At 39.4% G+C, this 72,089-nt stretch overlaps 1 pseudogene; it reads right to left on the bottom strand.

Moving 5' to 3' along the window:
• Nucleotides 1–58,336: 58,336 nt before the first annotated feature.
• Nucleotides 58,337–67,633, bottom strand: LOC133306218 (inactive beta-amylase 9-like; annotated as a pseudogene).
• Between the last annotated feature and the right edge of the window lie 4,456 nt (nt 67,634–72,089).

Here is a 72,089-nt window from a genome sequence, read left to right as displayed (position 1 = left end):
TATTAATTTTAAGATACCGTAAATTATAGAGGGCAACAAAATAAGGGTTTTAATAAGTGATCTTTGCTGGCAAGTATAATAATTCAATCTTAGTGTTTTCAATCATTTGTCTTTTTGCGATCAATGATTGATCACTCTTTGCTCATGCGCAGGGTAGTGTTAAAATCCAAAACTATGAAGAATGACTGAAGGAATATGACCAATCAATGGTAAAGTGCAGCCCCACAAAGATGTATTGGGTTTATCAAACTATTAACACAAATTTGTATGTTAAAGTTGTATGGCATTTTAGCATGCCCTTTTTCATAAGTCAATACAAATTGGAGGAAAAATAATTTAATCTGAGAGGCTCCAAAAATATGCATGCATACTTAAATAATTCCATCCTTTCACAATTAATAATAACATTGTTTGCAAAATTCCAATTATTAAGTATATGAAAATTCATAATCAGGGGTAGATGCTTATTTACCGTTTCCTTAATTAATACCGTAGACGAAAAATGAAAATGCTGTATATATGCTATATATAAATCACATCTTATAAATATAAAATTCCAACTAATTTGTTAAGGATGAACAATGAAAATGTTGCATATATATATAAAAATCACTCCCCATCAAATTTCACTTTTACATTACAAAGAAGCATATATATCACCGGCTCGCACTCTTGACAACGCTGCATATATACTATAAATATTCACAGCTTATTACTACACAATTCCAAACAACATAGAGTAGTCCAAAATGTATATGACATTTCAAGGCTAAAACAAGCATGAAGAAAAATGGGGAGCTATTGAAACAAACTGAAAGAGTTCTTAAAGCACATCTCTCGCAATGAGAATTGTAAGCAGAAAGGCAAAGAGTCCACCCATCACTGCATGATTACTGAGTCCATCTGCATGATTGGCGAAAGGAAAATCGATTATGTTGAGCAGCAACACCCACAACTAAAACAATTAAAAAAGCTGCGAACAATGTGAATTTGATTCGTGAAGCCATACTTGAAAGTTGAAACGACCTGAATATAATTGGTTTGAATGTATATATTTCTTCAACTGCTTCTGGCTTGAATATAGTTGGTTTAGGTGGGTTATATAGTAGCATAGCCCGTGAACTTTTTTTTTACAATAATAAGCATATCCATGGCTCAATATGTTGTAATTATTGAATGAAACTTTCGAACCTTATTATTTTAACAGAAAATATTATTGACCAACCAAGAAGAAGAAAAAACTACAATGCATCATTAGCGTGCGTGTTTGGAGAAATTTATATACAAAAAATTGATTGAAAGTTATATACCAAAACAAACTAATCCAGCTAACGATTCGGTAATCAATGTTAAATATTTAAACAAACATCCTAGCAGGTGAAAAACTGAAAACTGCATGCAACACCTTTTTGCTAGCAACTTATCATGCCTGAAGCTTTGAAACTTGTACGTAGAATGGTAATGATATAATACATAAACTTTTGTGGGTCAACTATATCATCAAAAAGATCAATATAATTTGCAACGGCTGTGGCCACTATATTGCACTAAACGGGACACATACATATAATACGACACTTCGTCACGTTAATTTGAAAAAATGTTAGATTTTGACATGTTGAGACACACTTTATTCAATAATTTAACAAAAAAAAGAAATTAAACTTATAATACTTATCAATTTTGCAAAGAAACATAAGATATCACAAATATTTATATTAAACTCAATAAAATCGTAATCGTAATATGATGAATCTAATAGTTGGAACTAAAAACACAACACAATCTTTGAACCTTTTTTGAGTCTCTATAATGCGTATTAGAGTGTTGGAGTGTCGAAGAGTACGGATAAGACTCGTCAGGTTTATTGAAGTGTTAGTATATAATAGGTGGCCAGTTTCAAGATCCAAATATGCAAAATTTAGCACTCAAATAAATTACTGTAAACGACCTCTTACCAGTACTTGAAACGATACCATGTTTATCGACTTTGACATCTTGAGCAGCAACACCCGCAACTAAAACAATTAAAAAGGCTGTGAACAATGTGAATTTGATTGGTGAAGCCATACTTGAAACGACCTGAATATAATTGGTTTTAATGTATAGATTTCTTCAACTGCTTCTGGCTTGAATATAGTTGGCTTAGGTGGGTTATATAGTAGCATACCGTGGACATTTTTTTACAATAATAAGCATATCCATGGCTCGATATGTTGTAATTATTGCATTAAACTTTTATTTTTTAACAGATAAAATATTATTGACCAACCAAGAAGAAAACTACAATGCATCATTTGCTTGCGTGTTTGGACAAATTTATGTGTAAAAAAATTGATTGAAAGTTATATACCAAAATAAACTAATCCAGCTAACGATTCGGTAATCAATGTTTAATATTTAATTAAACAGCCTAACCGGTGAAAAAATGAAAAATGCATGCAACACCTTTTTGCTAGCAACTTATCATGCCTGAACCTTTGAAAGTTGTACATAGAATGGTAATGATAATACATAAACTTTTGTGGGTCAAATATATCATATAAAATGTTAGATTTTAACACTTTGAGACACATTTTAATATTAAATAAATTTTTTAATTTATGTAGTGTATATTATATTTAATATCCAATAATTTAACAAAAAAATGAAACTAAACTTATAATACTCATCAATTTTGCAAAGAAACATAAGATATTACAAATATTTATATTAAATTTAATAAAATGATAATCGTAGTCTAACGGATCTAATAGTTAGAATTAAAAACGCAACGCAATCTTTGAATAAGTTTTTAAGTCTCTGTAATGCGTGTTAGAGTGTCGGACACGTCACATTTTTTTAAATGTCAGTGCATTATAGGTGGTCTGTTTCAAGATCTAAATATGCAAAATTTAGAACTCTAATAAATTACTGTAAATGACCTCTTACCAGTACTTGCTGGCTGTAAATATGCAAAATAACCCTCCCTTCAAAATGAATGAATAAATAAAATAAAATAAAATCCTGCTCTAGTACATAACAGTTATTGAGAAGTATAATATCCTCTAGAGAAAAATGTTAATTTTCTTTTCGGTCATCTCCAAGACATGGCCTCTAGGCTCTAAGTGTAATTAAGTCCGTAAAAATAAAAATAAAAATAAAAATAAGGCTCTAAGTGTAATTAAGTCCATAAAAATAAAAATAAAAATAAAAGACTAGTAAAATGTAAAACTGGGCAAAAGCAAACACTTTTACCGAACATATATTATCTGCCGATATTTTGTAAGGAAATTACCGGCGATGTTTAGGGATGTGATATCTATATCATCATTAGACTTGAGTTCTTGAGCAATAGAAAAAGCTCCATAATCCTGTGAATCTAATAAAGAAGAGATTAGAGATGATATTATTTCCTTGTGAACCAAAAATACAAAACAACATATTTGTACCCTTATTTCATTAAATCCTAAATCTACAGGAAGATGTATACATCGATCAACCAATGGGGTTCATAGAAAAAGCAAAAGAGTACATAATGTTCAGACTTAAAAATTCAATATATGAAATTAAACAAGCTTTAAGTCAATGGCACTTGAAGTTCAATGATATCGTTGTTTCTTTTGGATTTAAAGTAAATATTTTTGATCAGTGTATATATCTAAAGTTCAGTGGGAGCAAGTTTATTTTACTAATTTTGTATGTTGATGACATCTTTCTTGTAACTAATGATCTTGTTCTTTAAATGTGACTAAGAAGTTTCTCCCTATTAACTTTGAAATGAAAGAATGGGTGGGGCAGCCTCTGTAAGGACCCGCACCGTTAATTTAGGAAAATAATTAATTAAATGTGTGAAATTAGGAAATAATTTCATAATTGACCTTAATAATTATGAGAAGGCTTAAATAAATATAGAAAGTGATTAAGAATGCTGAAAGTCGCTTTTCGGACGAAAAGTGCAGATACCGGTTCTGCTACTCGGCATAAATGCGTACCGATGAAGTATTCCGAAAAATTATAATAAGTGTATGAATATTCCTAGTCTCTTTTTGATAGGGTGATAATTTTGCATTTTAGTGTAAATATATGCTTGATTTGGTTTTTGAATGTACAAAGGCCAAGAGTGGATTATATATCCTCTTGGGGTATTGTCTCTGTCATCGATTAGGATCTCCTCCATTGGGGCAAAATTTTGCGTTTTACATGCTACAATCAATCATTCTTAACAATAATATTCAACAACTAATTCTCATTGTCATTAGTAGTGTCTTAGATGTCTGGGACTTTATCTCTTAAATTTGAAGCTGCTCCGTCCTCCAATACATAATTGGCTTAAGCTAACAAAGTTATAAAGGAATTTTCAAAAGGCTATAAATTAAGTTAAGAAATAATATAAAATAATGAAGTACCTTCCACCAATGGTTTAATTAACTTTTTTAGGTGAATTAGGTTTTTACAAGTTATGTTATGAGGATGAATTTGAACGGTGATTTTACGAGATCAATTCTCACTATGCATGTGACAAAGCTGTATGGCATTTTAGCATGCCCCTTTTGCATAAGTCTACTATGAATACAAATTGGAGGAAAAATAATTTAATATGAGAGGCTCCATTCGAGATGGAATTTCATTTCGCAAATATGCATGCATAAATAATATATTCCATCCTTTCACAATTAATAATAATGTTGTTCGCAAAATTCAAATTATTAGGTATATGAAAATTTGTAATCAGCGGTCGATGCTTATTTACCGTTTTTTTAATACGGCAGACGAAAAATGAAAATACTGCATATAGCTATATATAAATCACATTTTATTAATATAAAATTCCAACTAATATATGTTTAGGATGAACAATGAAAATGTTGCATATATATATAAAAACCACTCCCCATCAAATTTCACTTTTACATTACAAAAAAACATATATATCACCGGCTCGAACTCTTGATAACGCTGCATATTTACTATAGATAATCACAGCTTATTACTACAACACAATTCCAAACAACATAGAGAAGTCCAAAATGTATATGACATTTCAAGACTAAAAACAAGCAGGAAGAAAAAAGGGGAGCTGTTGAAACAAAGTGAAAGAGTTCTTAAAGCAAATCTCTCGCAATGAGAATTGTAAGCAGAAAGGCAGAGAGTCCACCCATCACTGCATGATTAGTGAGTCCATCTGCATGATTATCATGATCATCGATTAAGGTATCTTGAGCGGCAACACCCGCAACTAAAACAATTAAAAAAGCTGTGAACAATGTGAATTTGATTGGTGAAGCCATAATTGAAACGACCTGAAGATAATTGGTTTGAATGTATAGATTTCTTCAACTGCTTGTGCCTTTGTTTATAGTTGGTTTAGGTGGGTTATATAGTAGCATAGCCCGCGGACTTTTTTACAATAATAAGCATATCCATGACTATATGCTGTAATTATTGAATGAAACTTTCGAACCTTATTTTAACAGATAAAAGATTATTGACCAATCAAGAAGAAAAAAAATTACAATGCATCATTTGCATGCGTGTTTGGACAAATTTATATATAAAAAGATTGATTGAAAGTTATATACCAAAATAAACTAATCCAGCTAACGTTTCGGTAATCAATGTTTAATATTTAAATAAACATCCTAGCCGGTGAAAAAATGAAAACTGCATGCAACACCTTTTTGCTAGCAACTTACCATGCATGAAGCTTTGAAAGTTGTACGTAGAATGGTAATGATAATATATAAACTTTTGTGGGTCAACTATATCATCAAAAATATCAATATAATATGCAACGGTTGTGGCCTGTTATTTGGCATCGATACCGACTCGGAACATGATAACGCATATTTCGTTACACTTATTTATTACTTTTGATTAGTATTTTTAAGATTTATTTGAGTTAAATAAAGGTCTTTTAGGTCAAATTAAAATTCTAGATTTTAATTGGGCTTAATTGATTTTCGTTAGAATTTTCCAGATTTACATTACTTTCGTATTTTGTCCATTTCTCACTCCACAAATGTCCGATTGACTCCGTTCTTATTGTGTTTTGCAGCTAACAGAAAGGGCTATAACCTCTATTTCAGCCACTGAAGCCCAATTCGAACGGGAAGATTGTCGAATCCTGAGCCCAAGATGTTTTGCTTGAAATTTATTTTCACGTTTGAACTTGTAAATTAAATTAGAACCCAATGTATTTAAGGCCCAAAGCCATTGTTTTAGTTCTGATTTTGTTTATTTTATTATTGTGCGCCGAAATTGGTTGAACCCTAACCCGGTTGTGATGTGGGTTAAAAGGGTTTGTTTAGGAAACTTGTCGGCATTCTTCGTTTTAGAGTTTGTACGTTTGACGGCTTTTTCTCTGAGGATCAATCGATTTCTTCTTCTTCTTCTTAATTTTTAATTATGTTTACCTTAGCCATGCTAGGCTATGTTTTCCTTAATTAACCCAAGGATTAAGGATTCTATGTTTTAATCCAAAGATTTGTGCTTTTTATGAATCAAATTTGTTTCTTTTCCCAACTCAGGTTGACATCGCGCGATTGTGGATGTTCAATCTGAGATACATGATCGCGTTTTTGGGAAGAGATTAATCACTAGATTTAGTGATTAGGTTGATTAACCCAATGACCTCAGGTCAATCGGGTTGATATTTTGCGATTGCATAAATTGACGCGCCACATTTGACCAAACGCTAGGTGATTGCCTAAAGAGGGGTTTCCTAAACAATTGCAGGAATTCTGAATTATTTAGGGTCAACCACGAAATTGATTATCAATTATCCAATGATGGATGTCCGTAGAATCCTAATCCTGGGTTGGTTTGTTTTTAATTAATGAAATTTTATTTTTACATCTCGTTTTATTTTTAATTTAAAGCAAACAAAAATCCCCCATTTTATTTTCTATTTTTATTCAGCGATTTTAATCCTTGCGATTTCCTTGAGAGACGACTCAAGTTTTCACTATACTACAAATTTTTACAAACACGATTTTATTAATTTGCGCGAGTTCGACACCTCGTGCCAAATTTGGCGCCGTTGCCGGGGAAATCGCATCGGTTTTTATCATTTTTTTTATTTTTTATTTTTTTCTAAATATTAATCCATTTTATTCTGACCATATTTTTCTGTAATTCTTAGTTTTTCATTTTTTTCTATTTTAGTAAAATAGGTTATTAAACGTTTTATTTTAATTAATTTTTTTTTTGCGATATGGGGTGTTTTTGGTGATTGGGAAGATGACTGTCTTATCCAGATCGTTCTCAAAGTTTCAATTCTGAAAGGAATTGGACCTTCTAAGCAAAAGTCTCTCCGTCAAAGGGAGGGAAGTCACCCTTTATTTCGCGAAATTCAGTCATTTACTAACCCTTTTTTGCTGTTTCTTTGTAGTTTCCGGACGTATCAGGCCCTGGTTTTGCCAAATTCCTTCGTTTACTATTTTATTTTTAAAATTTGTTTTTTGATTTCTGAGTTCCTAGGATCAATTAGAATTTTTGTGTGGTGGTCTCATAATTTTTAAAAATCGTTTGCTATTTTTTTCTATATTTATTTTCATTGTTTTTCATAAGTTTCGTGTGTTTTCGTATGTTCGGTAGCAATTCTTGCTTTCTGCATGCGCCTATGATGCATGACCAGGAGTAATATCAATGTTAATGATTTGTTTGCATTTTTTTTAGTACATCAGAGGGGCAAAGCGCCCAAAAGAAAACTACAGAGAGGAAAGGTCTGAATCCAAAATAGGATTCAAAACAAAGGGAGCAGACAGAAGCATTACAAAGGGCTCCCTAGCAAAAAAGGCTTTCTTTGCAAGAAGATCAGCACCTTCATTGCAGGTTCTAGTCATATACACAAACTTTATGGTCCAAGCTCTATTCACCCAGTTTCTGATGCTGTTGATGAGCTGATGGTGAATATTAACATTTTCATCAGTATTGATAGATTGGATGGCAAGGAGGCAGTCACTCTCCACAATAATCCTTTGGGCATTAAACTCCCACGCCACTTGCACTCCAATTAGAATAGCCCAAAGCTCTGCAATTAAAGGGGAGCAATTGCCAATTTTGTACGTGAATCCTGATACCCAACGGCTATGCTCATCTCTAATAAGGCCCCCGCACGCAGCCAGATTAGTTCTCTGATTCACTGCTGCATCCACATTAATCTTCCACCACCCTTGAGGGGGAGCTCTCCATCTAGCGCACGACCTGACTGAGGGCTGACTTTGCACCCGAAGACGATCTGGCAGGCTGATTCTGATGTATCTAATGTATACTAAGATGACAATGAGAAGGTTTCCTGGTCTAGAAAACTCAGGATCATGGATCTCATTGTTACGCCATCTCCAAAGGAACCATATAGTGGTGAAGAAAATATCTTTCCAGTTCAATAACTGGCAAGAAACCCACCCATTTACCAGATTTTTCTTAATCCAATCATTAATTGGTAAGGAGAAGAAATCATTTGGGGGCCTACCTGCGAACCACTCGGTCTAGATGGAGACAGCCTTGCTGCAATCACGAAGAACATGGGATATGCTTTCTACTTTGGTGACACAACCATGACAGTATGGAGATCCACTCCATTTGGCCGTGTGTTCCTTCGTCAGCAGCCGCCCATGGTATACCATCCAGACAAAGCAACAGATTCTTTGGGGGCCTCTCCACTTCCAGATTAAGTTCCATGTTGGATCGGTCTCCAGAGTATCAAAACTCATCAAATGGTTATAAGCAAGTTTAACCACATTCTTCTGAGCCCCCAGGTTCCCCCCAATCAGATAGTCATGACCCCTTTCCTCCGAAGGAGGGAGAATAGCATTAATTGAATTCACAGCCTCTTCATGCACCATAGATTGCAGAAGATCGATATTCCATTCTCCAGTCTTATGGTCTCTTAAATTAGCCACCTTGGTATCAGTATTAATTAACATTGATTCATCCAAGGAGTACTCAATGAGGGGTCTCTTGAGATAGGTCGAGTTATCTTGCCAGAAACGGATGTCCTTCCCATTACCCACATCCCACTGCATACTACCAAGGAACTCATCCCCCACTCCACCTATTCCTTTCCATAAAGAAGAGTCATAAGCTTTAACTATGGTTTGCCTTCTTAGGTCCATACTCCTCTCGTATTTACCTCTCAGAACCTGAACCCACAGGGCGTTACTGTTATAAAGCATCCTCCAAGCAGCTTTGTGCATGAAAGCAGCATTATGAATCTTCAAGTTATGAATTCCTAGCCCTCCTGAGTTCCTTGGCTTGCACATCGTTTCCCAGGCTATCATGTGAACTTTTTTCTTTTCCATAGAGTCACCCCAGATAAACGCATGCTGGATTTGCTCAATCTCATTGCAAATAGAGGTTGGAAGGGTCCCATGTTGCATGTGGTAAACCGGGATAGAGCTCAGGACAGAGTTAGCAAGGGTCACTCTCCCTGCAAAGGATAGAAGCTGACTCTTCCACTTAGACAACCTCACTTTGACCCTGTCCAGGACACCAGCATAATCCTTCTTCCTCCCCCGACCATGATATAGCATGGATCCAAGGTATTTGTCTAAGGAATCAGTAGCCGTGAATCCACTGGCACTAGTAATCTCTTCTCTAGCCGCAGGGGATGTATTTTTTGAGAAGTAAATCACCGTCTTTTCTATGCTCACTAATTGACCAGACATGTCACAAAACTCCTTTAGGCAGCCTATCATCACTCCTAATTGATCTAAATTTGCTTCGCCAAAGAGAATTAGGTCATCTGCGAACATAAGATGGGAGATATAAGGCCCCTTTTTACTCGCTTTCATAGGTTTCCACCTCTTACTCTGGACCTCTTCAGCAATGAGATGGGATAGTTTATCCATATAGAGTACAAACAAATAGGGAGAAATAGGGTCTCCCTAACGGATGCCTCTAGTAGGTCTAAACTTGTTGGAGGGGCTGCCATTCCAAAGAACCTGAAAATTAGTTGAGTTTATGCAAGCTTCAATAATTTTAACCAAGTGCTGAGTGATGCCAGCCTCTATCAAATAGAGGTTAACAAACTCCCAATTCAAACGGTCGTAGGCCTTAGCTAGATCAATTTTGATGGACATGTAAGCCTTCTTACCTGTAAGTCTATTCATGAAGTGGGTCATCTCCTGCGCTATGATCATATTATCATGAATAACTCTCCCTAGCACAAAGCTGGTCTGGAAAGGAGAAATGAGCCTATCCATCACCGGTTTAAGTCGATTGACAATCAACTTGGATATGGCCTTATACAAGACATTACAAAGAGCTATCAGCCGGAACTGATCAACTCTCTCTGGCTTATCAATTTTGGGGATCAAGACCAGCAAGGTTTCATTGATGTTAAAAATCTCTTCAGGTTTATCAATGTACCCTCTGATGTCGTTACACACCTTGCTAGCCAAGAAGTTCCAATTTCTTTGATAAAAGGCTGCTGGAAACCCATCAGGTCCAGGGGCCTTATGAGGGCCCATTTGGGAAAAGGCATTCCTTATCTCCCCATATGAGAAAGGTTTACTGAGATTCTACAGTTGAGGAGTCTCTATTTGGGGCCAACAGTTTGCTGTATTCCTCCAACACCTAAAATCCTGGTCTTCAGAAAAAAGATTGACATAAAAGCTGGTCACCAAGTTCTTCAGGGCTTCATCACTTTTAATCCAAATCCCCCCTTCATTCCTCAGTGCCATGATCTTGTTCTTTCGTCTTCTAGTGATAGCCGTGGCGTGATAGAGCTTTGTGTTCCTGTCCCCATCTCTAATCCAAGCCGTTCTAGCTTTATGATACCACATTTGTTCTTCTAATTCCAAAGTGTCATCTAGCTCCTTTCTCAACTGCAACTCCAGTTTGATTAAGAAAGGATTAGACCGCCAATCAAGCCTTTTTTGGATACCATCCAGCCTACAGATCAAGGAGTTCTTTTTCCTGTTTATGATGCCATAGGTGTTAGAATTCCAGTCCCTTAAGACAGGGACCAGGTTGGAGAGATTAACACGGGTGTCATCTTGAAGCTCCCAATTATCCTCTAGAAGCTGATTAAAACTAGGATGATCAAGCCAAGGGGGAAAGAATCTGAATGGTCTGTGGACCCACTCATCCGAGTTGTTTAACATAGAGATTAAAAGAGGACTATGATCAGAGTACAGTCTTGGGAGAACCTTGACCACAGCTTCCTCGAAACACAGTCTCTATTGGGTATTGGCCACGGCTCTGTCTAGCCTCTTGAAAACACGGTCAAGGTGAGAGAACTTTGGCCCCTTCCAAGTAAACCGAGACCCGTAGCTCCCCAGATTCAGTAAATTACAGTCATTTAGCACAGCAGAAAAATCTGAACATCTATTGAGGTTAACCGGAGCTCCACCTCTTTTTTCACTTGCCGAGAGTATCTCATTAAAGTCTCCCGCAAGCAACCAAGGTTCATCAAGCATAGAATGGAGACGATGAAGATCACACCAGAGATCTTGCCGATTATCAATTCTGGGGCTGGTATATATGGCTGTAAACAAGAAAGGGGCTTTATTGGGGATAGATATCCTAACCATAATAAATTGATTACCTTTCTCAATTAACTTGACCAAGCAACTGTCCTGGTTTCAGAGGGTCCAAATTCCTCCGGAGAAGCCCTCTGCCTCTTCGATGATGGAGTTATCATAACCCAGACTACGAATGATTTTTGCAGCACGCCCACCACTCACCCTTGGTTCAAGGATCACAGTCATATCACACTTATATTTATTTTTCATGCTCCCAGAATTCCCTTAAACCTCTTCTTGGCCGCTCCTCGGCAGTTCCAAGTGATGACGTTCATTGGACACCTGTGGGGGTTGTGGTGGGAACCTTGGGCCCACTTCTCCCATTAACCTGACTTTCTGCAAGTGGTTGCATTTCCCTGCCCACCAACAATATCTTCGTGGGGCTATTGCTCCTCGATCTCTGGACTCCATTGTCCCTGTGCCTTTCTGTGGGTAAATTCTCCTTTCGAGACAAGTTTGGGATCACCAAGCTTTTGGGTTGCAAACACGCAATAGCTCTGCTCAATGCTGCTTCTTCTAGCGTTGTGTCCATGTACCTCATATGGACTAGGATCTCTTGTTCTCTTTGCTTTCTCTGCCACTTGAGCTGGGATTCCTCTGCAGATCCTTGATTTAGGGAAGTTTCAGTCTCCACCGATGCTGGGCAGATGATATTCGATGTGGATAAGGGCTTAAGATGGGATTGAGCTTTTCCTTGGGCTGGCATGTTGTTGACGTGGGTGTTTGGGCCCTTATTACCCCCGTGGCCAAACATGGGGTTTCTTTTCATTCCCCTGTCTTTGTGAGATGTGGTCCTACCTTTTCCTGCAGGCCCCTTTACTTGCCTAGCTTGCTCTCTGTCCAATTGAATAACCGTTGGTTCTTTGCCCCTATTCAAGATGGTCAATTCTTTGGTGGGGACTGTTCTCTGATCTTCGGTACTAGCTAAGTCTACTCCTACAATTTCGTCTGCTTTTGCCAATACATCAAATATGGTATTGGAACTACCTCCTCTTAGCCCACCTGCCGCCATCTTCTTTGGGAATTTCCCGGCGATTTGGTTTGCTAAAGGACCACTGTTTCTTCCCTCTAAATGGCCTTGTGGACTAGCCTTTGCTCTTCTTCCTCTATTTTGTTTATGAACCACCATCCAGGAGCCAAAAGCCTCTTCTGATGCAATCCTATTCACAGGATTGTGCTGTGTTTCCTAGAGCTGGACCTGCTTCCCTGACTGGTCAAAAACAGCGGGTTTCTCTGTGTTGCTTCCTCCACTGCAAGAATCTTGCCTATGCCCGTACCGACCACACCTAAAGCAAATCAGATGCAATCCTTCGTAAGCCACATTTAGAATTTTATCTCCTAACTCTCCTAATTGGAATTGCGAGATGAAGTTTTTCCTCATATCAACTTCAATACAAATTATGGCGTATTTTCCTTTCTCTGTGTATTCTCCCTCCCCACCATCTGATTTCCTCAAAGAGTTCTTGTCAACCTTGAGGGTCTTCCCTAGGAGGTTACCTATTTTCCAGAGGTGATGGGTTGTGTAGAATTCCAAAGGTAGCCCCGGGATACGGACCCAAACAACCATTCTTTTGACTTCTTCCTCATATGGATCAAACAAAGGCCTCCACCATTGCACCACCACATAGTGGTCCACCACTATCCAAGGGCCTCCATGCAGGACATTATGATAATCCTTCTCCTCCTTGAGATTAATCAGGATGTACCCGTTATCTAGGTCGATGACCTCCATTCCTCCTAGGAGTTTCCATTGATTTTTCAGTCTGGTTATCAGAAATCTGTTACTAATTTTTCTGTCCAGAAGCTTGATAATAAGAGATTTTCTCCACTTCCTATAGTCTTCTTTGTGTTACGTTTTTGAGAAAAAGTACACTGGACAAAGCGGGTTCGCTTGTTTCACCGGACGTTCCTCTTCTAGGACATCGTCCTCCTCCTCTTCCCTCCTCTGGATAGTCATCCAGTCCTCGTCGTCACTGCAAAAGTCCTCCTCGTTCCCATTAAGCTGTAGAACAATATCTTTATAGGAGACTGCGCGATTTCCTACAGGGCATGACTTTATTCTAACTGGCTCTGTTTCGACAACAGGCCGAGGGTTCCTTTCCACCATATCCTCACAGTTTGCTTTCTCCAACATATCTTCATCCACGGACTCTTCTGGGGGTTTCCTCTCCTTTTCCTTCGACGACTCCATAGCTTTCTTGTAGGGGAACATCCCCAGATCTTTCCCTAGAGGACCCAGGGACAGAGATCGAAGAGGCACAGGGGAGTTGGCGAAGAAAGAGAACAAAGCGTTTTTACGTGGGGAAGAAGCACATGGGAGTTAGCTTCTTCTTCTTAATTTTTAATTATGTTTACCTTAGCCATGCTAGGCTAAGCTTTCCTTAATCAACCCAAGGATTAAGGATTCTATGTTTTAATCCAAAGGATCTGTGCTTTTCATGAATCAAATTCGTTTCTTTTCCCAACTCAGGTTGACATCGCGCAATTGTGGATGTTCAATCTAAGATACGTGATTGCATTCTTAGGAAGAGATTAATCACTAGATTTAGTGATTAGGTTGATTAACCCAATGACCTCAGGTCAATCGGGCTGATATTTTGCGATTGCATAAATTGATGGGCCACATTCGACCAAACGCTAGGCGATTGCCTAGAGAGGAGTTTCCTAAACAATTGCAGGGATTCCGAATTATTTAGGGTCAACCACGAAATTGATTATCAATTATCGAATGACGAATGTCCTTCGAATCCTAATCCTGGGTTGGTTAGTTTTTAATTAAAGAAATTTTATTTTTACATCTCGTTTTATTTTTAATTTAAATCAAACAAAAATCCCCCATTTTATTTTCTGTTTTTATTCAGCGATTTTAATCCTTGTGATTTCCTTGAGAGACGACTCAAGTTTTCACTATACTACATATTTTTATAAACCTGATTTTATTAATTTGCGCGAGTTCGACAGCTCGTGCCAGGACACGAGATACGACACGACACAATACTCCAACACATTATTTCTAAAAAAAGTTAGATTTTAACACGTTAGGATACATTTTGATATTAAATAATATTTTTAATTTATGTAGTGTATATTATATTTAATATTCAAAAATTTAACAAAAAAATGAAGCTAAACTAATAATACCCATCAATTTTGTAAAGAAACTTAAGATATCACAAATATTTATACTAAACTCAGTAAAATAGTAATCGTAATCCAACAAATCTAATACTTTAAACTAAAAACGAAAGACAACCTTTGAACACTTTTTTAAGTGTCTATAATGCGTGTTGGAGTGTTGAGAAGTGTCGGGAAGTATCTAACTCTACACGTCAGGTTTTTTAAAGTGTCGGTGCATCATAAGTTGCCCGTTTCAAGATCTAAATATGCAGAATTTAGAACTCAAAAAAATTACTGTAAACGACCTCTTACCTGTACTTGCTAGCAACAAATATGCAAAATAACCCTCCCTTCAAAATAAATAAATAAAATAAAATCCTGCTCTAGTTTATAACAGTTATTGAGAAGTATAATATCTTCTAGAGAAAAATATTGATTTTCTTTTCGGTCATCTCCAAGACATGGCCTCTAATTAAGTACAATTAAATCCATTAAAAAAAGCTAGTAAAAAGTAATTTGGGCTAAAGCAAACACTTTTCTCAAAAATATATTATATGTCGATATTTTGTAAGGAAATTACCGGCGATGTTTAGGGATGTGACAGTTATATCATCATTAGACTTGAGTTCTTGAGCAATAGCGAAATCTCCATCATCTTGTGAATATGATAAAAAGAGATTAGAGATGACACAATTTCCTTATGAATCAAAAATACAAAACAACACATTTGTACCCTTATTTCATTAATTCCTAAATCTAGAGGAAGATGTGTACATGGACCAACCAATAGGGTTCATAGAAAAAGAAAAAGAGTACATGATGTTCAAACTTAAAAATTCAATATATGAACTTAAACAAGATTTAAGTCGATGGCACTTGAAGTTCAATGACATCGTTGTTTCATTTGGATTTAAAGGAAATATTGTTGATAAGTATATATATATATATATATAACACCTCGTATTTCTAAAATGTATAATTATATATATGAAAATTTGGATTAAAGGGTAGGATTAGTGAAAATCCTGAAATTAGGGTCAAAATACATAAAAAGGGTAAAGTGGTAAATTGCAAACACGTAACCCTAGGAAAGAAAATTTGTGTAGAAGGTCTCAAATGGGAAAACTAACCCTGAAAATGGATTCAGAACGAAAAATTGAGTGGTTAGTCAAGTTTCTGGAAATTTGATGAATAGTGGTTTTACTGGTGTAAAATACTGCGATATAATTGTACCGATAAGTGCAAAAATATGATCGATATTTCTTGGAAGTAAAGATATGATGTGAATGAGAAAAATATGTAGATTATGAATTTGTGGGTTAAATTGGATGTTTTAGTGAGTTAAGTGACAAGTGGGACCCACTTTCACTTAAGTGAGTGAGTTATAACACATGTGAGAAAGGATTTTTCACAAAATCAGCACTCTCTCTCTCTCCTCTCTCTCATTCTCCCTCATGCGGCCTCCACCATTCTTAGGGTAGTTTGAGCTTCTCAAATTCTACATTGAGTTAGAGCCATATTTAGGAGAAACTTCCAACTACAAAGTTGTTCCCCTTGATCTTGTGAGTGACTTTCATGTAGAGTGCATCTTGTGGGGAGCATTGTGTGAGGATATAATCCCTATTTTCAGCCACAAAAATTTGGGTATTTTGGGGGATTTTTGGTGTTCTTTTGGGTTGATTAATTGGTTGGAAACCTATCCTAGGATCATTTGAAGACCATTGGTGGTAAGTTTCTATACTCTCTTTGAGTTTTTATAGAAATCATAAAATGGATGAATGTTTGGTTATGAGTTATGATAGTTAGGAGCATTAAATGATATGTCTACTTTGTAATTAAATGCTTAGAATGATGTATGATTATGATTGAACCAGTAAAAATTATAGTGTTATGTAAATTTTAACTTAGTGAAATTTAGATTGGAAAGTGTTGAAATTTATGGTGGAAGTCATTAAAATGGTAGATGGACCTTGTATGTAGTTGTTGGGAAATTTAATATGGAGGTTAGAGGAACATTAAACATATTTGAATCATTGGAATTGTCTTGGACTTTGCATGTTGTCATTAATGGCTATGTAAACACATTTGAGAGATATTGTGGTAAGGTGTCCATTGGGTATGTGGAATGGTTTGATAGTGATGGATATGATGGTGAGGTTTATTATGGGTTGTAGAATCATGATGACTTGGGGTAAAGTTGTTGATGATCTTTGTTATTTGATCAATATAGGTTACCTCTCACGGTCTCAATAGAAGTGGATTAAGCTTGGAGCTTATATTGAAGAGCCTTGCTTGTGGAGTTAAGGTAAACTCTTGGTACTGGGGTTCATTCTCTTGTGTGTTCCACCATACCCGGTGGAGGGTAGTGCTTGGATTGTGTGCTCCTTGACATTGTATAAAAATGTATGTCCACGCATTATTGACATGATTGTGTGACATGCTTGGAGCATGTTGTGTGACATATCTGTGATCTTTGGCCAGTAGATGTGTGTGGTTTGGACTTTCTCTGGTGATATTCCTTTGGGAACTCTAGTCAGGTTTTGCCGTGGGATCGTCTCTGGGAGCGGTACCAGGATGATTCAAACGTGGGACTTCTGCTGGATAGGTCTCTTTGGAGTTCCAGTTGGGTTTTGCCATGGAGTCGTCTCAACCATGGGAGAGGCACTAAGAAGCTTCCCGGGAATTATATGATGGGGTCCTTGAACGAAATACTTATGTGGATGTTCTTGGATGTGAGCCCAGTGTTATGTGATATTTGTATATTATGCATTTATATGATGATCATTGTATGCACATTGAGTGAGCCATTGGGTAGAGTGATCCTCCAGTACCCTTGGTTTACTGAGATATATTTGTATATCTCACCCCGCGTTTGGTGGCATTATTTTAGGTTATAGTGAGCATGGAGGATCTTCGGGCAAGAGGCCTGCATAGCGGAGGAGTTGACCATGGTGTGCATATAGAGAGCATGGCATTTTGGATAGTTATATTTGATGCACATAACATTGTATCTAGTATTTTGGACTTAGGTTATGAACATATTGCATGTTGATATTGCCATGCTTTTGGGTGTTTATGACTAGATTCTAAGTCTTTTGAAATTGATGTATATTTCATACCTTTTGTTTATATTGGTATTTTGGTGAGCACGAGACTTTTCCATGGCCACATATTGTGTATTGAGGCATTAGGGACTTATTGATGTAAATTGGCCATATGATGTCTGTAACACTCGGTGTATACCCGGTTTGTTATCATGTCATCGTATTAAGCTGCGCTTAATTTAAAATGCGGAATAACTTTTTTCTTTTCAATTATGATGTTATTAATCTTAACCAAGTTGATTACTTAGTTCATTTTCAAAACATTGTCTATATGTAAATGCAAATAGACAGGTATTTACACTGAATAACCTCATAATATAAATAAGTGAGTATCTAAGACACGGATCTACAACACGAAGCCCGGACAATATCCTGATACATTATATAACTTGAATCTAAAACAACAGAGTCAACACAATGTGGCATGGACAATCCCTATGCTCACCAAATAAAGAAACAAGGCCCAACAGAGTCTCAACTCAAACAACAGTATAAGGACAACAGGCATAATAGCAATCCATAAAATGTAAGCTAGAAACATAATCAGCAGTCAACTAAGCTCCGGCCTCCTGCCGCCCGAGGTCTCAACCCCCGAGTTACCTGAACTTGAAAATGTGCCCCAAATGTGGGGTGAGTCTCTAAACAGAAATCTCGGTAAGACAAAGGGTCCTCAAGGATTTCTCCTCCCCGAGCTCACTTACATGTGCAATATAAGTTCTAAAAACAATATACATTATCAGTTCCAAAATCAGTGCAATACAACAGATAATCATGTCATGTGTGTCAATACTATTCTATTGGCTAGAGAAATGCAGGATTTATATACGTCTATTACCCACATTAGTGCAAGACGCCACTTGCACCCACCCACAGGATCACCGTATTGTATAAAGCCACATAATCAGGCTTACCGTCTAAGTTGAACAACACATACATATTATAAGGCACTTGCACACAAAGCTCAACAGCATTTCAAATATCAAAGCATGAAAACACATCATGCATATAAACCATCCCCCCATGAGGTATGGTGGAATCAACAAGGGCTAAACCGAGGACACGAAAGCTTATCTCTAAGAAATCAATCCAATCCAAGGTCCACACCTGCTCAAAGTCCACACACAGCACAATCACAATCTGTTTGGACCAACAATCATATCAACAATCATATTCTACAAGCATATGACATAAAGACAACGCTTTCCTTTTACGTTTCATGTCTTTAGGCTTCTCACAAAACCATAAGCCCTTAATCACTTAGATTCTGACTTAGATTAATTATTGCAGAAGTCCATATTAACCAATCATGGGTCCCCAAACCCAAAATAACATTCTGTATGAACAGTATAGTTATTGTCCCGAAATTCTCAGAATATCCGGATATATGTCAGGGCCATATCCGGATATCCATATTCGGATATCACAAGACCTATATCCAGATATCAATATCTGGATACCATATCCAGATATTTCGCAACAGAATGCAGTTTTGCATTTCGTGAGATATCATTCCCAAAGGTTTCTCTTTTAACGATTCCAGAAGCTAAAACATGCATTTCTAGGTGTGTTTAACCTTACCCAACCTTAAGTTATGAACTTTGGCTTATTACATGCGTTCAAGGCTTTATTTTTAACTAAGGAAATTCATGATCAAAGATGGTGAAGCTTACCCAAGCTTAAAACAGAGCAAGGAGGTGCTCTTGAAGATCTCACAACAGCTCCTTAAGTCTGACTTCCCTCAACCACGAAAATGACAACAAGGTTGGCTCTTTCTGCACAAAGCTCAACACTTGGAGCTCCCACAACCAAGGAAATTGCTCCCTCTCCTCTTAGCCAAGAAGTTAGCTCTCTTACTCTCCCAAGACAGCAACAACAACCAGAAAAGATGCAATTTTCCCACTCAAAATGATTATTCACACACTCACAAGGTGTTTTGATGAAGAGAATGGAAGGAAAGGTGGTCACTTGGCTTCTTTTAGGATGAGGAAGGAGATGGCAAGGTGGCTGCTCAAAGGCTCCAGCAAATGCTACGTAGAGGTGCAAATATCTGACCTAGGATCATATGTCAATCCTATATATAGCCTCATTAAGTTTTAAACACACTGTATTAGTGCTAATAGCTACGCTTATCATTTTAACCCCAAACTCAGGATTCTGGACCTAGCCATTTTTCTAAGATTTTTCATATTTTTCGCAGTACTTTTCTAGTACGCGCTTTTACATAGCCAGTATCAGTTCTGACACCAATTCTCATTATTTTAACTTCAAACGTAGGATTCCAGTCCTAAATATTATTCTAGGAATATTCTCATACTTATTATAATTTTTCGGGATACTTCATCGGTACGCATTTATATCGTGGAGCAGAATCAGTATCTACACTTTTCGTCAGAAAAGTGACATTCAACATTATTAATTACTTACTATAATTATTTAAGACTTCACATAATTATTAAGGTCAAGTACGGAATTATATCAATTATCTCAACATTATTTAATTAAATTCCTTAATTAACGGTGCGGGTTCTTACAATGTCTATATGGCAATGAAATGGTGAATATTGTAATTGACACATTGTATAAGGTTTATGGATGATGGAAGGCCTATGGCCTACATTAGTAATTGTACAGGTTTTACATTGAGTATTAAAGTGCTAGGAGTGAGATACTTGGTCTCTTTTTAAGCTAAAAAACAAGCCAAAGACAGTAAACATAAACAATATCCAATCATATCAGCATAGCAGATAAACAATAGTCAACTCAGCTCTGGCCTCCTGCCGCCCGAGGTCTTAACCCCCGAGTTACCTGAACCTGAAATATGTGCCCCAAACGTGGGGTGAGATCTCTAAACAGAAATCTCAGTAAGACAAGGGATCCTCAAGGATCTCTCCACCCCAAGCTCACTGACATGTGCAATATCAGTTCTAAAACAGATAAACAATATAAGTTCCAAATTCAGTGCAATGCAACAGATATTGCATGTCATGTGTATCTCCTATTCTACTAGCCAGAGAAATGCAGGGTTTACATACGTCTATTACCTACAATCAGTACAAGGAACACCGCTAGTACCTCACCCACAGCCTCACCATCTCGTAGGTCACCACATACTAAGGCTTACCATATAGGTGGAACAACACATGCATATCATAAAGCACTTGCACATAAAGCTCAACAACATTTCAAATATCAAAGCATGAAAACACATCATGCATATAAACCATCGCCCCATGGGGTATGGTGGAACCAACAATGGCTAAACCGAGGACACAAAAGCTTACCTCTAAGCAATCAATCCAATCCAAGGTCCACACCCGCTCAAAGTCCACAAACAGCACAATCACAATCTGTTTGGACCAACAATCATATCATTAATCATACTCTACAAGCATATGACATAAATACAACACCTTCCTTTTATGTTTCATGTCTTTAGGCTTCTCACAAAGCCATAAGCCCTTAATCACTTAGATTCTGACTTAGATTAATTAATACAGAAGTCCACATTAACCAATCATGGGTCCACAAACCCAAAATGTCATTCTGTATGAACAGTACAACTACTGTCACGAAATTCCTAGAATATTCAGATATATGTCGGGGCCATATCCAGATATCATATCCGGATACGCATATCCGAATATCACAAGACCCCATATACGGATATCAATATCCGGATATCATATCCGGATATCAATATACAGATATGATATCCGGATATTTCGCGACAAAATGCAGTTTCTGCATTTCGCGAGATATCACTCCAAAGGTTCAACTTTTAACCCATAACAACGTCCAAGCATGCATTTTTATTCTCTTTTAGGTTCATCTACAGGTTGTTTACTTGTTTAACTCATTAACATGCCAATACTTAACCTTTAAACAAGAAAAACTCATGATCAAGGTAAAGAACATACCCAAGACTTCAAAACAGAAGCAACAATGGCTCTTGGAGCTCACCAATCAGCCCCCACAGTTCTGACTTCACAAGGAAACAAAAATGACAAGCAAGCAAGGTCCTTTCTTCTCAAAGGTTGCTTCTTGGAGCTCTCACAACCAAGGAAATAGTTCCCACCACTCGTACCAACAAGGTCAGCCCCCAACACCCACTCACACAGACCCACCAACTCAGAAATAGAGTGTTTTCTCACTCACCATGCAAGCTCTCACACACACAAGGTATTTGGTGAAGAAACTAAGAGAAAAGGTGGTTTCTTGGCTCACAAAGTGGGAGGGAAGGGGTGGCAATGGTGGCTGGATGGAGCTTCAGTAAAGACTCACATAGGGACACTAACAAATGCCCTAGGATCATTTGCCAAGCCTTATATAGGTCATTTAAGTGTTAATCGCACTGTATTAGCGCTAAATGCTACGCTTAGCATTTCAATCCCAAACTTGGAATTCTGAACCTTCTCATTTTTCTAAGATTTGTCATATTTTTATTTTATATTTCGCAGCACTTTTCCGGTACGCACTTTTACTTAGCCAATATCAGTTCTGACACAAGTTCTCATTATTTTGACTTCAAACTTGAAATCCTAGTCCTATATATTATTTTACGAATATTCATGCTCTTATTATAATTTTCCGGGATACTTCATCGGTACGCATTTATACCGAGGAGCAAAACCGGTATCTGCATTTTTCGTCCGAAAAGCGACTTTTAACTATTAATTACTTACCATAATTATTTAAGCCTTCTCATAATTATTAGTGACAAATATGGAATTATCTCATTAATCACATAATTATTTAATTAAATTCCTTAATTAATGGTGTGGGTTCCTACATTCACCCCATCTTTTAAGGATTTTGTCCTCAAAATCAGAAACATACTTGTCTCGAAAATCGGGATACTGCCGAAGAAGCTAGTCCTCTCGCTCCCAAGTACACTCCTCAGGAGTTCTTCCTGTCCATTGCACTTTGACCATCGGAATGATCTTGCTCCTAAGTTTCTTCTCGCCACGATCGAGAATCTTGAGTGGTCCGACAGGAGTTTTCAAGTTCTCTCGAACTTCCACATCATCCGGTTGCACTACGTGCTAAGGATCCGCTACATACTTGCGAAGCTGAGACACGTGAAACACGTCGTGGATGTTGGCCAAGTTCGGAGGCAAGGCAAGCCGGTAGGCAACAGGTCCTACTCTACCAAGGATCTGGTATGGCCCAATGAAACACGAGCTTAGCTTCCTCACTCCGAGTGCCCGACCAACACCGTTGACAGGTGAAAGTCTCACAAACACGTGGTCACCCTCACTGAACTCCAGTGGATGACGCTTGACATCGTAGTAACTCTTCTGGCGATTCTGCGCCTGCTTCAGCTTTTCCCTGATCATCTGGATCTGCTGGGTAGTATCTTGGACAAAGTCCAAGCTAAACAACTCCTTATCTCCAACCTCAGACCAGCAGGTAAGACTCCAACACCTCCTACCATACAATGCCTCGTAGGGTGCCATGCCCAGGCTAGCATGAAAGTTGTTGTTGTACGAAAACTCAACCAAGGGCAGGTACCTATCCCATGTCGAACCCTGCTCCAAAGTGTAAGCCCTTAACATGTCCTCCAATGTCTGGATGGTCCGCTTAGTCTGTTCGTCAGTCTGAGGGTGATAGGCTGTACTCAATCTCAACTGAGTACCAAAAGCTTCCTGCAACGCCTCCCAGAACCAAGATGTGAACTTCGGGTCCCTATCACTGATGATACTCTCGGGTAGGGGTGTTCATCAACCGATCCAAACCGATTCAAACAGCGGTAACCGAACCGAAAAACCGATAACCGAATAAACCGAAAACCGAAAAATCAAAAACTGAAAAAAAACCCGCAAATTTTAATTGGATTGGATCGGTTTTTGGATTGTTAGATGAAAACCGATCCAATATATTAATTTTCTTCTACCTACTTGGGTCTTTCCCCAATCATAGCCCAAAAATTTATAAACCCAAGAAAAATACTTAGTCACATCTCATTAATAAAATTTTATCTATGTAGAGCTTCATATCTCATTGTCCAAAAAAAAAAACAATTATATTATCGTAACTGATGCTTTTGTATTTAAAAAAAATTACAAAGCCAATATATACAAAAGATGTTATTTGCATAATAATCATGAAATAAATTTTAAGATTTTCAAAAAACCGAAAACCGATCCAATCCAAACCGAAAAAATTGGATCGGATCGGATTTGAAAAAATTCAAACCGAATGGATGATTACATGATCAAACCGAAGTGATTGGATCAGATATTTTTGCTTCCAAAACCGATCCAATCCAGACTGCGAACACCCCTACTCTCGGTTACCCCGTGAAGCCTCACGATCTCGCGAACATATAGTCTGGCCAACTGCTCAGTAGTGAAGCTCACCTTCACAGGAAGAAAATGGGCAGACTTGGTCAATCTGTCCACAATGACCCATATAGCGTTGCAACCATCCTGAGTCTCCGGCAAACCCACCACGAAGTCTGTAACACCCCGTGTATACCCGGTTTGTTAACATGTCATCGTATTAAGCTACGCTTAATTAAAAATACGGAATATCTTTTTCTTTTCAATTATGATGTCATTAATATTAACCAAGTTGCTTACTTAGTTCTCTTTAAAAACATTGCCTGTATGTAATTGCAAATAAACAACTATTTAACTGAATAACCTCATAATATAAATAAGTGAGTATCTAAGTCACGGATCTACAACACGTAGTCCGGACAATATCCTGATACATTAAACAACTCAAATCTAAAATACCCGAGTCAACACAATGTGGCATGGACAATCCCCATGCTCACCAAATATGACAACAAAGCCCAATAGAGTCTCAACTCAATAATCATAAAAGGACAGTAAAAATAAACAGCATCCAATATCTAGTCATGTCAGCATACAGCATATATAAATCAACTAAGCTCCGGCCTCCTGCCGCCAGAGGCATCAACCCCCAAGTTACCTGAAATAAGCACCCCAAACGTGGGGTGAGATCTCTAAACAGAAATCTCAGTAAGGCAAGCGGTCCTCAAGGATTTCTCCACCCCAAGCTCACTTACATGTGCAATATAAGTTCTAAAAAGCATTATACAATATCAGTTCCAAAATCAGTGCAATGCAGCAGATAATCATGTCATGTGTGTCAATACTATTCTACTGGCCAGAGAAATGCAGGATTTATATATGTCTATTACCCAAATTAATGCAAGACGCCACTTGCATCCACCCACGGAATCACTGTCTTGTATGACACCACATACACAGGCTTACCGTTTAGATGGAACAACACATACATATTATAAGCAATTGCACATAAAGCTCAACAACATTTCAAATATCAAAGCATGTAACACATCATGCATATATACCATCCCCCCATGGGGTATGGTAGAACCACACAATTTCTAAACCGAGGACACGAAAGCTTACCTTGCAAGCTAACTATCCAAGCCAAGAGTCCACACAAGCTCAAGGCCCACAAACAGCACAATCACAATCTGTTTATACAATAATTGATCATCAATAATCATTGCTCAAGATTACATTAAGTGATTAAGGCTTACTAACTCATTTTAAGTCATTTCATGTTGTTTCTACAGGAGGTATTCAAATACTTCTTGATGAGTATTCGAATACTCCAAGTCTCCAGAAAGTATCTGAATATTTTCACTTAAGTATTCAAATACCACAAAGTATCCGAATACTTTTTCCCCCAGTATCTGAATACCACAGTTTTCGAATACCAAAACCCACTGTATTCGAATACTATCCAGTATTCAAATACTTCTTCAAAGGTATCCGAATACTTTTCTTCCCAAAAAGTATCTCGATACTCCTCCAAGGAATATTCGACTACCAAGGTATAAGTATTCGAATACTACACGAAAAGTATTCGAATACTTATCAGACAGAATGCAGAAACTCGAGTTGTTCTCTGCATAAGTCTAATTTAAAGAATTCAGAAGCGATTGAGAGTCCAAAAACTCCCTAAACAGATATTCATTATCATGTTATGAACTCAGAAACACATTCCTTTACTCAAAAGGTCCAAGTTTTACTTTTTAACGGATTAAACAATCTTAAATCATCAAAATGACAAAGAGGTGATCATGGTATACCTCTAAGGCTCACAACTCCGAAAATGAGACAGCAAAGAGGTCTCCAACTACACACCAAGGTTCTGGTTTACCAAGAAACGAAAATACACCAAAGCTTGGTCCTTTCTACTCAAAGAAGGTTCCTTGAAGCCTCCAGAGACAAGAAAATGGCTCACACCAAGGTGGAACACCAACTCAGCCCACACAACCTCACAACTCAGAATCTAGACTCAGAAATGAAGTCCCATACTCACTCCCAATGCAAGCTCTCACACCCACAATGTGTTTTGATGAAGAGGACAAGGAGAAAATGGCACCAAGGCTCACAAGAGGAAGGAAGACAAGCAATGGAACAGTAAATGGAGGAGCTGGTCAGCCACCACTCACGTCGCAAATATAAAAAAATGCCTAGGGTTTTGTGCAAAGTGTGAATATATAGGCACTTAAGTTTTAAACACACAATATAAGCATTAATAGCTACGCTTAACATTTTAATCCCAAATTTTGGAATCAGAACCTACTCATTTTTTCAGGATTTATCATATTTTTATATCATTTTTTGCAGCACCTTTTCGGCACGCGCTTTTACATAGCCAGTATCATTTCTGGCACCAGTTCTCATTATTTTAACTTGAAACTTGAAATCACAGTCCTATATATTATTATAGGAATATTCATGCACTTATTATAATTTTCTGGGATACTTCATCGGTACACACTTATACCATGGAGCTGAACCGGTATCTGCACTTTTCGTCAGAAAAGCAACTTTCAACATAATTACTTACTTTCTATAATTATTCAAGCCTTCTCATAATTATTAGGGTCAATTATGGAATTATCTGATTAATCTCATAATTATCTAATTAAATTCATTAATTAACGGTGCGGGTTCTTACATTCACCCCACCTTTTAAGGATTTTGTCCTCAAAATCCGAAACATACCTGTCTAGAAAATCAGGATATTATCGGAGAAGCTCGTCCTCTCTCTCCTAGGTACACTCCTCAGGAGTTCTCCCTGTCCACTGCACTTTGACCATCAGAATGATCTTGTTCCTCAGCTTCTTCTCGCTTCGATCGAGAATCTTGAGTGGTCCGACGAGAGTTTTCAAGTTCTCCCGAACCTCCACATCATCAGGTTGCACCACGTGCGAAGGGTCCGCTATGTACCTCCGAAGCTGAGACACGTGAAACACGTCGTGGATGTTGGCAAAGTTCGGAGGCAAGGTAAGCCGGTAGGCAACAGGTCCTATTCTACCAAGGATATGTTGTAGCCCAATGAATCACGGGCTCAGCTTCCTCACTCCGAGTGCCCGACCAACACCCGTGATAGGTGAAAGCCTCACAAACACGTGCTCACCTTCACTGAACTCCAGTGGACGATGCTTGACATCATAGTAACTCTTCTGGCGATTCTGCGCCTGCTTCGGCTTTTCCCTGATCATCTGGATCTGCAGGGTGGTATCTTGGACGAAGTCCAAGCCAAACAACTCACGATCTCCAACCTCAGACCAGCAGGTAGGAGTACGACACCTCCTACCCTACAACGCCTCGTAGGGGGCAATGCCCAGGCTAGCATGGAAATTGTTGTTGTTAGAAAACTCCACCAATGGTAGGTACTTATCCCATGCTGAACCCTGCTCCAACGTGCAAGCCCTCAACATGTCCTCCAAGGTTTGGATGGTCCGCTCAGTCTGTCCATCAGTCTGAGGGTGATAGGCTGTACTCAGTCTCAACTGAGTCCCAAAAGCTCCCTGTAGCGCCTCCCAGAACTGAGATGTGAACTTCGGATACCTATCACTGATGATACTTTTGGCACCCCATGAAGCCTCACGATCTCGCGAACATACAGTTTGGCCAACTGTGATAAGACGTAAATTCGTTCCCATCTAAGCCCATTTTGATGGCAAAATACCATATGTTTCCTCATCTGATGAGCAACTTCAGCATGGAAATCACTTGTTTTACACATTCGTGACAAAAACACAATGGGGGAACGGATGGTAACGTATTCCTTTAAAATATATTAAAAGGGGAACGAACTGAGACGCATTTAATGCACCTGCTCCATTCATTTAATGCACCTGCTCCATTCATTTAATGCTTCTGTACACTTTGCAGGTAACGTAGAGTTAAAGACTTCTAAAAAGCAAGGTGGTGCACCAACTGAGCAGCTGGAAACGTGAAGAGCAGAGAATCAAGAGTTCTCATTGGCTGAAAACAAAAGCAAAGTATGGGAAGGTCTGCAAACAACAGCTAATCATCACCAAATCCTGTTCCATCCAGCAATTCACGCAAGCTTCACACTCTGCTGCTACAGTCTCGTCCCCTCATTCAAGCAACTAGCTCCAAAGGAATTACAGTCTTGCCACTCCTCTTCCAGCTATAAATAGAACCACCCTCACACAAAAACATCATCGAATCCTGGAGGGTTTGCAGTCCGAAAGGAAGAGATCACTTAGTAGTAGTTAGTAACTTAGTTTAATTTAAGTTGTAACTGTAGTTAAGTGACAACCCCTCTTCTCTTCTCTGTAAACAACCATCAAGACTCCTCACGAGCAAATACCCATCTTTCTCTATTTTCTGTTTCTTTTTGTAAACTGTCTTTTAAATTAATATAAGTGTTTTTCTCTTCGTTCCAATCGTTATCTCTTGACTGAATCTCGGGTCTATGTGATCTCAGTTGAGAATAATTATGTTTAAACTATCAGCCATGAGCTGAACTATCTGTGGAACGGGTAAACTGTGAAACTCTTAAAGAACTGTTTTCAAAACTCTTGACCGAAGCTTTTTGTATTTCTTTGGATAAGTAAGCTATATTCATTGTGCGCCAATGGAAATTGGGTACATACTGAGAAAGGAACTTCCATAAGGAAGGGATTTCAGACAGCTTAGCCATTGGGGGAAGGTAGATGTCATAGAAAAAATGCTACTGGTCACCTTAGGAATAAAGGGGCCAACTCGTCAATTTTAAGGTTCTGAACTAAGTACCTATTGGAGTCAAGGGAGCCATAGGAATATGGAAACTTGTGAGCCATCTAGACCATGAGCTGAGGAATCAGAGTTGGCAGGCAAAGAAACTGGGACAAAGCCAAAAGGTGCTAAGTCTTGAGCAGAGAAAACAACCCTTTAAGAGTGAAGCAGTGAATCTGTTCCTTCTGTTAAACTGTTTTAACCACCACCCTGTTGTCTCTTGATTATAGTAATTTCTGTTTTAATAGTTTTTATTTTATTTTATTTAGTACTTATAAAAACTCCAATGATTATTATCTCACCTTCTTCTAAACAGGAAGGATCACATACATAACGCAGCGAGCAACTGTTTGCCATCAGGTTGAACCTACTGTTCCTGAGGAACATTGTCAAGACAGTAGGGAACGTTTGACCTGACAGTTCATTTACTAACTTTTCTTCTCATTTTTATTCTTTATAAACAGTGATAAAACAATAATTAGCACTCTATCCTCGTGGGAACGATAATTTGGGCATTAATACTCCCTTTATTACTTGATGCGTGCACTTGCGCACTTGGGTTGGAACTAAGGGACGAATCTGTGTTCTGCAAGACTAGAGGAACGTCCCCTATCAGAACTTATATTTTTCCACCATTAGCAAACCACCCAATAAATTGCTATGAAGAGAAACTCACCTTTACAAGAAGAAAGTGGGCAGACTTTGTCAATCTGTCCACAATGACCCTTATAGAGTCACAGCCAGCCTTAGTCTTCGGCAAACCCACCACGAAGTCCATGGAAATGCTCTCCCATTTTCACTGTGGAATCTCAAGTGGTTGAAGCTTACCAGACGACTTCTGGTGTTCTATCTTCACCTTCTGGCAAATCAAACACTTGGACTCAAAAACAACAATGTCCTTCTTCATTCCTGGCCACTAGAAATTTCTCTTCAAGTCTTGAAACATCTTAGTGGCACCAGGGTGAACAGTAAACTGGCCCTTATGGGCCTTGATGGGACGAAAAATCGTTCCCATCTAAGCCTATTTTGATGGCAAAATACCATTTGTTCTCTCCACTGATGAGCAACTTTATCATTAAAAACATGTGTTTATATCTTTTTGACAAAAACACAGTGGGGAACGGAAGGTGACGTAAGCCCTTGGAAAATATATAAAAAGGGGAACGGATTGAGAACATAAATACACCTGCTTCACTCACTCAATCTCTTTGACCACTTTTCGGGAAACGTTGAAAATAAGTTTCCATAAAGCAGAAGTGGTGCAGTTATTCAGAAAAGGAAAACATGGGCAGCAGAGAATAAAGGGTTCCTATTGGCCAAAGAGGAAAGCAATGCATTGGTATGGTCAGATGGAAAGAAAAATCTCAAACAACTACTGTCCCATCCAGCCACTTTGCACCCTTCGAAGCACTGTAATCTCCGCCTCTTCTAAGCAGACAAGAGAACAAATCAAGGAGAATTACAATTTTACCATCAACTCTTCTCCTATAAATAGGACATCCCAGGACGAAGACATCCATCGAATTCCTTAAGAAGTGATCACCTAGGATCGGATTCCTTAAGAAGAATATCACTTAGTTTATTTTTGTAGTTTTTAGTTTTATAGTTTTAACATTAGTTAAGTGACAACCCTTCTTCTCCCCTCTGTATCACCCACTTGAGACTCCTCACGAGCAACAACCATCTTCTCTACTTTTCATTTTTCGTTGTAATAATTTTGTTTTCATTTCAATATAAGTGTTTTTTTCTCCTTTCCACTCGTTATCTCTGAACTGAATCTTGGGTCTATGGGACTTCAGTTTGGAATAATTATGTTTAAACTATTAGCCATGGGCTAAACTATATGTGGAATGGAAAAACTGCAAAGTTCTTAAAGAATTATTTTCAAAACTCTTATATTACAACTTTTGTGTTTCTCTGGTTAAATGAGCTATCTTCATTGTGTATCTTTGGAAATCGAACACATACTGAGAAAGGATCTTCCATAAGGAAGGGATTTCAGACAGCTTAACCAGAGGGGGAAGGTAGTCTTGTGGAAACAAGGCTGCTGGTTGCCTTAGGAATAAGGAACCACCTCGTTCACTCAAAGGTCCTGTACCTAGTACCTGTTAGAGTCAAGGGAGCCATAGGAATATGGAAACTTGTGAGCCATCTAGTCCATGAGCTGAGGAATCAGAGTTGGCAGAGAAGAGACTGGAACATATGCAGGAGTGTTGAGTCTTAAGTAGAGAAAATAATTGTTTATGAATGGAGCAGTGGATCTGTTCCTTCTGTTATTATTGTTTTAACCATCCACCCTGTTGTCACTTGCTATTGTTATTATTTTGTAGTTTTTTTTCTTTATTTAATAGTGTATTTGCAAAACCCTTATGAATATTTTTGTTCCTTCTCTAAACAAGAAGGAGAAAATATATAACGACGCGATGAACTGTTTGCCATCAGATTGAACCTACTGTTCTTGAGGAACGTTGTCAAGACAGTAGGAAACGTTTGATCAAAATGGTCAACTACTAACTTTTCTTTTCATTTTCATTCTTTGTAAAATAGTATAAGACATTAATTAGAGTTTTATCCTCGTGGGAATGATAATTTAGGCACTAACACTCCCATTTATTACTTGATGCGTGCCCTTGTGCACTTGGGTTGAAGCTAAGATAGCCACTGTGTTTTCTCTTAATAGACGAGGGACGTTTTCAACATAATATATTTTTACCCAACAGCTTTGCAGACACCCAACAAGTTTTTGGCGCCGTTGCCGGGGATAGAAACACTAAATTTTGTTCTTATTACTATTTTAAGTACATACTCTGTTTAGTTATTTTTGTTTTTAATTTTTTTTGTATATATATATTGTTACACATTCTGCTGTTCATAATATATGTGTATATGGTTTATGAGTGAAGAATCTGAAACAGATTCTCAACACTCCACTGAAATACATGGGTTTTTCTTTGATCCTGAGCCAGAACGCACTTTACATAGAAGAAGTAGAAATCTTAGAAAACATGGTTGATCATGACAATAACAATGAAGGAATCCCTCCAGAACAGAACTTTAGAACTTTGGCTGCTCCTTTCAGGAACAGGCCAGAAAAAGGAGTAATCTTCCCTCCTGTAGCACCTAATTTTGAATTAAAACCTATCATGTTTCACATGATAAGGGAAGCTGGAGTCTTTCATGGACTCCCTGCAGAAGATCCTTACACACACCTCACAAACTTTCAAGATATCTGTGATAATTTCAAGGCTGAGGGTGTGACAGAAGAGAGTATGAGAATGAGGCTGTTTCCTCACTCCCTAGGCTCAAAAGCAAGAACATGGATGAAAACTCTCACCCCTAGATCCATACACTCTTGGGAGGAACTTTCTAACAAGTTCATAGAAAGGTTTCTCCTTATGTCTCGCCAAGCTGATGTTAGAGCTGAGCTCTCTAACTTCAGAATGTTTTACGGAGAAAATCTTTATGAATCTTGGGAGAAAAACAAGGACATCATCAGAAAATGTCCAAACCATGAGGTAGAAAGTTGGGGAGTCTTACAGTCTTTCTATAAAGGCATTGATCATACTTCTCAATCACATTTAGATTTTGCTGTAGGAGGATATTTTTTCATAGGGACCCTTGAATCCAGGTACGAAATCATATAAGGCATTGCATAAAGATGTCTCCAGTGGCCATTAGATAGGGTTAGTCCAGTAAGGAAGCCAGGTATGCTCGAACTAGATAAACAAACTGCCATGGAGTCCCAACTGGCCACACTGATAAATGAGGTGAAGAACCCGAAAGCTAATCAAGAACAACCAAGGATGGAGGTCTTACAACTCACAGCAACTGAGAGTGAACCATGCTCAGTCTGTGGTGACCTTCATGATTCAACAGACTGTCCATCAGCTGTCTTGGTGTGTTATGCTGAAAATTTTGGGAACATAAACTTCACCCATGCAAAAGATAATCAGAATGCAGGTAGCAACAACAATCAAAACCCTGGAGGAACCATAGTGAAGGATCAGAACCATAATCCACAATGGCGGCCACCCATGAACCAGAGACCATACAACAATCAACAGCAGCAGTTTCAACAAGGAAGAAGCAGTGGGAAAGGAGCATATGAACCACAAAGAAGAACCATTTATGCTCCATTCCAAAGAAATGACCAACGCATCAACACCTTGGAAAGCTATGCCAAAGAATATGTAACCAGGAACGATGTTGTGGTCAGAAACATTGAGTCCCACCTGGGACAGATAGCTGCTAGCCTCAACACCAGGACACTTGCCAGGGGATACTGAAGTTCCCTCAACTTCTTCTCCAGAAACCTAAGAGGTTAGTACCATGTCTAGCTAAAGACATTAAACTAAGCGCTGACTGGGAGGCAACTGTTGCGACTCGGCAAGTGCACCGTTCGTAAAGTAATAAAGTGTACCGGAGTACGAGATCGTTCCCACGAGGATCAGAATTTTCAAGCACTAGTTCGCTAATCGCGTCTTAGTTGGACAATCAAAAGTTGGGTTTGATAGACTGGTGATTTAAAGAACTTAAAATTGAAAACAAGTAATATCATCCAATTAAGAAATTTCAGAATTAAAAATAATGAATGAAGTTGATGTTTGATGAAGAATTTAAAACAAGCGTAGTTAAGGTTTCGACTTCCCCTAATATCCTCAATATGTTATGAATTAAACAGTCAAGAATCTGTTTCTTAATATATTGCCAATCAATTCTTTCTAAGTTAATTACGGCTCAATTCCTTGTTACCATAAATCTATGTAATCTTGCAAGAACTCTAGTTCCCCGATTATTCCCCAAGAAAACATGCATTAAGATCAAGAATTCTTAGATTGCATAATTACCCTATGTCTATCCCTAGATCACAAGGATTATGATAAATTTATCAAGTCAGGGTTCATGCACCAACATCCCTATTGTCATACAATTCCCCAAAATCATTCTATAAGGAACAAACTCATAGAAAGCATTAAAGACATATAAATTTATTCAATTATAAAAAGAACAGAATTCGGAGACAACTTAATTCATAAAGGTAAAGATTCAATTGGGTTCCATCTATCCTTAACTACATAAAAATCTAGCCTAACATACTGAATTGAAAAACAATAATAAAGAAAAGAGAACCCCAAACGTCCATTGGTGTGATGTTGACTTGGTTCCTCAGTGTTCCAGCGCTCCGCAACAGGATTACTCCTATGTGACTTGAATGAGTATAAATGAGTGTGTATTGGTATTTTTCTCTGACCCTCAACTCCTTATTTATAGCCATTGGAGTTGTATTCGTCATTAAATCTTCCAACAAATCCATATCAAATTTGTAATTGATTTCACAATTGTTTCCTTTTTGCATTTAATATCTTGGAGATTGGTTGACAGATTTCAGCTTCAAATCTTCGTTATAATCTTCCATCACATCTTCCCATGGATTTATATCTTATCTCAATCAAGATTGATGTGTTTCCACTTTGTATCTTTATAGAATCTGCTGCATATCTTGATAAGATCTTTCCTAGACTTAGTTTTGGCCATGCATGGACGTTTTAGCGTGTTGTTTGTGCGCTAAAACGTTCTCACACTATATTCTTGTCTGCCTCTAGGCGTTTTGGCGTGCTTCTGAGCGCCAAAATGTCTTCTTCGAAGGATTTTTGGTTGCTTCTTGAGCGTTTTGGCGTGCTGTTTGTGCGCCAAAACGCTATCTTCTAGGGAGTTATGGTTGTTTTCTTCCTTTCGTGCGTTTAAATGTGCTTCATGGACGCCAAAACATCCTCCTTCAGCTGGTACACACTTGAAGTCTTGCTTTCTTGAGGCTTCAACTCAACTTGATGTCTTCTTTTGGTTCCAAAAGGCCATAATAGGTGTTGAAAATCCCTTGAAATAAGAATTATGACAACGTGTTAGCAAGATATTCAATTATTGTGACTTTTCAGTATAAAACCCTAATTTCCATGCAATTGATGATATATTTCAAACATAATTAAGCCTAAAACCATGGTAAACAAAGGGTTTATCAGCAACCCAGTGGATACCTTTGCCCTTTGACAAAGAGCAAAGTTTTGAGGTGGTTAAACCTAACCACATAGCTCCCAAAATGGAGGGAACGTCTGATGTTCAACTCCATGTCCAAATAAATAAAATACTTTCCATTCCAGGAACGTAGTTTTGGGGTGGTTCAATAACCACACACTCCCAAATAAATAAATAAAAAACCACTTATGTTTCTTTTTATGTACTTTATGTTATTTCCCTTTTAGTGTTTTTCTCTTTCCGTTCCCTAGTGTAATTTTTTTTTACTGCTTTTCTTTTTGAAATGAAAATTCTTTTTTGTTCAAACTGTTTGGAGCATACAGTTCATTTATAGTACTATGGCTGTGAAACACTGAATAATCAATGGCATGAAACACAAAGTCAATAAGTAATTATACTTATTCTTACTCCGAATGCTTGAGATAGGAACGATGGAAGGAGTTTAATATTCAAATTTGTGAAAGAAGCTGATCTGTGTGAGCTAAAACTGGTAAGGAAAGAAAAATGCCAAACACTTACTCATGAGAGCGTTCGTGAGGTGTCACCACAATGAAACTTCCAACTTGCCTTGATGTTGTAAGTACTGCTGAAGAACAGGTGAATTTCACTAACAAAGATCAACCTTCAAACACTCAGCCTTTCACAAACACTTCCATTCCCATTCACACCACAGGACGTCCCCCACACACACACATACATCCCATGGTCAACAAAAAAGGGCAGGGAACAGAATCCAAAATGAGCAAAGAGGACAAGAAGAAAGAAAACACAGAAAAATAGGAACAACCATTCAAAAGAATTCAGAAGAAAATACCAGAAAAGATTCCTCCAAAGGAAGAAAAGAAGGTACAAAAAGACAAGGTGTTCCCTCAAACAGAAAAGTCCAGCTCCGAAACATAAAGAACTGTTCCTTGACCCAAGACTTGTAAACCATTTCGCTCTAAGAAACCTCCATCACCCATTGTCACAAAGACCCTTGATATGGAAGGCACCTGCACTTCTGAGGAAAGCAGCAGATAAGCAAGTTTGAAGAATCACATCCAGGAATGGACAGAGAAAACACCGAGCCCTGAGTGATAGTGAGACTAAAGATTAGCAACCTTCACTTACCTGGGAACAAATTCTTTTTACTTGTCACCTATGGAAAGTAGTTCATTCTTTAAAAAATTTATGATTACTTACTGGCTCAAGTTTCTAAAGTTGAACTGTTCTTTGAAATTGAGCGACCTAAGCCACTATTTATGAGTTGTTTGAGGACAACCGACAGTTTAGTTTTGGGGTGTTTGATGGGACGAAAAAGCGTTCCCATCTAAGCACATTTTGATGGCAAAATACCATCTGTTCCCTCCACTGATGAGCAACTTTAGCATTAAAAACACGTGTTTAACATATTTTTGACAAAAACACAATGGGGAACGGAAGATGACGTAAGCCCTTGGAAAATATATAAAAAGGGAAACGGATTGAGAACACTAAATACACCTGCTTTACTCACTCAATCTCTCTGACCACTTTTCAGGAAACGTTGAAAAGAAGTTTCCATAAAGCAGAAGCAGTGCAACTAATTAGAAAAGGAAAACGTGGGCAGCAGAGAGTAAAGGGTTCCTATTGGCCAAAGAGGAAAGCAAGGAATGGTATGGTCAGAAGGAAAGACAAATCTCAAACAACTATTGTCCCATCCAGCTACTTTGCACCCTTCGAAGAATTGTACCACTGCCTATTCTAAGCAGACAAGAGAACAAATCCAAGAGAATTACAATTTAACCATCAACTCTTCTCCTATAAATAGGACGTCCCAGCACGAAGACATCCACCGAATTCCTTAAGAAGAGATCACCTAGGATCAGATTCCTTAAGAAGAAGATCACTTAGTTTATTTTTGTAGTTTTTAGTTTTATATTTTTAACATTAGTTAAGTGACAACCCTTCTTCTCCCTTCTGTATCACCCACTTGAGACTCCTCACGAGCAACAACCATCTTCTCCACTTTTCATTTTTCGTTGTAATAATTTTGTTTTCATTTCAATATAAGTGTTTTTTTCTCCTTTCCACTCGTTATCTCTGAACTGAATCTCGGGTCTATGGGACTTCAGTTTGGAATAATTATGTTTAAACTATTAGCCATGGGCTAAACTATCTGTGGAATGGAAAAACTGCAAAGTTCTTAAAGAATTATTTTCGAAACTCTTGTATTACAGCTTTTGTGTTTCTCTGGTTAAGTGAGCTATCTTCATTGTGTATATTTGGAAATTGAATACATACTGAGAAAGGATCTTCCATAAGGAAGGGATTTCAGACATCTTAACCAGAGGGGGAAGGTAGTCTTGTGGAAACAAGGCTGCTGGTTGCCTTAGGAATAAGGGACCACCTCATTCACTCAAAGGTCATGTACCCAGTACCTGTTGGAGTCAAGGGAGCCATAGGAATATGGAAACTTGTTAGTCATCTAGTCCATGAGCTAAGGAATCAGAGTTGGCAGAGAAGAGACTCGAACAGATGCAAAAGTGTTGAGTCTTAAGTAGAGAAAATAATTGTTTATGAATGGAGCAGTGGATCCGTTCCTTCTGTTATTATTGTTTTAACCATCCACCCTGTTGTCACTTGCTATTGTTATTATTTTGTAGTTTTCTTTTCTTTATTTAATAATGTATTTGCAAAACCCTTATGAATATTTTTGTTCCTTTTCTAAACAAGAAGGAGAAAATACATAACTAAGCGAAGAACTATTTTCCATTAGATTGAACCTACTGTTCTTGAGGAACGTTGTCAAGACAGTAGGGAACGTTTGATCAAACAGGTCAACTACTAACTTTTCTTTTCATTTTCATTCTTTGTAAAATAGTATAAGACATTAATTAGAGTTCTATCCTCGTGGGAATGATAATTTGGGCACTAACACTCCCATTTATTACTTGATGCGTGCACTTGCGCACTTGGGTCGAAGCTAAGAGAGCCAATGTGTTTTCTCTTAATAAACGAGGAACGTTTTCATCATAATATATTTTTCCCCAACATCTTTGCAGACGCCCAACAGGCCTCTGACATCACCTCTTCGGTCAAAGGACCTCGAGGAATCACGATCCGCTTCTAGAACATCAGAATTCCAACTTCATTCCAAGATACACCATCTTGGTTCTTCACGTAGTCCAGGCACTCTCTCGGTACTTGTGCATCTTGGATATTCTCCATTAGCTCATTATTGACTCTCATAGTCTCCATCTCGAGAAGTGCACCCCAAACAAGGAAGTCACCTTCAGGTCTCGAAACTTCTCTATGACATCGCAGTCACCCATCGTCAAGCTGGATAGACTCACGGATTTCATACTCAGAGCATCGGCTACCACATTGGCCTTTCCGGGATGGTACTTCAACTCAAAGTCGTAGTCCTTCAGAAACTCCATACATCTTCTTTGTCACATGTTCAGCTCCTTTTGATCAAACAGATACTTCAAGCTCTTATGGTCACTGAACACGGCAAACTGCATACCAAATAGATAATGCCTCCAAATCTTGAAAGCAAACACGATAGCAGCCAACTCCAAATCATGAGTCAGTTAGTTCTCCTCATTAGGCTTCAACTGCCTCAACGCATAGGCAACAACTCTACCAGTCTGCATCAAAACACAGCCTAGCCCCTTTCCAGAAGAATCACAGTAAAGCTCAAACTGCTCCACAGGATCAGGAAGGATCAACAGAGGTGAAGTCATCAATCTCTCCTTCAACTCCTGAAAGCACTCCTTATACTCGTGAGTCCACACAAATGGAGTCTCCTTCTGGGTAAGGCGAGTCAATGGTAGCACCATCATGGAGAATCCCTTGATGAATCTCCGATAGTAACCTACCAAACCCAAGAAACTCCTAACTTCGGTAACCGTCTTGGGCCTCTCCCAATCAAGCACGGCCTCAATCTTGTTCGGGTCCATGCAACTCCTTCAGCAGAAATCACATGTCCAATGAACTTAACTGATTTGAGCCAGAACTCACATTTTGAAGGCTTAGCAAAAAGCTTTTTCTCCTTCGGCACTTGTAAAACAATCCTCAGATGCTCTGCATGCTCCTCCTCAGTCTTGGAGTAAATCAGAATGTCGTCAATGAAGACGATCACAAACTGATCCAGGTACGGCTGGAAAATCCGGTTCATGTAATCCATGAACACTGCGGGCACATTGGTGAGTCCAAACAGAATCACCAGATACTCATAATGACCGTATCTCGAACGAAATGCGATCTTAGGGACATCCTCCAGCTTCACCCGAATCTGATGGTATCTAGATCGGAGAGCAATCTTCGAATAAATGCAAGCACCCCTGAGTTGATCCAACAGATCATCAATACGAGGAAGGGGATACTTGTTCTTGATCGTCACCTTGTTCAACTGTGTTACAAGTCCCACATTGGTTGTATAGAAAACTAATGTGGGGCTTAAAAGGCCTTGGGCACTCCCACCCTTTGAGCTAGCTTTTGGGGTGGTGACCTCAAGGTCCGTAACAATTGGTGTTTTTCATTGAGAGTTGAGGCCACGGAAAGGGCTACCTATAGGCTGGATTAAGGTGCCTTTGGGCACTGAATACTGATAGGTGAGTGAAGCCGCCCAGAGGGGGAAAGGGCTACCGTCGGGTTAGTGTCGATAGAGTGAAAGCCGCCGTGGACGTCGGCCCTTAAAGGGGGTGGCAATGTTACAAGTCCCACATTGGTTGTATAGGAAACTAATGTGGGGTTTAAAAGGCCTTGGGCACTCCCACCCTTTGAGCTAGCTTTTGGGGTGGTGACCTCAAGGTCCGTAACAATTGGTAATGTTAGGTGAAGAGATCAGCATGTGTTAGTGGTGGGCATGTGTTAGTGGTGGGCATGTGTAAGCATGTGAACAGTTATGTTAGTGACTCATCACATGAGTAATTATAGGAATTGCTTAGTAGAGTTGTATTAGGGAATTGTTGTATAAAAGGGAGAGATGTAACATGTTTTGATCACCTGAATAATAATCTTGAGTTCATTCTCTTTTGTTCCTCTTTAGTTACCTCTCTTAGGGTCAATATCCTAACAAACTGCCTGTAGTCGGTGCACAATCGAATAGTCCCGTCTTTCTTCTTCACAAAGATGACCGGTGCTCCCCATGGAGACACACTCAGTCAAATGAAGTCTTTCGCTGAAAGATCCTCAATGTTCTTCTTCGGCTCAGCCAACTCCAGTTGCGACATCCGATATGGAGCTAATGAAATAGGCCCCACACCAGGAAACAAATCAATGGAGAACTCTATCTCCCGCTATGCCGGAAACTCAGGAATCTCCTCAGGAAACACCTCGAGGAATTCCCCCACCATAGGAATGCCAGTGATAACACAGGCAGCTCACCAAACCTCCCAACATGACATAACCAAATGCCCCTGCTCTCAAGGCTCTCCTAGCCTGCAGCACTGAAATATATGGCGAGGAACTGGCTGTGGAATCACACGAAGAAATCACCACGCGCTTGGCACAACAATCAATTATAACACAGTTCTTGGACAACTAATCCATGCCAAGGATGATTTCCAAATTAGCCATCAGAAATCCTATCAGATCTACCGAAAAGTCACGGCCATCCTACTGAAACACGATGTAAGAACCCACACCGTTAATTAAGGAAGTTAATTATTTAATTATGTGAAATTAGGAAATAATTCCATAATTGACCCTAATAATTATTATGATGTTCTAATAATTATAGTAACTGAGTTATAATGTTGAAAGTCGCTTTTCGGAAGAAAAGTGCAGATACCGGTTCTGCTAGTCGGTATAAATGCGTACCAAAAAAGTATCCCAAAAAATTATAAAAAGTACATGATAATTACTAGAATAATATGTAGGACTTGTAAAACGAGTTTCAAGTTAAAATAATGAGAACTGGTGCCAGAAACTGGTACTGGCTATGAAAAGCACGTACCGGAAAGGTGCTCCGAAAAATATAAGAAAAATATGATAATTCTTGTAAAATTGAGTAGGTTAAGAATCCTGAGTTTGGGATTAAAATGCTAAGCGTAGCATTTAAATTTAATAATATGTGTTTTATGGTGAAGTGATTATAATACTTATTTTGGGCACTAAACCCTAGGCCATAACACTATCCTACGTGAGTGCTTGGAGGCTGGTCAGCTGGTGCCTTGTCCTTGGGTTCTCTTCTCCATTTTGAGACCAAGTTGCTATCTTTCTTGATCTTCCTTCACATTTCCTCCTTGTAAACACTTGTGGGTGGCTTTGTGAGGGTGAGAGGTAGCCTTTTCTGAGATTCTAAGCTGCTGTGTGTGAGGTTCCTGTGCTGAGTTTGAGAGTTGGGTGAGAGTCATCTTGTTCTTGGCTTGTGAAGCTTCAAGGAGCTTCCTTTGTGTTGAATGGTCCAAGCTTGTATTGTCATTTTCGTTTTGGGACCAAGTCAGAACCTTTGGAGTTGGTTGTGAGCTCCAAGAGCCTTCAATTTCAGAGTTTGAAGCTTTGGTGAGTTGCCTAACCTTGATAATGAGTTTAAATGATTTAAAGGTGGTGTCTTTGCATGTAAATGGGTTAAACAAGTAACTAACATGTGTATGAACCTGTATAGACCTAAAAATGGAGTCTTGAACGCTTTTATTTAGTAAACGTTGGACCTTTGGTGGATATCTTCGCGAAATGCAGAAACTGCATTCTGTCGCGAAATATCCGGATATTTGGTCGATCAATATCCGGATATTGATATCCGGATATGGGGATCTGGATATCCGGATATTGATATCCGGATATTGCCTGTGAGATATTCGAATATTGATATCCGGATATGGGGATCTGGATATCCGGATATTGATATCCGGATATTGCCTGTGAGATATCCAGATATTGATATCCCAATATGCCCTCGACATATATCCTGATATTCTGGGATTTCGAGGAACAGTAAGGTACTGTTCATACAGAACTGAGCTATGGGTTTGTGGACCCTATTTTGATGGAGTTGAACTTCTGTAAATACTTAACTAAGTCAGAATCATGTGATTAAGGGCTTGTGGCTTTGTTAGAAGCCTTAAGACGTAAAACGTAAAGGAAAGACGTTGTCTTTAAATTGTATGCTTGTAGAGTATGTTTATTGATATGCTTGCTGGTCCTAAATCAGATTGTGATCTGCTGTGTTTGGACATTGAGCTTGTGTGGACTTGACTTGGATTGATTGCTTAAGAGGTAAGCTTTCGTGTCCTCGGTTTAGCCATGTTGTGGTTCCACCATGTCCCATGGGGGTATGGTTATATGCATGCTGTGTTAAATGCTTTGGATATTTGAAATGTTGTTGAGCTTTATGTGTAATGGCTTTTAATATGCATGTGTTGTTCCATCTTGACGGTAAGCCTGAGTATGTGGCGTCATACAAGACGGTGATCCGGGATGGATGCAAGTGGCGTCTTGCACTATGTGTGGGTATTTGGCGTATATAAATCCTGCATTTCTCTGGCCAGCAGAATAGAATTGACACACATGACATGATTATCTGCTGCATTGCACTATTTTAGAACTGATGATGATAAACTGCTTTTGAACTTATATTGCACATATAAGTGAGCTTCGGGTGGAAGATCCTTGAGGACCCTTTGTCTTACTGAGATTTCTTGTTTAGAGATCTCACCCCACGTTTGGGAAATGCTTATTTCAGGTTCAGGTAGTATGGGAATTGATGCCTTTTGTAAGAACCTGCACCGTTAATTAAGGAATTTAATTAATTAATTATGAGAAAATATGAAATGATTCCATAATTGACCCTAATAATTATTATGAGGCTCTAATAATTATGGTAAGTGATTAAGAATGCTGAAAGTCGCTTTTCGGAAGAAAAGTGCAGATACCGGTTCTGCTAGTTGGTATAAATGCGTACCGAAAAAGTATCCCGAAAAATTATAATAAGTGCATGATAATTACTAGAATAACATACAGGACTTGTAAAACGAGTTTCAAGTCCAAATAATGAGAGCTGGTACCAGAATCTGATACTGGCTATGAAAAGCGCGTACCGGAAAGGTTCTCAGAAAAATATAAGAAAAATATGATAAATCTTGTAAAATTGAGTAGGTTAATAATCCTGAGTTTGGGATTAAAATTCTAAGTGTAGCAATTAAAGTTAATACTGTGTGATTTCATTTAAGTGGACTATATATACGACTTTTGGGCACTAAACCCTAGATAACAAACTTACCCTACGTGAAGTCTTGAGGTGGCTGACCAGAAACTTGGTTCCTTTGTGCTCTTCCCTTGGGTGGTGAACCTTGAAGCTTTCCCCTTGATTTTTCTTCCTCTTCTCTTGAGTAAACACTTGGTGGTGTGAGTGAGAGGGTAAAGGGTGTTTCTTTCTGGCTTGGAGTGGCTGTGCGGTGGATTGTTGTTGCTGTCATTGGTTTGGGGGAGAGTGTGCACCTTTTCTTGGCATTTTTGGGTGTCAAGGAGCCATCTTTGAGTGCAAGAACCAAACTTGTTGCTCCATTTTCGTTTTTCTTGGAGGTCAGAACTGTGAGGAGCCTTTGAGAGCTCCAAGAGCATCCCTCTTTTCTGTTTGAAGCTTGGGTAAGTGGTTGAACCCATGATCATGAGTTTTGATGCTTAAAAATGGAACCTTGATGCATCTAAAGGCTAAAAGATGATAACTTAACGTTGGGTAATGTCAAACACACCTATAAATGCATGTTTAAGTGTTTGTAATCGGTAAAAATGGACCTTTGGGATTGATATCTCGCGAAATGTAAAATCTGCATTCTGACACGAAATATCTGGATATTTGGTTGGAAATATCCGGATATCTGATATCCCGATATTTGGTTGGAAATATCCGAATATCGGATATCCCAATATTCGGTTGGAAATATCCGGATATCAGATATCCCGATATTCAGTAGGAGATATCCCGATATTTTGGTGTAGACAGCAACGAACCTGTTTTAGTAAAAATTCAATATCTTGGGCTAGAGAGCTCCAAATTGAGTTCCGTCTGGACCTATGTGAAGCTAACACATAGGGCTACAACTCTGTAAATTTTCATAGCCATTGGATCAGTGGTGTGATCGCAGTGTCTATTATAAGTCGCGTTTTGGTTGCTGAAAATTCTGTTTATCATGGTAAAATATTAGAATATGAATATTTATATAATTGTTGGTCTAAAACAGATTGTGATTGTGCTGTTTGTGGACCTCGAGCTAGTGTGGACCTTGGTTTGAGTTTTTAGCTTTCGATGTAAGCTTTCGTGTCCTCGGTTTAGCCATTGTTGGTTCCACCATGTCCCATGGGGGTATGGTTATATGCATGATGTTGTCTTCATGTACTGTTTTATTGAAATGCTATGGAGCTGTTAAGTGCAATTGCTGTATGATATTTATGTGGTGTTTGCCTTAAAGGGAAACCATGGGGTGGCCCTTTGGGGGTGGGTACAACATGGGCTGGTACTGTGTGGGTAATAGATGTATTCTTGCATTTCTTTGATCAGTAGAATAGTTATAACCCATATGACATGATTGTCTACTGCATTGCACTATTTTGGAAATTATATTATTAAATTTCTTTTGAACTTATATTGCACATGTAAGTGAGCTTGGGGTGGAAGATCCTTGAGGACCCCTTGCCTTACTGAGATTTATGTTAGAGATCTCACCCCACGTTTGGGGCGCTTATTTCAGATTCAGGTAAGGTCGAGACCTCAGGGGGCAAGAGGCCGGAGCTGAGTTAGATATTGATGTTATATTATGTTGACTTGTTGGATGCAAGTTATGCATGTTGCTTTATGCTTTTAGCTTCAGTTTATGATTGTATATCATCTTGTTGAGACGCTGTTGATTTGGTGAGCATGGGGATTGTCCATGACACATAGTCTTGTTTATGTCTTGTTTTATTTGGAGTTGTAATAATGTATCAGGATTATGGTCCGGACTACGAGTTGTAGATCCGTGATTTTAGATACACACTTTATTTATATATTGAGGTATATTAGTAGATGTCTTATTGCAATTTACATACAGGCGATGTTTTTATGAAATTGATTAAGTAATCAACTTGGCTAAGTATATGACGTCATAATTGGAAAAGAAAAAGATATTCCGCAATTTTTATTAAGCGTAGCTTAATACGATGTAATGTTAACAAACCGGATGCATACGGGGTGTTACATTTTATGGTATCAGAGCAACGGTTCAAGGGAAAAGCCTGTATGTATTGCAATGATTAGGATGTTTGGTTGTGTCTGTCTTGTGTGTTTGCTCCGTTAAGTGTTATTATGATGATGAAAATGTGATCACATTGCGTGGGTCTGATCAACTCATAATGTGTGTAACTTATACAAAGTCATGGTAATACCTAGGAGAACCCGCGAGACTGTTGAGGGTCAACCCGACCCGATCCTGATTGCATTGGCTGAGATGCAGAAGGCCACTAGATTGGCCAACGTGGCAATGATGGACGCCGCAAGAGAGGCGAACCAGAAGGCCACAGAGGATGCTCTTGAGGCAAATCGGTGAGCGAACATGACCTTGATGAGGGTTATGTTGGAGGAGATGAGGGCTGGTCCTGTTGTTGGCCAGTATCCTCCGTCACCACTCCACTGCCACCATCGCCGCCGCCTCCACCAAGTGTTCAGGTTGAGAGCCTGAGTCACATTGGTAGTACTACTCATGTCACTGGGGTGTTTGAACCCTTTTATGGAGCCTGCTGAGGACCATGACGTGATTGACCGTCGCCTGAACGCTTTCAGAAAGCATAAGCCGCCTTCTTTTGATGGGTCTTTGGACCCTATTACTGTAGCGAGATGGTTGCAATCGCTGGAAAAGATCTTCCGGGTCATGCAGTGTACAGACCCGCAGAAGCTGATGTTCTCGACTTACATGCTGGAGGGCGATGCCCATGAGTGGTGGACGAACACCTCTCGTGCTTTTGAGAAGCAGGGACATGTTATGATGTGGCCATTCTCCGAGGACTGCTTTTTGGGCAAGTATTTCCCTTGTGACGCGCAGGAGAGGAAGCAAGGGGAATTTGATAGATCAGTTCAGGGCTCGATGTCTGTTGACGAGTACCTGGCCAAGTTCAATGAGCTTGCGAAGTTCGCACGCTTTCGGATGGAGAGGCCTACTCCAATCTTCTTAGCTGCTAAGTTCCGCAGGGGACTTAACGAGGATATTGCTGGTTACCTCGCTGGTTCGGCTTTGAGAGACTTTGGGACACTAGTACAGCAGTGTCGGGACATCGAGAACTTCTGCAACTCGAGTAAGGCCAAGAGGGCCAAGATTGTTGAGACGAAAGGAGCTGATAGTTCCACTTCCTGGAAAGATAGGAAGTTTGCTGGAAAAGGCAAAGGGAAGCAGTTGGCTGCTAGGCAGGCGCCTAGTCAGTTCAAGGGGACGTTGACACAGGGGAGTGCAGCGAGACTTCCTACTCCCAGATGCTCGGGATGTGGAAGGGTTCATCTGGGGCCGTGTGCTACCGGCCAAACCATATGTTTCCAGTGTGGCCAGTAGGGTCACTACTCCAGAGAGTGTCCGTCGTCGACGGCGAGAGCTGCAGCAGTTCAGGCAGTTCCACATAAGATGATTCCTATAGCATCTACAGCGGCACCAGATGTGCCACCTGCCACTGGGCGAGTTAATACCCTGGATCGTCAGCAGTCGGATCGAGCTCCGAACCTTGTCTGAGGTACTATTTTGGTGCATCATCTGTTGATGTATTGTTTGATTCCGGGGCTACACATTCTTTTGTTGCAACCCCGATTGCTTTGGGGCTTGAGTTGCCCATGTTTGTGCTTTCTCCACCGTTGCGGTTGACTACCGCCACTAGAGAAAAGTGTGATACCTCCATTGTACATCGAGATGTCGTGTTTCAGTGGGATGGCCGTGATTACTCGGTTGATCTGATTGGATTGCCGATGGCTAATTTGGAAATCATCCTTGGCGTGGATGGATTGTCCAATAGTTGTGTGATGATTGTTTGATTGATTTTGTGCCTAGTGTGTGATGATGTCTACGTGTGTTTCCACAACCAGTTCCTCGCCTTTATTGCTGCGGGCTAGGAGAACCTTGTGAGCAGGGACATTGGTTATGTCTTGATCGGGAGGTTTGGTGAGTGGGACATGGGAGGATATCACTGGTATTCCTGTGGTGAGGGAATTCCTCGAGGTGTTTCCTGAGGAGATTCCTGAGTTTCCACCACAGAGAGAGATAGAGTTCTCCATAGATTTGTTTCCTGGTATGGGGCTTAGTATTAGCTCCCTACCGGATGTCGCCACCAGAGTTGGCTGAGTTGAAGCAGTGATCTGAGGGTCTTTCGGCGAAAGATTTCTTCCGACGGAGCGTGTCTCCATGGGAAACACCGGTCATGTTGATATTGAGGCAAGAGGCCTTATGCCATTACTTAAGCGTGATGGTGCTCTGTTTGAGAGTGTGAACTTCTCTTCAGGGAAACTGAGTGCGTAACACTTGGAATTGGTGGCAAGGGCCACGTGTGTCTTGTATATGCGAGGCAGTGCATGTACTAGTAGTTTGTGAGTTGAGTGGTCTCCATGACTCTAGGTTTTTATGTTGATCATTGATATGCGTCAATGTTATTTCACATTTGTAACAAGCTTGGTGCTCATAATATATACGCACCAGCTTGAGGGGGAGTGTTAGAATATTAGATATGATATGATTAGATATGATTAGATATGATTGGATTCCGTCTTATCCGTAAATATTCTGACTGTATTCTGACTGTATTAGGATTAGGTTTGGGTTAGGTTTGGGCCTTTCACTTAAGCCCATTAGGGTCTCTATATATTGTAACTCTCTGACACAGATCAATACACAACATATTATTCTTCTATTATTTTATATTCAAGTTGGTATCAGAGCTCTTTCGTTCTGGGAACCCTCGCTTCCGCTTAGAAACCTTGTTTTTTTGCTTTAAAACCTAAGCCCACTGCTTAGGAGTCCTCTTTCTTGTCGTGCGTCCTTCCGGCAAGCCTTCTAGGGCTGTAAACAGCCTCTGAGTGATTTTTCCAAACGCGTCAGCACATCCGACGGCCACCGGAACCACCGCCCGCCGTCAGAATCACTGTTCAGGCAACCGGAGACTTTTTCCGGCGACTTTTCCGACCAAACTTCACGCGATCAGGACCCTCTCTTCCCGGCGACCAGGTCTGTGGTGGTCCGGTCAGCAACGCATCTCCTACGCGCCGTCACGCGCCACCTGTCTTCTCTGCCCGTGGGCTTCACGCACCACCTTTTGCCGGCGTGTGAGCACTATTCCGGCGGCTTTTTCCGGCCGATCTTGGACAGAGAAGCTCGCCTTCTCCTCCCCTTTCTGGATCTGTGATTGTTTCTCTGTGGGTCTGACCTTAGACGCATGGTTCTTCTTGATTGGATATCGTTTGCCTTCGTTTACGGCTTTTATATTTTATCTTTAAATGGCAGCAGCATCTCCTGATCTCTCGGAGGTTAACTCTCCTTCTATTGTTGCAAATATAGCTCAGTCAGACAATGCATCATTTGGTTCAGGTTCGGACTATGCTGCACTCCAAACCCCTCTCAGGAAGGCTTCTCCTCAGTCTCAGCCTTATACTGGTAATCCTGTTGCTTGTGTTTCTCATTCTACATCACTTGGCACTTGGATATTTGACTCCGGTGCTACCGATCATCTATGTGGTAATAAGGAACTCTTAACATCTCTTACTTATTCTGATCATTTACCGTCTTTTACCCTTGCGGATGGAACCAAAGCCCCAGTTCGTGGGATTGGACAAGCTCGTCCGACCTCTACTTTGGCCCTGACATCTGTCTATTACATTCCTGGCATCCCTTATAACTTAATTTCTATTAGTAAGTTAATCCACTCCCTCACTTGCACCATTACTTTCTCTAACCATTCTGTTTCTGTGCAGGATCCGGGTACGGGGAAAATGATTGGAGTAGGTCGTGAGTCACGAGGGCTTTATTATCTGGATGTGCCTCGTCCTTCAGTAGCATGCTCTCTCACAGAATCTCCACAACTTATCCACAGTCGCCTTGGTCATCCAAGTCTTTCAAAGTTGCAGAAAATGGTTCCTCTTTTGTCCGGTCTTCAGTCTTTAGATTGTGTGTCATGTCAACAAGGGAAGCATACACGCTCCTCTTTTGCCAATCGAGTCAATAAACGAGCTGATGCCCCTTTCTCTCTTGTTCATTCAGATATCTGGGGTCCAAGTCGTACCTTGTCTGTCTTAGGTTTTCGGTATTTCGTTACCTTTATTGATGATTTTTCCCGTTGCACTTGGACTTATTTAATGAAAAATCGTTCCGAGCTATTTTCCATTTATAAAAAGTTTTCTACTGAGATCCATACTCAATTTGGTGTTTCTATTCGTATTCTACGTAGTGATAATGCTAAGGAATATGTTTCTATTGATTTAACTAATTTCTTGGCCACACAAGGTACTTTACATCAAACTACTTGTCCTCACACTCCACAACAAAATGGGGTGGCTGAACGTAAAAACAGACATCTCATTGAAACTGCTCGTACCCTTCTTATTCATATGCAGGTTCCCCTTCACTTCTGGGCAGATGCTGTACTCATCTCTTGTTTTCTCATCAATCGCATGCCTTCATCTGTGCTCCACAATGACATTCCTCATAATCTATTGCTTCCAGATGTTCCTCTTTATCCTCTAACTCCACATGTCTTTGGTTGTACTTGTTTTGTTCATGATCTCACTCCTGGTAAGGATAAGTTAACATCCAAAGCCTTTTAGTGTATCTTTCTTGGTTATTCTCGTCTTCAAAAGGGTTATCGTTGTTATTCTCCCGACCTTAAGCGTTACTTAGTTTCCACTGATGTCACTTTTCTTGATCAACAACCCTTTAATTCTATCCCATCTCAGATGTCACAGGTTGATCATGTACTTCCTGTCCCTTTTCTTGACTTGTCTTTGCCAGCTGCAGGTGCTTCTATTCCAGATGAGCAACCTATTGCTTCTATACCTGAGGACCGTCCACTTCTCACCTATCAACATCACAAAACTGTGCCTCCTGTCGACTCGACTCTTGCTGACTCATCGCCCACTGCTGTTGCTTCTTCCCCTCCGGATCCTTCATCAAAGACTCTTCCCATTGCTTAAAGAAAAGGTACACGTACTACTCGTAACCCTTATCCTCTTTATACCTTTTTAAGTTATGACCGTCTTTCTTCACCTCATTTCACCTTTGTTTCTAGTCTTTCTTCTATTTCTATTCCTAAGACCACAGGTGAAGCACTTTCCCATCCAGGGTGGCGCCAAGCAATGCTTGATGAGATGACTGTACTTCATTCCAATGGCACTTGGGACCTTGTTTCTGCTCCTCCAGAGAAGTCTATAGTTGGTTGTCGCTGGGTTTTTACTGTGAAAGTTGGACCTGATGGCCATATTGATCGTCTCAAGGCACGTTTAGTTGCCAAGGGTTTTTCTCAAATCTTTGGCCTTGATTATAGCGATACATTTTCTCCGGTCGCTAAGATGGCGTCAATCCGCCTCTTTCTTGCCCTTGCTGCTGTTCGTCACTGGCCACTCCTTCAACTTGACATCAAAAATGCCTTTCTTCATGGTGATTTACAAGAAGAAGTTTACATGGAGCAACCACCTGGTTTTGTTGCTCAGGGGGGGTCTGGAAAGGTGTGTCGTCTTCGGAAATCCTTATATGGTCTCAAGCAGTCTCCTCGAGCATGGTTCAGTCGCTTCAGTTCTGCTGTTCAGGCGTTTGGCTTAATCCGCAGTAAAGTTGACCATTATGTGTTTTATAGGATTACATCTCCTGATAAGTGTATCTATTTGTTAGTCTATGTTGACGACATCATTCTCACCGGAAGTGATCAAGACGGAATTCGTCAGTTAAAACAGCATTTGTTTAGTACATTTCAAACAAAGGACCTTGGGAAGCTGCGTTACTTCTTGGGAATTGAGGTGGCGCAATCCAGACAGGGCATTTCTATCTGTCAAAGGAAATATGCCCTGGATATCCTAGAAGAAACTGGTATGTTGGGGAGTAAACCAGTTGATACACCTATGGATCCTAATGTCAAGTTATTGCCCGGACAGGGGGAGTCGTTATCTGATCCTGGACGTTATCGGAGGATAATTGGGAAGCTCAACTATCTTACTGTGACTAGGCCAGATATTTCTTTCGCTGTTAGTACGGCTAGTCAGTTTCTTGATTCCCCTTGTGATTCACATTGGGATGTTGCTGTGAGGATCCTCCGATACATCAAAGGAGCACCAGGAAAAGGTTTGTTGTATTCAGATTAGGGAAATACAGAAATTTGTGGTTATTCAGATGCTGATTGGGCAGGATCACCCTCGGACAGGCGCTCTACTTATGGCTATTGTGTCTTCTTTGGAGGAAACTTAATTTCGTGGAAGAGCAAGAAACAACCTGTTGTTGCTCGATCTAGTGCAGAAGCTGAGTATCGTGCAATGGCAAATGCTACCTGTGAGTTAGTCTGGTTAAAGCAGTTGATTCAGGAGCTTCATCTTTGTGAACAGAAACAACCCATGACACTCATCTGTGATAATCAAGCTGCGCTACATATATCCTCTAATCCTGTCTTTCATGAGAGGACCAAACATATAGAGATTGATTGTCACTTCATTCGAGAAAAGATTCAGTCGGGAGAAATCAACACTGCTTTCGTCAACTCCTCTGATCAACTAGCGGATGTTTTCACTAAAGCTCTTAGAGGTCCTCGGGTTGAATACATTTGTAACAAGCTTGGTGCTCATAATATATACGCACCAGCTTGAGGGGGAGTGTTAGAATATTAGATATGATATGATTAGATATGATTAGATATGATTGGATTCCGTCTTATCCGTAAATATTCTGACTGTATTCTGACTGTATTAGGATTAGGTTTGGGTTAGGTTTGGGCCTTTCACTTAAGCCCATTAGGGTCTCTATATACTGTAACTCTCTGACACAGATCAATACACAACATATTATTCTTCTATTATTTTATATTCAAGTGAGTTTTTAGCTATTATGTTATTAAAATTTAAAATTTTGCAGGTGTACGTGAACTAAGATACGTTACTATGTAAATGAGTTGGTTAACTACCATGTATTGGTGGAATTGAACATGATTATGATTTAGTACTTTGAAATGAATATGAATTTATTTTGAGGATATGGATTATAAATTACTAGTCTTGTTGAAGTTAGAGTCATGGAATAGGACGCAACTCACTCGAGTGTTGTGTAGATTAGAGTTTGTGGGGTTAGGTCACCCCTATTGAGGGAATGACTGATGATCCCAGAGAATCGGATGACGTCGTGACGTCATTGTGAAACTTCGAGTTCTGACAGTGACCTCTTTATTTGAGGATGCACTTCTCGAATTTGAGACTTTGAGAGTCGAGAATGAGCTTTTGGAGAAGAACCAAGATGGTGTGTCATGGATTGAAGAAGGACATAGCGGTGTATGTGTCCAAGTGTTTGATTTGCCTAAAGGTAGAGATTGAACACCAGAAGTCGTTGGTAAGCTTCAACCTCTTGCGGTACCATTGTGGAAGTGGAAAAGTATTTCCATGAACTTCGTGATGGGTCGGCCTAAGACCCAGGTTAGTAATGACTCTTTTGGGTCATCGTGGACAGATTGTCTAAGTCTGCCCACTTTCTTCCGGTAAAAGTGAGCTTCTCGTCAAAGCAGTTGGTCATACTGTCGTTCGCGAGATCGTGAGTCTTCACGGGGTGCCCGAGAGTATCCTCTGTGTTAGGGACCCGAAGTTCACATCTCGGTTCGGGGAGACGCTGCTGATAGCTTTTGGAACTCAGTTGAGACTGAGTACAACCTATCACCCTCAGACTGCTGGACAGACTGAGCAGACCCTCCAGATCTTGGAGGACATGTCGAGGGCGTGCACCTTGGAATAGGGCCCCGCACGAGATAGGTACCTGTCATTGGTAGAGTTTTGTGATTGTGTGTTCCTTGCTAGCCTGGGCATGGGACCCTACAAGGCGTTGTTTGGTAAGAGGTGTAGAATTCCTACATGTTGGTCTGAGATTGGAGATAAAAAGAGTTGTTTGGATTGGACCTTGTCCAATTACCGTCTGTCGGGTCAGATGATCAGAGGAAAGCTGATGCAGGCGCTTAGTCGTCAGGAGGACTACGTTGATGTTGAGCATCGTTCATTGGATTTCAGTAAGGGTGAGCACATGTTTGTGAAGCTTTCACTGTCACCGGTGTTGTTCGGGCACTCGGAGTGAGGAAACTGAGCCCGCGGTTCTTTGGGCCATACCAGTTACGTGGTAGAGTAGGATCTGTTTCCTACCGGTTTGCCTTGCCTTCGAACTTGGACAGCACCCAAGACGCGTTTCACATGTCTCAACTTCGCAAGTTTGTAGCGGATCCTTCGCACGTGGTGCAACCGGATTTTGTGGAGGTTCGGGAGAACTTGAAAACTCTCGTCGGACCACTAAAGTTTCTCGATCGTGGCGAGAAGCAGCTGAGGAGCAAGATCATTTCGATGGTCAAAGTACGTTGAACGGGAAGAATTCCTGAAGGGTAATCCTGGGAGCGAGAGGACGAGCTTCTCTAGCAGTATCCCGCGCTTCGGTACAGGTATGTTTTCTAATTTTGAGGACAAAATCCTTAAAAAGGTGGGGTGAATGTAAGAACCTGCACCGTTAATTAAGGAATTTAATTAATTAATTATGAGAAAATAGGAAATGATTCCATAATTGACCCTAATAATTATTATGAGGCTCTAATAATTATGGTAAGTGATTAAGAATGCTGAAAGTCATTTTTCGAAAGAAAAATGCAGATACCGGTTCTGGTAGTCGATATAAATGCGTACCGAAAAAGTATCCCAGAAAATTATAATAAGTGCATGATAATTACTAGAATAATATATAGGACTTGTAAAACAAGTTTCAAGTCAAAATAATGAGAACTGGTGCCAGAATCTGATACTGGCTATGAAAAGTGCGTACCGGAAAGTTGCTCAGAAAAATATAAGAAAAATATGATAAATCTTGTAAAATTGAGTAGGTTAAGAATCCTGAGTTTGGGATTAAAATGATAAGTGTAGCAATTAAAGTTAATACTGTGTGATTTCATTTAAGTGGACTATATATATGACTTTTGGGCACTAAACCCTATATAACAAACTTACCCTACGTGAAGTCTTGAGGTGGCTAACCAGAAACTTGGTTCCTTTGTGCTCTTCCCTTTGGTGGTGAACCTTGAAGCTTTCCCTTTGATTTTTCTTCCTCTTCTCTTGAGTAAACACTTGGTGGTGTGAGTGAGAGGGTAAAGGGTGTTTCTTTCTGGCTTGGAGTGGCTGTGGGGTGGATTGTTGTTGCTGTCTTTGGTTTGGGGGAGAGTGTGCACCTTTTCTTGGCATTTTTGGGTGTCAAGGAGCCATCTTTGAGTGCAAGAACCAAACTTGTTGCTCCATTTTTGTTTTTCTTGGAGGTTAGAACTGTGAGGAGCCTTTGAGAGCTCCAAGAGCATCCCTCTTTTCTGTTTGAAGTTTGGGTAAGTGCTTGAACCCACGATCATGAGCTTTATGCTTAAAAATGGAACCTTGATGCATCTAAAGGCTAAAAGATGATAACTTAACGTTGGGTAATGTCAAACACACCTAGAAATGCATGTTTAATTGTTTGTAATCGGTAAAAATGGACCCTTGGGATTGATATCTCGCGAAATACAAAATCTGCATTCTGACGCGAAATATCCAGATATTTGGTTGGAAATATCCGGATATCGGATATCCCGATATTTGGTTGGAAATATCCGGATATCAGATATCCCGATATTCAGTTGGAGATATCCCGATATTTTGGTCTGGACAGCAACGAACTTGTTTTAGTAAAAATTTGATATCTTGGGCTACAGAGCTCCAAATTGAGTGCCGTCTAGACCTATATGAAGCTAGCACATAGGGCTACAACTCTGTAAATTTTCGTAGCCATTCGATCAGTGGCTTGATCGCAGTGTCTATTATAAGTCACGTTTTGGTTGCTGGAAATTCTGTTTATCATGGTAAAATATTAGAATATGTATATTGATATAATTGTTGGTCTAAAACAAATTGTGATTGTGCTGTTTGTGGACCTCGAGCTAGTGTGGACCTTGGTTTGGGTTTTTAGCTTGCGAGGTAAGCTTTCGTGTCCTCGGTATAGTCATTGTTGGTTCTACCATGTCCCATGGGGGTATGGTTATATGTTGAAATGCTATGGAGCTGTTAAATGCAATTGCTGTATGATATTTATGTGGTTTTTTCCTTAAAGGGAAACCATGGGGTGGCCCTTTGGGGGTGGGTACAGCATGGGCTGGTACTGTGTGGGTAATAGACGTATTCCTGCATTTCTCTGATCAGTAGAATAGTTATAACCCACATGACATGATTGTCTGCTGCATTGCACTATTTTGGAAATTATATTGTTAAATTGCTTTTGAACTTATATTGCACATGTAAGTGAGCTTGGAGTGGAAGATTCTTGAGGACCCCTTGCCTTACTGAGATTTCTGTTAGAGATCTCACCCCACGTTTGGGGCGCTTAATTCAGGTTCAGGTAAGGTCGAGACCTCACGCGGCAGGAGGCCGGAGCTGAGTTAGATATTGCTGTTATATTATGCTGACTTGTTGGATGCTGGTTATGCATGCTGCTTTATGCTTTTAGCTTCAGTTTATGATTGTATATCATCTTGTTGAGACACTGTTGATTTGGTGCGCATGGGGATTGTCCATGACACATAGTCTTGTTTATGTCTTGTTTTATTTGGAGATGTAATAATGTATCAGGATTATGGTCCAGACTACGAGTTGTAGATCCGTGATTTTAGATGCACACTTTATTTATATATTGAGGTATATCAGTAGATGTCTTATTGCAATTTACATACAGGCGATGTTTTTATGGAATTGATTAAGTAATCAACTTGGCTAAGTATATGACGTCATAATTGGAAAAGAAAAAGATATTCCGCAATTTTTATTAAGCGCAGCTTAATACGATGTAATGTTAACAAAACGGATGCATACGGGGTCTTACACCTCTGGCGACAGGAGGCCAGAGCTTAGTTGATGATATTGCTGTTAGTTATGCTGACCTGTATGAATGTTGGATTTGGATGTCGTTTATGTTTTCTGCAATTCTATGCTTATGTTGCTATTGTTGAGACTGATGTTGGGCTTTGTTGCCTTGTTTGGGTGAGCATGAGGTTTGTCCATGTCACTTGGTGGTTAGTACTTTTAGTTAGAGTTGTATAAACTGTTAGATGGTCCGGTCTACGTTTTGTAGTTCCGTGACTAGAGACTTATACTTATGTTATTTAATTAATGAGGTATTTCAGTTAGCTGTTTATTGCAATATATATACAGGCGATGTTTTGAAAATGGTTAAGTAATCAAGTTGGTAATGATTAATGACATCATAATTGAAAAGAAAAAGATATTCCGCATTTTTAATTAAGCGCAGCTTAATACGATAGTATGATAACATTACCAGATATATACGGGGTGTTACATTTATGGTATCAGAGCAATGGTTTAAGGGAAAAGCCTGTATGTATTGCAATAACTAGGATGCTTGGTTGTGTCTGTCTTGTGTGTTTGCTCCGTTGGTTTTTATTATGATGGTGCATATGTGATCACATTGTGTGATCCTGATCAACTCATAATTTGTGTAACTTGTGCATAGTCATGGTAAGATCCAGGAGAACACGAGAGACTGATGAGGGTCAACCCGACCCGGTCCTGGCTGTATTGGCTGGGATGCAGGCGGCCCGACAAGCCGACCAGGAGGCCATGAGAATGGCGAACCAGGCCATGCTGCACGCCGTCAGAGAGGCGAACAGGAAGGCCACTGAGGATGTGTTGGAGGCCAACCATCTGGCGAACATGACGATGATGAGTCATGTTGGAGGAGTTGAGGACTGGTCCTGCTGTTAGCCATTTTCCTCCGCCACCACCTCCACCGCAACCGCCTCCACCTCCACCCAGTCTGCTGGACGACAGTCAGAGTCAGATGGGTGATGGCAGTCACCTTACAGGGGCCATGCAGACTGTCCTTGTTTTACTTGAGGATCGAGATGAGATCGATCGCTGGCTGAATTCTTTTCGTAAGCATAAGCCACCTACCTTTGATGGATCTTATGATCCTGTTGTTACGGCGCGTTGGCTACAGGCGTTGGACAAGATTTTTCGGGTCATGCAGTGCACTGATCCGCAGAAGTTGATGTTCGCTACCTACATGCTGGAGGGCGATGCCCATGAGTGGTGGACGAACACTTCTCATGTCTACGAGATGCAGGGCCATGTGATGAATTGGCCATTCTTCGAGGATCGTTTTCTGGGTCACTACTTCCCTAATGACGCGCAGGAGAGGAAGCAAGGGGAGTTTGACAGGTTGGTTCAGGGCTCGTTGTTTGTTGACGAGTACCTGGCCCAGTTCAACCAGCTGGTGAAGTTTGCACACTTCCGGATGACGAGGCCTACTCCGACATTCTTGGCTGCTAAGTTCCGCAGGGGACTTAGTGAGGATATTGCTGGTTACCTTGCTGGTTCTGCTTCGCGAGACTTTGGGACACTGGTGCAGCAGTGTCGAGATATCGAGGACTTTTACGACTCGAGTAAGGCCAAGAGGGCCAAGGTCGCTGAGACGACGAAGGTAGCTGGTAGTTCCACTTCTTAGAGGGACAGGAAGTTTAGGAACAAGGGGACGGGAAAGCAGATGGCGGCTCGGCAAGTGCTGAATCAGTTTAAGAGGACTTCTGCTCAAGGGAGTGCATCGAGACCTCCTGCTCCCAAGTGTTCAGGATGCGGGAAAACTCATTTTGGGCCGTGTTCTACCGGCCAGTTAAGTTGTTTCCAGTGTGGCAAGGAGGGCCACTTCTCCAGAGATTGTTCGTCGTCAACGGCGAGAGCGACTGCAGTTCAGGCAGTGCCACTTCCACCTACTTCGGCACCGACAGTGCCACCGTCTACTGGGCGAGTTTATACCCTGGATCGTCAGCAGTCAGATCGAGCTCTGAACCTAGTAAGAGGTACTGTTACTATTGGTGCATCAGCTGTTGATGTCTTGTTTGACTCTGGGGCTACGCATTCGTTTGTTGCAACCCCGATTGCTGTGGGGCTTGAGTTGCCCATGTTTGTGCTTTCTCCACCGTTGCGGGTGACCACCGCCACCGGAGAAAAGTGTGATTCTACCACTGTACATCGAGATGTCATGTTTCAGTGGGATGGCCGTGAGTATTTGGTAGATCTGATAGGATTGCCGATGGCTAACTTGGAGGTTATTCTGGGCATAGATTGGTTGTCCAGGAACTGCGCATTGATTAACTGTTGTGCCAATCGTGTGGTGATGTCTCCGTGTCATTCCACAGCTAGTTCCTCGCCGTACATTTCTTTGCTGCAGGCTAGGAGAGCCTTGAGAGCTGGGGCATTTGGATATGTCATGTTGGGAGGTTTGGTGAGTGGGACACAGGAGGATATCACTGGCATTCCTGTGGTGAGGGAATTCCTCGAGGTGTTTCCTGAGGAGATTCCTGAGTTTTCGGCATAGAGGGAGATAGAGTTCTCCATTGATCTGTTACCTGGTGTGGGGCCTATTTCATTAGCTCCATACCGGATGTCGCCACCGGAGCTGGCTGAGCTGAAGAAGCATATTGAGGATCTTTCAGCGAGAGATTTCATTCGACCGAGTGTGTCTCCTTGGGGAGCACCGGTCATCTTTGTGAAGAAGAAGGACAGGACAATGCGATTTTGCACCGACTACAGGTAGCTGAACAAGGTGACAATCAAGAACAAGTATCGCCTTCCTCGGATTGATGATCTGTTGGATCAGCTCAGGGGTGCTTACGTGTATTTGAAGATTGATCTCCGGTCCGGATACCATCAGATTCGGGTAAAGCCGGAGGATGTCCCTAAGATCGCATTTCGTTCGAGATACGGTCATTTTGAGTATTTGGTGATTCCATTTGGACTCACCAATGCTCCTGCTGTGTTCATGGATTACATGAACCGGATTTTCCAGCCGTACCTGGATCAATTTGTGATCGTCTTCATTGACGATATTTTGATTTACTCCAAGACGGAGGAGGAGCATGTGGAGCATCTGAGGATTGTTCTGCAAGTGCTGAAAAAGAAGAAGCTGTACGCGAATCCTTCAAAGTGTGAGCTTTGGCTCAAGTCTGTGAAGTTCCTTGGGCATGTGATTTCTGCTGAAGGAGTTGCAGTGGATCCGAACAAGATCGAGGCCGTGCTGGATTGGGAGAGGCCTAAGACAGTTACGGAAGTGAGGAGCTTTCTGGGTTTGGCAGGTTACTATCGGTGGTTCATCAAGGGTTTGTCCACGATGGTTCTCCCTTTGACTTGTCTTACCCGGAAAGAGACTCCATTTGTGTGGACTCACGAGTGTGAGGTTTGTTTTCAGGAGTTGAAGGAAAGAATGACTACTGCACCTGTGTTGGTCCTTCCTGATCCTGCGCTTGAGATTGAGCTTTACACCGACGCCTCTGGGAAGGGGCTAGGTTGGGTGTTGATGCAGTTGGGCCAAGTGATTGCCTATGCTTCGAGGCAGCTGAAGCCTCATGAGGAGAACTACCCTACTCATGACTTGGAGTTGGCTGCTATTGTGTTTGCTTTCATGATTTGGAGGCATTATCTTTTTGGTTTGAAGTTTGTGGTGTTCAGTGACCACAAGATTTTGAAGTAACTTTTCGACCAGAAAGAGTTGAACATAAGGCAGAGGAGATGGATGGAGTTCCTAAAGGATTACGACTTCGAGTTGAAGTACCATCCTGGCAAGGCCAATGTGGTAGCTGATGCTTTGAGCCGGAAACCTGGGAGCTCATCCAGTTTGTTACTTGGCTTTTTTGATGTGGTTGAGAAGTTTCAAAACCTGGCAGTGACCGCTCCGTGTGGGAGTGCACTTCTCGAGATGGAAGCAGCAGACGATGTGAATGAGCTGTTAGAAAGGATCAAAGAGGCACAAGTTCATAGAGAGTGTCTGGATTATGTGAAGAACCAAGACGGTGTGTCTTGGAATGAGGATGGACTTCTTTTGTTTCAGCAGAGGATCGTGGTTCCTTGAGGTCCATTGACCGTAGATGTTATGGCAGAGGCCCATAAGGGCCAGTTTTCTATCCACCCTGGTGCTACTAAAATGTATCAAGACTTTAAGAAGAACTTCTGGTGGCCGGGCATGAAGAAGGATGTTGCTATTTTTGTGTCCAAGTGTTTGGTTTGCCAGAAGGTGAAGATCGAGCATCAGAAACCATCTGGTGAGCTTCAACCTCTTGAAGTACCACAGTGGAAGTGGGAAAGTATTTCCATGGACTTCGTGGTGGGATTGCCTAAGACTCAGGCGGGTTGTGACTCTATTTGGGTCATTGTGGACAGACTAATGAAGTCTACCCATTTTCTTCCAGTGAAGGTGAGCTCTACTACATAGCAGTTGGCCAAGCTTTATGTTCGCGAGATTGTGAGACTTCACGGGGTGCCCGAGAGTATCATCAGTGATAAGAACCCGAAGTTCACATCTCAGTTCTGGGAGGCGCTGCAGGAGGCTATTGGTACGTAGTTGAGATTGAGTACCGCCTATCACCCTCAGACTGATGGATAGACTGAGAGGATCATCCAGACCTTGGAGGACATGTTGCAAGCTTGCACGTTGGAGCAGCTCTCGGCATGGGATACGTACCTTCTGTTGGTTGAGTTTTCGTACAACAACTTTCATGCTAGCCTGGGCATGGCGCCCTACGAAGCACTGTATGGTAGGAGGTGTCGGACTCCTACCTGTTGGTCTGAGGTTGGAGACAAGGAACTTTTTGGCTTGGACTTTGTCCAAGATACCACCTACCAGATCCTGTTGATCAGAGAAAAGTTGAAGCAGGCGCAGAATCGCCAGAAGAGCTATTATGATGTCAAGCATCGTCCACTGGAGTTCAGTGAGGGTGAGCACGTGTTTGTGAGACTTTCACCTGTCACCGGTATTGGTTGGGCACTCGGAGTGAGGAAGCTGAGCCCGAAGTTTATTGGGCCATACCAGATTCTTGGTAGAGTAGAACCTGTTGCCTATCGGCTTGCCTTGCCCCCGAACTTGGCCAACATCCACGACGTGTTTCACGTGTCTCAGCTTCGGAAGTACATAGCAGATTCTTCGCACGTGGTGCAACCTGATGATGTGGAGGTAAGTACAATCACAATCTGCCCATACCATAATTACTCATCAATAATCATAGCTCAGATTACATTAAGTGATTAAGTCTTTCCTACTCATTTTAACTAATTACATGTTGTTTCTGCAGGAAGTATTCGAATACTTCACGAGTAGTATTCGAATACTCTAGCTCTCCAGAAAGTATTCGATTACTTTCATTAAAGTATTCGAATACTACCAAGTATCCGAATACTTTTCCCCCCAGTATCTGAATACCGAAGTATCCGAATACTAAAACTTACTGTATTCGAATACTCTCCAGTATTCGAATACTTCTTCAAAGGTATCCGAATACTTCTCTTCCCAGAAAAGTATTCCAATACTCCTGCCATGAGTATTCGACTACCAGATAAAAACTACCATTGTAATTCTTTACCAAATACTATAAGATTTTACTATGTTAAAGTAGACATCTCAAGCTTTCCAACGACAAATCTTATGCCTCAATCGGAGTTGTATAACTCTGGTTATGATTTTTGCAAAGTTCCTACAACAAGCTGAATTTCCAGCAATAGGGTCTCGATTTCAAACATACACTGAGAGAAATCCACTTATCCAATGGATCTGCAAATTTACAGGGTTGTATACCTATGTGTTAGCTTCACATAGGTCCAAACCTCACTCAATTTAAAGCTTTGAAGATCGAGATATCGCAATTTTACTAAACTAGGTCGCTGCTGTCTCGCGAAGTATTCGATTACTGCCTTTTTCCAGGAAGTATTCGAATACTGCCCGAAAAGTATTCGAATACTTCTTCGACAGAATGCAGAAAATTGAGTTTTAAAGGTAAAATCGACCTCCAATGATCCAAACTCGATCTGGAGTCCAAGAACTCCTTAAGCAGATGTTTATTAACATGTTATGAACCCAGAAACACCTTCCTTTTATCAAATGGTTCAAGTTACGATTTTTAATTGCTTAAACAAGCTTAAAACATCAAAATACACAAGAGTGATCATGGTATACCTTCCAATGCACCAAAACTCTGAAAATGAGGTAACTTGGACCTCCAAACTCAGCTCCAAGGTTCTGACTTGGTTCAAATATGAAAGTGGCACACCAAGCTTGGTCTTTTAAGCCAAAAGATCACTTCTTGGCACCACAAATGACATGAACAAAGGTTTAACCCTCACAACTCAGAATCACAGCTCCTTAAGCCCCACAAATGCTGAACCTAAACTTAGAAAGAGGTTCCCTACTCACCACCAAGGCCAGCCCTTACTCACTCAAGTGTTTGGGAGAAGATTCAATGAAGAACAAGGAAGAAAAGGCCACTTGGCTCACAAGGTACGAGGTGACCAGCAATGGAACAGTACCAAAGGGCTGATCAGCCTCCAAAGGCCACGTAGGAATAGAATAACCTAGGGTTTTGAGCTCAAAAGTCATATATATAGCTCACTTGACATCAAACACACAGTATTAGCAAAAATAGTTACGCTTAGCATTTTAATCCCAAACTTGAGATTCTGAACCTACTCAATTTTATAAGATTTATCATATTTTTCTTATATTTTTCGCAGAACCTTTCCGGTACGCGCTTTTCATAGCCAATATCAGTTTCTGGCACCAGTTCTCATTATTTTAACCTGAAACTCGTTTTACAAGTCCTATATATTATTCTAGGAATTATCATGCACTTATTATAATTTTTCGGGATACTTTTTCGGTACGCATTTATACCGACTAGCAGAACTGGTATCCGCGCTTTTCGTCCGAAAAACGACTTTCAACGTTATTACTCACTTACTATAATTATTAGAGCCTCAAAATAATTATTAGGGTCAATTATGGAATTATCTCATAATTATCTAATTAATTTCCTTAATTAGCGGTGCAGGTTCTTACATGAATACTACGAATTTTCCCTCTTATTTTCAACTTTTTATTTTAATATCATATTTTGAATTGTGAGCTTCACTCACACCCTCTAATCTCAACAACCAATACTTGCAAAGTAGCTATTATTTTTTCTTTTCTCTTTAATATTTATTGGTCACTTCATACGACATTAATTAGGGTTAATGGTAACTAAAAATGGCAATGAGATTTCATTGGATCAATGCTGAAACTCAATACGAATCATGACATTTATAATTTTTTTTCCTGATAAAAATCATGACTGGTATAGATAAATAGTTTGATGCATATAGTGCTACACATAAGTCGGACAGATTAGAGTATTGGTGAAGTTATGTATCATTTTGTAGAGAATTATTTATTGCAATTACAACGAAACTAACTTTGGACATTCAAGCTCCAAAAAATGGTACTAAAGACTGTAAACATGCCTTCTTAGTGTATTATCCAACACCAACATCGGCACCCTATTATCCAATCTCACTCCCAAAACACATCAATTAGTTAGAAAAAATTGAAAGCATTAATTGCTTGCATGTATGCCAGATCTATGAACGACTACAGATTAAAAAAAAAGTAAAACCAAACCAGTTTCTCTTCTTTTCCTCGCAAGGTGGTTTAAGCCATTCCTTCTGATCTCGCTTGCGTTTTTTATCCAGCGTTTTGGATGCCATTTCATTTTCTTTTAACCATATACCATAAATTTTTGAAAATCCCCAAATTTTAAACCCTAGATTTTTGCAAACTTGAAAGGAAAAGAGAGATGATTCTTACTTTAGCAAAGAGACATAAGATGAGTGAAGAAGAGAAGTTGAAAGGATCAAAAGCCCTCCCCTTGGATCAACTCACGGTCAACAAGGAGAAAGGAGAGAGTTTGGTCTTGAAAGTGAAGCCAACAGCATGCGCTGGGCTATTTGCGTTACAAGCGTAGCAGATGATTTAAGTGAACCAGATGTGTTTAACGCGTGCGTAGTTGCACTTTTAACGTAGCAGTGCGTTTGCGCATTTGCGCTTTAAACGTAGCAGTGCATTTTAAACGTAGCAGGGAGCTTTGCGTTTTGGTGTTATTTTTTCTTTAATTTAATGAGAATTTAAATTAAAGATGTCTTTATAATATATATTTTAAAATAAATTATATCAATTAAAAAATGTCTTCATATTATATAAATTATATCAATTTAAGTTAATAAATCTTATAATTTTTTTAAAATATTATCTAACATTGATTATTTTTAATATTAAACATAAATAATAAGTAATATAATAATCTAAACTCCAACATTTTTCTGTTTTATTCGTATTAATTTAAGGGAAAATGATCTCTAAAGTTACTTTAGAGAAGTTATCTGCAGCTTTAAAAATATAACTATGTACTCCCTAAAGTATATAATTATATTTTTAAAGCAGCAAGAATTTTCTCTCTCTTCAGAATTGTCGGTTGACGTGGCCGGAATTTTCTAATTACAAGTTACAACTATATATTTCCGGGAAAACATATTTGTTTTTTGAAACTGCAGATAAATTCTCCAAAGTAAAAAGTAAACCCTTAATTTAATTATGTCAAGATAATATGCTTTGGGTTAATCGAATCATTATTGATGCTTATTACTATATAAATTAATACATGATTTTGCTGTGAAGTTTACAAGCCCATACTTTTAACACTCCATTCCCACCTACAACTTCGCTACTTTCCCTCCCCCACCTAACAAACGGATAATTAAATGAAAGGCAAAATAATCACCACATTTGATGATTTTGATAAATATGTTTCTCAAATCCCAGAGTTGATATTCTTCTCTCATCTTGCACCTTTGCTGGGAGAAGTTGACAATAATTTCGAGCTTCATACAGTTTTTGTAGTAACATGGTAGTAACACAACTTTATTGTTACAATATCCTTTCCCTATATTTATATATACACATATATGAAAAAAAATTATAAAAAAAACCTAATTTGAAATGAATGATTAGCTTCCATTCCCTTGACATCATACGTTTCCTGTAAATTCTATGAAGCACCAATCTCGTTTATTTTTCTAGGGGGGCGTTTGGTTGATGAGAAATTTTATGAATAATAGGAAAATGTTATGCATAGGCAAATGGTTGGAGGATTATGTTTGGTAGTAAAATGTAAAAAAAGTTGTTTGGTTGGAAAAAATTTGGATGAAAAAATTAAGTAACTTTTATAAAGTCTATGTTTGGGTGTAGATAAAATATAGATGAAAAAAAAGTAACAATTACGAAAATAACCCTATTTTGTACAACTCTAAACGCATATTCAGCACCTTCTTCCTCAGCAGTACGTAGATCATCTGAATGCAACTCTAGTTTGATTAAGGCTCCGAACAAACTCGGTGAATGAAGGAAAATGCTCTGGAGAAAAGAAATATGCTCCTATTCTATGATATGTGAACAAGTCCAGCACATTATCTACTGATAAATACTTCTTAATTTGTTCGAAACCCCCATAAGCACCATACTCTGAAGTGTTAGAATTTGGTATCTACACAGAGATGGATGAGACAACCAGACTTGTGTATCTACAAAAAAACTTTTCTTTTCTATTCTTGCTTTCTTGCTCTTTCTCTTTTTCTCTTTATCTACTTGATCTCTTGATCTACTTTTCTCTTGATCTACATTTCATACAAACTATCAAAGGCTATTTATAAGCTATAAAACTGGCCAACATAACTCCACACATAACACCCTCATTACTTTATAACTATAACTGACTCATTAATATTCTAACTGACATAACTGATTCATTAATACTCTAACTGACACAAGAAACCAAAAAACCAAAACTGCTAAAAAACGGACATTTAAAATTTATCCCAACAAAACTCCCCCATAAATTTTGAATTCTTCTTTCTTTCTTCGCGTTGCTTCTACTTTTCTTCTTTCTTTCTTCGAGTTGCTTCTACTTTTCTTCAACTTTCTGATCGCGCCTGTTTTCTTCAATCTTGATCACCGACAAAAAACATCTAACACCTTCCAACTTAATTAACTCAAAAAAATATCTCCCCTGCAATTATTTTTCTGAACATATTTTATTTTATCGGTGGCTTCTTCAATTTGATATTTTCAGTTTCATTAGCAGGACTTTCCTTGTTTCCATTCGCTGCATTTTCTTCACTTGCAAGTTTCTCGTCACCCAAATTCTTCTCAGTTTCATTCGCCACTTCATCAGTTGCTTTCACAATTTTATTTCCTCGTCCAATTCCAATTTCTGCATCATTGGTATTGTCAACAAAACCTCTTTTTCTCTTCAAGACCACATCCTTTTCTTCAAATGCACCTTCCATTTTTTCTCCGTTCTCGGCTCCTTCATTGCCGTCTTCCTCGCACCTCCTCAATGGCATCTCGGACCAGTGACCTATGCCAATCGCCGACGTCGACCTCGTCACATCGGGGTCGAAGTCTCTTCCAAAACATGAACTCAATGATTTAGCCGGGATCTCCCCCATCCCGGTTATCAACACAGAACTCGGATTCGCGGTCTCCTCCATGCCGGTCTCCATCAAGCACCTCGGCTTCTCAATCTCCTTTCTGATTTTCGACTCTGTCTCCAGACACTCAGGTTCCACGAAGTCTTCTACCTCGATAATGGACTCGTCATTCCCGTCCTTCTCTGCTTCGATCTCGGCTCCTTCGTTCTCCTCATCTTCTATCTCAACTCCTTCGTTCTCTTCCTCTTCTATCTCGGCTCCCTTGGCCGCAGTCATCTCTATCGTCTTCTTCTCTGAGTCGTCTCTTACGCGCTCCGACACGTCAATCTCCTCCGCGGATGCGTTGCCGTTGGCAACCTCGGACTCCGCCATCTCGATCTCTTCTTCATCCGCATCATTCTCCTCATCTTCATCATCATCATTGAAGATTTCATCTTCTTCATTAATCAGATCAAAACGTCCAGACAAGTATTTTGTTATGAAGGCCATTAGAAAATCCTTCCACATATTGTTAAAGTCGCGGCAGTTCCATGTACGGAACCATTTGATTGCGCTTCCTCTGAGTCTTCTCATGGCTACCTGCCATTTGTCCTCTTCAAATATTTTTTCTCTCCGAAAATATTCCTTCAAACAGAGAAGCCAATCCAATGCTTCATCCTTATCTCCATGGAAGAGTGGCACTTCCATCTCGTTCTTTTCCTCCATAGCCCAAGCTCTGATACCACTTTGTTAGAATTTGGTATCTACACAGAGATGGATGAGACAACCAGACTTGTGTATCTACAAAAAAACTTTTCTTTTTTATTCTTGTTTTCTTGCTCTTTCTCTTTTTCTCTTGATCTACTTGATCTCTTGATCTACTTTTCTCTTGATCTACATTTCATACAAACTATCAAAGGCTATTTATAAGCTATAAAACTGACCAACATAACTCCACACATAACACCCTCGTTACTTTATAACTATAACTGACTCATTAATATTCTAACTGACATAACTGATTCATTAATACTCTAACTGACACAAGAAACCAAAAAACCAAAACTGCTAAAAAACGGACATTTAAAATTTATCCCAACATGAAGAATTTTGACACGAAACCTTCAACCTGTGCTTTCTGCAAGCTGTCATAATTTGTGCAAGTAACAACTCAGGACTGGAATGATTTTCATTTGGCTGGTTTGCATCTGAAAGGTCCATTCCAGGTAATATCATTTTGCATGAGTTCCTGGCAAACATCTCTGCAACTGCTTCATAACCATCCCTCTTAGCTATGTTATAGAACCCTGCTGTTAGCTCGGAAGGATGGGATCGAGTTCCATACCATGAGTGCATAATTCAGGGGGTACGCTCGTCATATGATGATTACACGATAATCCCATTTAGGTAGATAATGGACAATACCACATGTCAAGTGGGAACAAGTTAGCAGGCTATTTCCTCCCAATAGTAGTGCAAACACAAGTTGTTGGCAATCAGCTTTATGTAGACAAATTGAGAAACCCCCTAAACCAAACATGGTGATCTTAGAAACCCACTTCTCATTTGCCTATCAAACTCATCAAAATCCCTAAACCAAACACACCCTAGAAGAAATAAAGCACCTATTGTTTGGAAAACAGAAATAAAACACCTTAGTCGCAAACACATTTACTTCTTTTAGCATTTCCCCTTTTTCCAACTCAAAAGTTCTTTCTCTCTCTATCTCTTTGTCCAGTATTGGGTGTTTAAAGTTTAAGGTGAATGAAAAAGATTCTGTGGCATGGTCTCAGTTGTTGTTTTAGTGTTATTTCTCTTTACCTTCTCGTTAGAATCAGAGGCAGGGATGCGAAAATTCTTAAGTCCGTAATCACTATAAAGGAACTAACACAATTATTGGATGCGAAATAATTATTGTCGATCATTACGGTTTTAAGAAGAGTTGGTTTGAAACCTTAATTACCTGCGAGTTTTGTGGTTTAAGAGGTGTAATAGTAGAAGAAAGGGAAGAGCATCATCTTCTTAAAAACAACGATGTCAGTTCTAGCATACAAGACTTTTCCTTTGATGTTATCCATGAGTATAGAGGTTCCTTGGTATCGAAATTATGGGACTAATCGTGTGCATGTACTTGGAGTTGTTGAATTGTAATTTTGAATTTGAATATATTTTTTCCTTTTATCTTGGTTAAAGTTGTTACTCAAACAGAAGATTCCTATTATGTTTTATCCGATAGAAGTTATAGTAGAAGATTGAGTTTGTTACTATTGTTTAGGGATAAGAAGCACTTTTTGCACTTTAATATGTATAAATAGACCCTTTGAGTTTAAGGAATTTAATTGATGAATTTCATCGTACTGTTCTGGTGTTTTAACACGGTATCAATAGCCATTGTATTGTTCTTGGTAAAGAATTATTTTCCAAGTCCCACCTTAGATACGTTTTTTTTTTTTTTTTAATTCACTTAACTAAACTCACCCCCACCCATAAACACCCAATTTACCTATCGTACCACTTTACCCATCGTACAACCTAACCCCGAATTACCCCAAAATTATCTCCTCTTTCGCCGTTCATTCTTTGCTGTCATGGATTCTCCCGAAAACGCTTCCAATGCCACCACCATTGATAACTGTTAATGTTACACGCACAAAAATGGTGTTGATTTCTTCACTGAGTAAATTGAATGATATTTTGTCTTACTTTGATGGTAATTAACCTGGACATCTTCTTTGAAACATGGACTTATTGTATATTGTTATATTTTTAGCATGTGCAAGTCCAGTGGCGGACCAGGAATTAATACGAGGGGTAGAAAATAAAAATATTAGCCCCTCCTTGTATTAAAATATAAAATAAAATTAGCCCCTCCTTTTGATAATTTTGCTTTTTACTATAAAGATATGCATGAGTTGTTTTACTTTTGAATGTACAAAATGCCAAGAGTGGATTATACATCCACTTGGGGTGTTATCTGTGTCATTGATTAGGATCTCTTCCACTGGGGCAAAAATTTGCATATTACATGCTTCAATCAGTCATTCTTAACATTAATCTGAGAGACTCCATTTGAGATGAAATTTCACTTTGCAAATATGCTTGCTTAAATAATTCCATTCTTTCACAATTAATAATAACATTATTCGCAGAATTCCAATTATTAAGTATATGAAAATTCATAATCAGGGGTAGATGCTTATTTATCGTTTCCTTAATTAATACGGTAGATGAAAATTGAAAATGCTGCTTATATACTATATATAAATCACATCTTATTAATATAAAATTCCAACTAATATGTTTAGAATGAACAATGAAAATGCTGCATATATATATGGGCTTTATTAGTCTCCTTTTACATAAGATAGTTATCTTATGTTGTAGAGATAAAATAGGTGGTCCCACCATTATAAGAAAAAAGAAAAAAAGGAAAAAGTGGGGTGAGAAAATCGAAGTGAGAGAACATGAGAGAAGTTACCTTATGTGAAAGGAGAATAATATTTCCCTATATATATATATATATATAAAACCATTCCCCATCAAATTTCACTTTTACATTACAAAGAAACATATATATCACCGGCTCACACTCTTGACAACGCTGCATATATACTATAGATAATCACAGCTTATTACAACGCAATTCCAAACAACATAGAGAAGTCCAAATGTATATGACATTTCAAGACTAAAACAAGCACGAAGAAAAATAAGGAGCTGTTGAAACAAACTAAAAGAGTTCTTAAAGCAAATCTCTCGCAATGAGAATTGTAAGCAGAAAGGCAAAGAGTCCACCCATCACTGGATGGTTACTGAGTCCATCAGCATGATTATTGATTTTGTTATTAAGGTGGGTATACCTTGGATCTCCTTGCAGAGCAGCAACACCCGCAATTAAAACAATTAAAAAAGCTGCGAACAATGTGAATTTGATTGGTGAAGCCATACTTGAAACGACCTGAATATAATTGGTTTTAATGTATAGATTTCTTCAACTGCTTCTGGCTTGAATATAGTTGGTTTAGGTGGGTTATATAGTAGCATACCGTGGACTTTTTTATAATAATAAGCATATCCATGGCTTGGTAATCAATATTTAATATTTAAATAAACATCCTAGCCGGTGAAAAAATGAAAACTGCATGCAACACCTTTTTGCTAGCAATTTATCATGCCTGAACCCTGAAGCTTTGAAAGTTGTACGTAGTATGGTAATGATAATACCTAAACTTTTTGGGTCAACTATATCATCAAAAAGATCAATATAATATGCAACGGATATGGCCCGCTATGTTGCACTGACTGAAATAACAAAGTGTTAGAACTTTATAATTTTATGATAGATAAGAATATCACTTTTCGCGGAATATAGACCATGTATTTGAGATATTTCTTATTGCTAGAGCTACTGATTGATATTGTTTTGGTCACTCGCCAATATAACTATCCAAAGAAAAATTCCTAGTTGATAGTGGAAGAGACAAGCATATGTATAATTGTTGCCTAGCTCCGTGCAATAATGGTTCTCCTTATGTGGTTCTGCATTTTTTTATGGTTACTACAGAAAGATTGCTTGGTATATATTACAAATCAAGGAACTCTATAGAATAGTAATTCATTTTTATTTCTTCTACCTCAACGAAGGTTATTATGTACAAAGTATTAGAGTTACAAACCAGTCATAAATCAGGCTAGAAATCAGTCACATATCAAGGATGAAAATTACAAGTAATTAAGAAATTAAAAACTTCTAAAATATCTCCACATAATTACTACAATTTCTCCATGTAACGAATTCCCTTTAATTGCTACATAAATTGGTCAATCAAATCAGAAATTAAATCTTTCAAAAAATATACAAGTCAACACTCCCTCTCAAGTTGGAGCATAGATGTCAATCATGTTCAACTTGTCAATTGCACCTTGAAAAACTCTTCCGGAAACAGCTTTAGTAAGTATATCAGCTAATTGATCTTTAGACTTAACAAATTGGAATTGTATAATTTTCTAATCTAGCTTCTCCTTGATAAAATGTCGGTCAATATCCGCATGTTTGGTTCGGTCATGTTGCACAGGATTATTTGCTATTTCAATGGCAGTCTTGTTATCACAATGATGATTCATTGGTTTGTCATAACAAATTCCCAAGTCTTTTAATACGCTATTGACCCACAATAGCTCACATGATTCATATTAATCGGTGTTTCTGTTGGCTTACACGCGAGCATTCCAGTCTCAGTGAGGAGATCTAGTACATATTTTCTTTGTGAAAGATAAATACCTAATTTTTTTGATCTTGCTATCTCAATTCCCAAGAAGTATTTCAATTCTCCTAGGTTTTTCATTTTGAATTCACTTGCTAGTTGCTTTTGCAAAATTTTCATCTCATCTATGTCATCTCCTGTCAGGACCATGTCATCTACATAGACAATCAATACGGTCACTTTTCCTTCCTTGTGTTTAATGCACAAGGTGTGGTTAGCATTGCTTTGTTTATATCCAAATCTCCTCATTGCAGAAGAAAATCTCTCAAACCATGCTCTAGGGGATTGTTTAAGTCTATATAAGGCTTTCTTCAGTTTACAAACTTAATCTCACTAAAAGAACTTTTTTTGACACCTGGTGGTATCTCTATGTACACCCCCTCTTCAAGGTCTCCATTTAAGAATCCATTTTTTACAACAAATTGTCGTAGTGGCCAATCTCTATTTGCAACTATGGACATAATTATCCGGATTGTATTGAGTTTAGCTATCGGTGCAAAGGTTTCTTGGTAATCTACTCCATACTTTTGCGAGTATCCTTTTGCCAC

This window comes from Gastrolobium bilobum, unplaced genomic scaffold (genome assembly GCF_033153095.1).
Source record: "Gastrolobium bilobum isolate Gb01-03AN ecotype WA unplaced genomic scaffold, APGP_CSIRO_Gbil_v1 utg4894, whole genome shotgun sequence".
Lineage (NCBI taxonomy): Eukaryota > Viridiplantae > Streptophyta > Magnoliopsida > Fabales > Fabaceae > Gastrolobium > Gastrolobium bilobum.
This window is presented reverse-complemented; position numbering and strand designations above follow the sequence as displayed.